The sequence below is a fragment of the Thalassophryne amazonica genome, chromosome 7 (genome assembly GCF_902500255.1).
Source record: "Thalassophryne amazonica chromosome 7, fThaAma1.1, whole genome shotgun sequence".
In the NCBI taxonomy this organism is placed as follows: Eukaryota; Metazoa; Chordata; class Actinopteri; order Batrachoidiformes; family Batrachoididae; genus Thalassophryne; species Thalassophryne amazonica.
The window spans coordinates 85095856-85167944 of record NC_047109.1 but is presented as its reverse complement, the minus strand read 5'-3'; the positions used below and the strand labels follow the sequence as shown (position 1 = coordinate 85167944).

The window sequence follows — 72089 nt, the reverse complement described above, 5'->3', positions numbered from 1 at the left end:
TCCCCCCAAGCTGTCTTCACAGCTGGACACCGTTCTTTGATCTACCGGCTGCCATGCGCTCTGCGCTGGATGCTGCCAATATAAAATAATTATTTTGTGGCGGATTAATCATTTTTCTGAAAATTGGCCATTGTAAACAGCTGTAATCACTTCCTGAATCACAGAGGAGGCTGCAGCTGGAGCCATTCGCCTAACTACTAAGCATTTTGAGCCGTCGAAAAAGGTATTATTTGTCCTGTCTACATTGTCATGGCTTGATAAAACAGATGTGTGTTCTTTCCTTCTTGTATACAGCTGTTAAAGTATGTTTATAACAGATTTAACTTCTTGTTATAATCCTTCAGATGAGCTGCCCTCCGATGCTATACGCTGATGTCACCATCCGCTCTGTTCACCTCTTCTTTACTCCACTTGACGAGCTGCACGTCATGTTGGAGATTAGATTGCACCACATAGCATGACATTTGTGCGTGAAAGATTTTTTGAACATTTCAAAATTCTTTGTGTGCAATAGCATGCACCGGTGCCCCTCTGGCATCCTGTTGGCACCCATTAAAGATGAGTTTACTCTCCAGCACAACACAGGTCATGCTATTGCATGAAGCAAAGGTATGCTCATGTCAGTGAGCCTTTAGGATAGCGGTTAGGGAATCAAAACAGCTGTATGCTGAGAAACTTTAACACCAGTTCTCAACCAATGACTCTACTTCTGTCTGGAATGGGCTCAGACAGATCACCAACTACAAAATCTAACCTCCCCCACTCTGTCAATGACCCTCGTCTGGCCAACAAGCTAAACAAGTTTTACTGCAGATTTTAAAGACAATGGGACAGTCCTTATATCATTCCACATGATTACTAGCCCACACCCATCAGCACCTCCTTCTCCACCCAAAGTGGGGTCGCCCCGACCACCCCCCCACACACACAACTGCCCACAGGAAGGACCTCCACCTCCTCCACCACCGTGCGTTTCTCCATTCATGAGAGGGACGGTAACAAGCTCTTCAAGAGACAGAACCCATGCAAACCAGCCAGACCTGACTCTGTCCACTATTCATACTGCAGACCAACTGTCTCTGGTGTTCACAGACATTTTCAGCACCTCACTGGAAACATGCCAGGCGCCAGCATGCTTCAAGACCTCCACAATCATCCCCATCCACAAAAAACAAAGAACTACTGCACTTAATGACTACAGACCTGTCACCCTGACCTCTATAGTGATGAAGGCCTTCGAGCGCATTGTCCTTACACACCTCAAGGCCATCTCTGACCTACTCCTTGATCCCCTACAGCTTGCCTACAGAACCAACAGGTCTGTAGGCGACACTGCCAACAGTTTGTTTATTTAGCTAACAGTGAATATAGCTTTGTTGTCTATTTTTTTTTCTTATAGAAGTATTTTTCTTGTTTGTTTATGCACCAGTAACATCAGACCAAATTCCTTGTTTGTGTGAACTTACTTTGTACTAATTTGTGATATTTATGTTAAACCATGAATTAATTTAAGCTGAAAATCTACACTACTGTACAAGAACATCTTAATCGTTTCAAGTAACGCAGGTCAGGATTCAACCCTGAGGACGCTGTGCACCTTGCAGTATATATCAATCAATCAATCAATTTTTTTATATAGCGCCAAATCACAACAAACAGTTGCCCCAAGGCGCTTTATATTGTAAGGCAAGGCCATACAATAATTATGTAAAACCCCAACGGTCAAAACGACCCCCTGTGAGCAAGCACTTGGCTACAGTGGGAAAGAAAAACTCCCTTTTAATAGGAAGAAACCTCCAGCAGAACCAGGCTCAGGGAGGGGCAGTCTTCTGCTGGGACTGGTTGGGGCTGAGGGAGAGAACCAGGAAAAAGACATGCTGTGGAGGGGAGCAGAGATCGATCACTAATGATTAAATGCAGAGTGGTGCATACAGAGCAAAAAGAGAAAGAAACAGTGCATCATGGGAACCCCCCAGCAGTCTACGTCTATAGCAGCATAACTAAGGGATGGATCAGGGTCACCTGATCCAGCCCTAACTATAAGCTTTAGCAAAAAGGAAAGTTTTAAGCCTAATCTTAAAAGTAGAGAGGGTGTCTGTCTCCCTGATCTGAATTGGGAGCTGGTTCCACAGGAGAGGAGCCTGAAAGCTGAAGGCTCTGCCTCCCATTCTACACTTACAAACCCTAGGAACTACAAGTAAGCCTGCAGTCTGAGAGCGAAGCGCTCTATTGGGGTGATATGGTACTACGAGGTCCCTAAGATAAGATGGGACCTGATTATTCAAAACCTTATAAGTAAGAAGAAGAATTTTAAATTCTATTCTAGAATTAACAGGAAGCCAATGAAGAGAGGCCAATATGGGTGAGATATGCTCTCTCCTTCTAGTCCCCGTCAGTACTCTAGCTGCAGCATTTTGAATTAACTGAAGGCTTTTTAGGGAACTTTTAGGACAACCTGATAATAATGAATTACAATAGTCCAGCCTAGAGGAAATAAATGCATGAATTAGTTTTTCAGCATCACTCTGAGACAAGACCTTTCTGATTTTAGAGATATTGCGTAAATGCAAAAAAAGCAGTCCTACATATTTGTTTAATATGCGCTTTGAATGACATATCCTGATCAAAAATGACTCCAAGATTTCTCACAGTATTACTAGAGGTCAGGGTAATGCCATCCAGAGTAAGGATCTGGTTAGACACCATGTTTCTAAGATTTGTGGGGCCAAGTACAATAACTTCAGTTTTATCTGAGTTTAAAAGCAGGAAATTAGAGGTCATCCATGTCTTTATGTCTGTAAGACAATCCTGCAGTTTAGCTAATTGGTGTGTGTCCTCTGGCTTCATGGATAGATAAAGCTGGGTATCATCTGCGTAACAATGAAAATTTAAGCAATACCGTCTAATAATACTACCTAAGGGAAGCATGTATAAAGTGAATAAAAATTGGTCCTAGCACAGAACCTTGTGGAACTCCATAATTAACTTTAGTCTGTGAAGAAGATTCCCCATTTACATGAACAAATTGTAATCTATTAGACAAATATGATTCAAACCACTGCAGCGCAGTGCCTTTAATACCTATGGCATGCTCTAATCTCTGTAATAAAATTTTATGGTCAACAGTATCAAAAGCAGCACTGAGGTCTAACAGAACAAGCACAGAGATGAGTCCACTGTCCGAGGCCATAAGAAGATCATTTGTAACCTTCACTAATGCTGTTTCTGTACTATGATGAATTCTAAAACCTGACTGAAACTCTTCAAATAGACCATTCCTCTGTAGATGATCAGTTAGCTGTTTTACAACTACCCTTTCAAGAATTTTTGAGAGAAAAGGAAGGTTGGAGATTGGCCTATAATTAGCTAAGATAGCTGGGTCAAGTGATGGTTTTCTAAGTAATGGTTTAATTACTGCCACCTTAAAAGCCTGTGGTACATAGCCAACTAACAAAGATAGATTGATCATATTTAAGATCGAAGCATTAAATAATTGTAGGGCTTCCTTGAGCAGCCTGGTAGGAATGGGGTCTAATAAACATATTGATGGTTTGGATGAAGTAACTAATGAAAATAACTCAGACAGAACAATCGGAGAGAAAGAGTCTAACCAAATACCGGCATCACTGAAAGCAGCCAAAGATAACGATACGTCTTTGGGATGGTTATGAGTAATTTTTTCTCTAATAGTTAAAATTTTGTTAGCAAAGAAAGTCATGAAGTCATTACTAGTTAAAGTTAATGGAATACTCAGCTCAATAGAGCTCTGACTCTTTGTCAGCCTGGCTACAGTGCTGAAAAGAAACCTGGGGTTGTTCTTATTTTCTTCAATTAGTGATGAGTACAAAGATGTCCTAGCTTTACGGAGGGCTTTTTTATAGAGCAACAGACTCTTTTTCCAGGCTAAGTGAAGATCTTCTAAATTAGTGAGACGCCATTTCCTCTCCAACTTACGGGTTATCTGCTTTAAGCTGCGAGTTTGTGAGTTATACCACGGAGTCAGGCACTTCTGATTTAAAGCTCTCTTTTTCAGAGGAGCTACAGCATCCAAAGTTGTCTTCAATGAGGATGTAAAACTATTGACGAGATACTCTATCTCACTTACAGAGTTTAGGTAGCTACTCTGCACTGTGTTGGTATATGGCATTAGAGAACATAAAGAAGGAATCATATCCTTAAACCTAGTTACAGCGCTTTCTGAAAGACTTCTAGTGTAATGAAACTTATTCCCCACTGCTGGGTAGTCCATCAGAGTAAATGTAAATGTTATTAAGAAATGATCAGACAGAAGGGAGTTTTCAGGGAATACTGTTAAGTCTTCTATTTCCATACCATAAGTCAGAACAAGATCCAAGACATGATTAAAGTGGTGGGTGGACTCATCTACCTTTTGAGCAAAGCCAATAAAGTCTAATAATAGATTAAATGCAGTGTTGAGGCTGTCATTCTCAGCATCTGTGTGGATGTTAAAATCGCCCACTATAATTATCTTATCTGAGCTAAGCACTAAGTCAGACAAAAGGTCTGAAAATTCACAGAGAAACTCGCAGTAACGACCAGGTGGACGATAGATAATAACAAATAAAACTGGTTTTTGGGACTTCCAATTTGGATGGACAAGACTAAGAGTCAAGCTTTCAAATGAATTAAAGCTCTGTCTGGGTTTTTGATTAATTAATAAGCTGGAATGGAAGATTGCTGCTAATCCTCCGCCCCGGCCCGTGCTACGAGCATTCTGACAGTTAGTGTGACTCGGGGGTGTTGACATCATTTAAACTAACATATTCATCCTGCTGTAACCAGGTTTCTGTAAGGCAGAATAAATCAATATGTTGATCAATTATTATATCATTTACCAACAGGGACTTAGAAGAGAGAGACCTAATGTTTAATAGACCACATTTAACTGTTTTAGTCTGTGGTGCAGTTGAAGGTGCTATATTATTTTTTCTTTTTGAATTTTTATACTTAAATAGATTTTTGCTGGTTATTGGTGGTCTAGGAGCAGGCACCGTCTCTACGGGGATGGGGTAATGAGGGGATGGCAGGGGGAGAGAAGCTGCAGAGAGGTGTGTAAGACTACAACTCTGCTTCCTGGTCCCAACCATGGATAGTCACGGTTTGGAGGATTTAAGAAAATTGGCCAGATTTCTAGAAATGAGAGCTGCTCCATCCAAAGTGGGATGGATGCCGTCTCTCCTAACAAGACCAGGTTTTCCCCAGAAGCTTTGCCAATTATCTATGAAGCCCACCTCATTTTTTGGACACCACTCAGACAGCCAGCAATTCAAGGAGAATGCGGCTAAACATGTCACTCCCGGTCCGATTGGGGAGGGGCCCAGAGAAAACTACAGAGTCCGACATTGTTTTTGCAAAGTTACACACCGATTTAATGTTAATTTTAGTGACCTCCGATTGGCGTAACCGGGTGTCATTACTGCCGACGTGAATTACAATCTTACCAAATTTACGCTTAGCCTTAGCCAGCAGTTTCAAATTTCCTTCAATGTCGCCTGCTCTGGCCCCCGGAAGACAATTGACAATGGTTGCTGGTGTCGCTAACTTCACATTTCTCAAAACAGAGTCGCCAATAACCAGAGTTTGATCCTCGGCGGGTGTGTCGTCGAGTGGGGAAAAATGGTTAGAAATGTGAACGGGTTGGCGATGTACACGGGGCTTCTGTTTAGAACTACGCTTCCTCCTCACAGTCACCCAGTCGGCCTGCTTTCCCGGCTGCTCGGGATCTGCCAGGGGGTAACTAACGGCGGCTAAGCTACCTTGGTCCGCACCGACTACAGGGGCCTGGCTAGCTGTAGAATTTTCCACGGTGCGGAGCCGAGTCTCCAGTTCGCCCAGCCTGGCCTCCAAAGCTATGAATAAGCTACACTTATTACAATTACCGTTACTGCTAAAGGAGGCCGAGGAATAAGTAAACATTTCACACCCAGAGCAGAAAGGTGCGGGAGAGACAGGAGAAGCCACCATGGTAAATCGGCTAAGAGCTAGTAGCTACGCTAAGCTAGCGGATTCCTAAAAACACGCAAAGTGAATAATGTGTAAATAATTTAGAGGTGATTCAGCAGAAGGAGTGCTTTAGTTAAGGCACGTAAAGATTACACTGGGAAACAAATCGTAATCTAGATAACTAGATCAATCTAACTGCGCAGATTAAACAGCTAACAGATACAGAAAAACACCGCTGTGCTCCGGAACAGGAAGTGATACAATACCGCAGTGAGAGCCAACCACCAGTAGAGGTATATGAGTAGGAATAGTTGTTACTCAGTCATCAGCATGCCCTGTTTTGTTATGTTTACATGTAACATTTTAGGAGTCACAGTTAATGGTCAAAGAGACACAGAGAGAGAGTCAGAGATGTGCCAATCGTGGTCTACCCCATGGTGTAAGTGGAAATTAAATTCCAAAATAACTACTTCCTGTTTCTATTTTCTGCTGAGGTCAGCGGCAGAGGAGTGCATTCCATTAAGAGGTGTGATGTGACTCTGTTGGTTTGACCAACACCTGCTGCGTCTCCTTCACCCTTCACTCAAGCTGGAGAGGGTGAGAGAGTGAGGTTTCATGCACATACTGTACAGCAGTAGCGTTAGTGGTATCAGCCTGGCTTTGTGTCACACCTCCTTTCTTCTTTTCCCTTCTTGGTCTGCAGCAATACAAGTGAAGGTCGCACAAGCATACTGTAGTGTAGTGTATTGCCTCTTGTTGTCATACTAGCAACATGAATAGTGCTGAATATAAGTGTTAGTTCAAATCACCATTTTTAACTGATCACATGCTCTTTGAGCCATTTCAGAACCTTTCATCTGTTGCATGGACAGCTTTGAGGCGCTGGCGTGGATAAACCTTTCCACAATGTGCTGCATCCACCATCCCATATGGAGGCTAGTGGTAGACCTGATTGTTTCAGGAGGAAAGAAAGCTCCATAGCTGCGACGCACACAGTTGGATGCTGACATTATTCATGATCCACCAAAAGGTCTACTTTTCTAGAACACAGAAGATGCCATCTGGAGGATTGTACCAAATTGGATGCATGGACCTGACGGTGAATTGAGAACTACTGCACATTTTGCATAGTGAGTACACATTTCACATTTGCATGATGCAGTTGCACACTTGCACCCCAAACCCTTGATGCAAAACAGACAGAACCATCATTTTACCTGCAAAATCAGCAGTTCCTTCTGATAGTTTTCTGTTTATGTGATATTTCTGATTATAATGGAACCAAAAAAATTGAATGTACACGGAGTTCAAGTATCTCGGAGTCTTGTTCATGAGTAGGGGTTAGATAGATGGATCTGCCAGCACTGTACTGGACTGTCTTGGTGAGGAAAGAGGTGAGCAAGAAGGTGACATGCTTGATTTTCCAGTTGATTTATGCTCCTGTTCACACCTGGCCACATGAGCTTTGGCTAGTGAGAAGCTTGAATGTCTGGGTGGGATTTGAAAGGAGTCAGCTGAGGTGGTTCAGGCATCTGGTGTGGATGCCACCTGGTTGTCTCCCTAGGGAGCATGTCTTCGAGGCATGTCCAACTGGGAGGAGCCCCAGGGGACACCATTCCACATTCTGCATTCCACATCATTCCTTTTGGTGTGCTGCTGCAGTTGATTGAAACTCATGACAAAACACAGTAAACCTTCCATCTTCCTCATCATTTACCATGTTCAAACACATCTCCCAGCTGGCTTGAGAACACCTCAGGATCCCTCCAGAACAGTTAAATTACTTGGCCAAGCATACGGATGACAAATGGGATGAGCTGATCAGTCTGTTGCCATCACAACTTGAGTATGGATAAGTAGAAGAAAGTGAAAGAATGTACACAGAGGCCGTGTTATTTTTGGTATTTTTGACTGTAGCATGCAGATCTTGAACAAACATAATTAGAAACAAGATTTACAGAAGGAGAAAAATCAGATGATTTTTCTGACTGCACATGCTTCTGTCCATGTTCATATTAAAATGTCCACATTGTATCGGGCTGATGGAGTCATGAGGTTGCTGTGCAGATGTGTTTGGTGATGCCAATGTCTTTGCAGGACAATGAAGATCCAAGTACTTCCTGTCTTACTGCATATTTGTAAGACTCGGATACAAGGCAATGACTAGATGTCCTTGGCTACTCAAATTCTTTCAAGCATCCTTGGGTACCGACTGAATGAGAACGTCTGACCTAAGACAATGACAAGATGTCTTACACACTTCAGAGTGGCCTTTTGATTGTGGCCAGCCTAAGGCATACCTGTGCAACAGTCATGCTGTCTAATCAGCGTCTTGATATGCCACACCTATGAGGTGGGATGGATTAGATTTAAGAGAGCCTTAAATCAGAAGTGCCTGGCTCCGTGGTATAACTCACAAACCCGCAGCTTAAAGCAGATAACCCGTAAGTTGGAGAGGAAATGGCATCTCACTAATTTAGAAGATCTTCACTTAGCCTGGAAAAAGAGTCTGTTGCTCTATAAAAAAGCCCTCCGTACAGCTAGGACATCTTACTACTCATCACTAATTGAAGAAAATAAGACCAACCCCAGGTTTCTTTTCAGCACTGTAGCCAGGCTGACAAAGAGTCAGAGCTCTATTGAGCCGAGTATTCCTTTAACTTTAACTAGTAATGACTTCATGACTTTCTTTGCTAATAAAATTTTAACTATTAGAGAAAAAATTACTCATAACCATCCCAAAGACATATCGTTCTCTTTGGCTGCTTTCAGTGATGCCGGTATTTGGTTAGACTCTTTCTCTCCGATTGTTCTGTCTGAGTTATTTTCATTAGTTACTTCCTCCAAACCATCAACATGTCTATTAGACCCCATTCCTACCAGGCTGCTCAAGGAAGCCCTACCATTAATTAATGCTTCGATCTTAAATATGATCAATCTGTCTTTATTAGTTGGCTATGTACCACAGGCTTTTAAGGTGGCAGTAATTAAACCATTACTTAAAAAGCCATCACTTGACCCAGCTATCTTAGCTAATTATAGGCCAATCTCCAGTCTTCCTTTTCTCTCAAAAATTCTTGAAAGGGTAGTTGTAAAACAGCTAACTGATCATCTGCAGAGGAATGGTCTATTTGAAGAGTTTCAGTCAGGGTTTAGAATTCATCATAGTACAGAAACAGCATTAGTGAAGGTTACAAATGATCTTCTTATGGCCTCAGACAGTGGACTCATCTCTGTGCTTGTTCTGTTAGACCTCAGTGCTGCTTTTGATACTGTTGACCATAAAATTTTATTACAGAGATTAGAGCATGCCATAGGTATTAAAGGCACTGCGCTGCGGTGGTTTGAATCATATTTATCTAATAGATTACAAATTGTTCATGTAAATGGGGAATCTTCTTCACAGACTAAGGTTAATTATGGAGTTCCACAAGGTTCTGTGCTAGGACCAATTTTATTCACTTTATACATGCTTCCCTTAGGCAGTATTATTAGACAGCATTGCTTAAATTTTCATTGTTACGCAGATGATACTCAGCTTTATCTATCCATGAAGCCAGAGGACACACACCAATTAGCTAAACTGCAGGATTGTCTTACAGACATAAAGACATGGATGACCTCTAATTTCCTGCTTTTAAACTCAGATAAAACTGAAGTTATTGTACTTGGCCCCACAAATCTTTGAAACATGGTGTCTAACCAGATCCTTACTCTGGATGGCATTACCCTGACCTCTAATAATACTGTGAGAAATCTTGGAGTCATTTTTGATCAGGATATGTCATTCAATGCGCATATTAAACAAATATGTAGGACTGCTTTTTTGCATTTGCGCAATATCTCTAAAATTAGAAAGGTCTTGTCTCAGAGTGCACTGAGTGTTTCTTTCTCTTTTTGCTCTGTATGCACCACTCTGCATTTAATCATTAGTGATTGATCTCTGCTCCCCTCCACAGCATGTCTTTTTCCTGGTTCTCTCCCTCAGCCCCAACCAGTCCCAGCAGAAGACTGCCCCTCCCTGAGCCTGGTTCTGCTGGAGGTTTCTTCCTGTTAAAAGGGAGTTTTTCCTTCCCACTGTCGCCAAGTGCTTGCTCACAGGGGGTCATTTTGACAGTTGGGGTTTTTCTGTAATTATTGTATGGCTTTGCCTTGCAATATGAAGCGTCTTGGGGCAACTGTTTGTTGTGATTTGGCACTATATAAATGAAACTGATTTGATTTGATTTGATTATCTTGGCAAAGGAGAAGTGCTCACTAACAGATTTAGACAGATTTGTGAACAGTATTTGAGAGAAATAGGTCTTTTGTGTATATAGAAAATGTTTTAGATCTTTGAGTTCAGCTCATAAAAAATGGGAGCAAAAACAAAAGTGTTGCGCTTATATTTTGTTCAGTATATATATATATATATATGAACAGTAAGTGTATATGTGCAGCTGTAAGGGGCCTGGTTTTCCCCTGCAGGCTGGTATGAATCGATAGTGCTGTAAAGTGCTGAAATAGCAGCCTGACACACACACACACACACACACACGCAATACAGAGGGTGACTCAGTGGAGCTGAAAACATGAACAAGAATGCTGACTTCTGGAACAAGGCAAACAGAAAAAGAGAGCAATAAAATGGCATGAAAGAAAGAAAGAAAGAAAGAAAGAAAGAAAGAAAGAAGCAGTTTGCACGTAGACATGTTTAGTTCCTGCTTATTTGTGTGTAGCAGTTCAGTACAGCTGTACTGGAAATATACTTTAAAATGTACGTTGTACTGCACAGAAAACATTTCTTGCATAACAACAAAAGATTTTTAATAAAGCAAAAGACTGCAAAAAAATACATGAATAAATAAAATGAGCTTCTAAATCTCTTTGCTTTTTGCAGATGATGTTGTTCTATTGGCTTCATCAGGCAGTGACCTCTGATGTGCACTGAGCAGGTCTGAGGTCGAGTGTGAAGTGACTGGGATGAGAATCACACCTCCAAATCTGACACTATGGTCTTGTGTCTGAAAAGGGTGGATAGTCCCCTCTGGATCAGGGGAGAGTTACTGCCCCAGGTGGAGGAGTTTGAGTATCTTGGGGTTTTGTTCCTGAGTGAGGGTAAGTTGGAGTGTGAGGTCGATAGACAGACTGCTGTGGCGTCTGATGTTTTACAGACACTGTCCCGGACCATCATGGTGAAGAAAAAGCTGAGCCAGCAGGTGAGACTTTACCACTCCATTTATGCTCCTATTCTCACCTATGTATGGTCAAGAACTTGGTAATGACCGAAAGAATAAGGCTGTGGATAAAATTGTCGGAAATGAGATTCCTCCATCAGGTATCTGGCTTTACACTCCGGGTGTCTGTTGAGAAGCTTCTGTCTTCAGAATGTGGAGAAAGCGGAGCCCAAAAAATCAGACTGAGGTGAACAAGTTCTTTTTATTTTTACAGCATGCCATATTTTATGCTTTAGAAACTTCATTTTAGTCACTGCTGTGAGAAATTGTGCAGACACAAGTTTCCGTAAGCCTGTTGAGCTGATTTACTCATGAGAGAAAGCAGAGGGTGCACCTGCTGCTGCAACACTAATGCAGTATAATGGGCAGAGGAAGTGTGTATTTTCCAGTAAACTTACCAGCTCTTGCAGTGCTGGTGCATGGCAGAGGCATACTTAATGTAATGTTTTAGATGCCAGACAGGGGATTTTCACATTGACCGCAAAGTGCTCATGTGGCGCGGAGAGTGGACTTCTTCCACAGTCGTGCTCGCTGTGGCTGGTAAATCCGGTTAGCGGTCTGTCTACCCGTTTAGGTCTGGTTACATGTAGATAAATGCAGTAATTCAACAGGCCAGAGCTGAACTCCAGCAACAAGAGTCTCAGTCAACAGTGTGTGTGTGTGTGTGTGTGTGTGTGTGTGTGTGTGTGTGTGTGTGTGTGTGTGTGTGTGTGTGTGTGTGTGTGTGTGTGTGTGTGTGTGTTTTCATGCGTGTCGCGGATGTGTGCATGTTTGTGTGCACGTTGGCACTATTAAACATTCACCAACTCACTCAGCTGCTGCTGCTGTTACGCTCCCAATCTGGGTCAAGTCTCCCTCCTCTCCTCCCTAAGCTACCTCTATCCCCCTATTCTCTCCTCCTCTCTCTGATGCCCACTCACTCTGTTTTTCCTCCGCTCCCTAAGTGCCTCATCTCTTTTTCCTCTCTCTGCTTTACTTCCTCCCCCCCCCCCAACTTTGTTCTTTCTTTCCTCTCTCTCACTCTCTCCTTCCCCCCTCCCTCTGAGGGAGTATTTGTTTACAGAGCTCAGAGGCAGGCTGGTGCTCTCATCTAGTGCCCAAGTCAAATAAAGATGCCTACACAGTAAATTGTGCAGTGTTAAATTAACACTGGAAAGGATGCATATGGTCCCATTCAAAACCATATTAAATCAACTGTAATTGTGGCACTGTCCAAATATTTATGAACCTGACTCTACAGTATAGACATGCAGGAAATCTATGAAAATGATTCATTGTCTCTCAAAACTTCATATGTAATAAATTTTGCAGTGCTATATTAACACTAGGGATGTCCCATCAGGATTTTTTGGCCCCGATCCGATTCCGAGTCATCTGATTTTGAGTATCAGCCGATACCGAGTCCCGATCCGATACTTTAAATGTTGTAACATGCCCAGCTCGCCAACCATTCGGAAGATTCAGATGGCTTACGGTGGCTTTTCAGTCCTGTGACTATCCGAGAAATTGTGGACAAGCTGGACATGTCATGAATTTCACCGCCACTCTTTTCATGGCCAAATATTCTTTCACAGTGGAATGTGCCAAAAAAGTGCTGATGTCCACCTCTTCCGCAATTTCTCGGATAATCACATGACGGTCCCACATCATCACAGCATTCACTTTGGAAATGAGCCAGTCATTTCAGCGTGTTGATGGCCGACCGGAGCATGGCGCGCTCTCCACCGTTGTGCGGCCGTCTTTAAACCGGTTGTACCGCTCCTTAATCTGTGTGATGCCCAGAGGATCGTCACCGAAAGCCGTCTGAATAATCCGAATGGTTTCCACCTGGCTGTCACCCAGTTTCTGGCAAAATTTGATGCAGTCGCGCTGCTCCAGTCGTTCCGCCATTTCCTTGCAAAGAAAAAAACGATGAGAGAGTCCACCCATCCTCACACAAAGGCTGCTTACAAGCAAATGACGCAACCAACAGGCGTGAAAAAAATCACGCATGCGCACGAAGGTTCAAGGTTGGCTCATGCAAGCACACGTGATTCAAATCCATCAGGTTTTTGAAAAAAATAAAAAGGTCGGATAGTTTTCTAACAGACCTCGTATATAGTGTCATAGCATAGCATATATAGTGTAACTGTTCAAACCCTTAAGTATCTGAATGTACAGTATAGGCATGCAGAAAATGATGGAAATTATTAATTATGCATCTGAAAACGTCATATGTAATACATTTTACAGTATTAACACTGCAGAAAGTGTTAAATCAACTCTAACAAACTATTCATTCAAGTTTATCAACACTAATAGAGGTAAGTTACACAATGGTAGAGTTGATTTAACACTATGGGATCATATGTACTTGCTGCAGTGTTAACACTTAACCAGCACTTTCTTTACACTCTGTATGAAGTGTAAAGAATAATAGGGATTTTCATTATTTTCTGCATGCCTATATTGTGTAGTCAGGTGTATAAGTATTTAGACTATGGCACATGAATACCAACACAATGGTGTTAAAATGTAACAACAACAATCAATATGTGCTTGTAGTGTTGATTGTTAGTTTTAATTCAAGGATATTACCAGAAAGGTCACGTTACCCACATGGGCATTACAGATGTGTATATGCATAGTGCCAAATCATCACTTTTACAGCCAACTTTCTTTGGACAAGTCAAGAGATTAACATCTCAAAACAAAGTCACTGACCCTGTCTTGGACTTCATTTGCATCAATTACTGAGAAATGTAAGCAGTATGGTACTGTATGATAAATGTCTGGAGGTATTTTGCAAGAAGAAATTGAGTGAGGGAAGCAATCAAGACAGCCATACAGCCATATAGATAGTGGATACTGAATGGATTTTCTTTCCTGTTCATTATGTAATTTTTTAAAGTTAATTTACTGTCTTAATGTATTTATAAATTGTTTAGGTTCTTGTTATCATATACAGACTATTATTATATGGCTACGATGCTATGCACGCTATGATTGGTTGATTTTTGGTCTGATATGGAAAAATATCAGACCGGTTACTATGACAATCAGTCTGGAATGCATATCACATTCGTTACAAACCAGAAAGCTAAAAACATGATTAGAAAAACCAAGTTGGACATGAACATACCCCATAAATATCTGAACAGCACTGGAAAAAATACACAGATTGAAAGCTTACCAGCTAATGATCGGACCATGTGTTAGCAAGTTCTTCATGGAGGTGAAGCGAAGAGGTCTGACTACGAGCCCAAAACTGTCAGCAGCTTTCATATTCAGGCGATGCCTTAGGTTTGCATGTTTATATATATATATATATATATATATATATATATATATATATATTGTTGAGTATATATATATATATATATATACTCAACAAAAATATAAACGCAACACTTTTGGTTTTGCTCCCATTTTGCATGAGATTAACTCAAAGATCTAAAACTTTTTCCACATACACAATATCACCATTTCCCTCAAATATTGTTCACAAACCAGTCTAAATCTGTGATAGTGAGCACTTCCCCTTTGCTGAGATAATCCATCCCACCTCACAGGTGTGCCATATCAAGATGCTGATTAGACACCATGATTAGTGCACAGGTGTGCCTTAGACTGCCCACAATAAAAGGCCACTCTGAAAGGTGCAGTTTTGTTTTACTGGGGGGGGGGGGGGGGAAACCAGTCAGTATCTGGTGTGACCACCATTTGCCTCATGCAGTGCAACACATCTCCTTCGCATCATCCGTGAAGAGAACACCTCTCCAACGTGCCAAACGGCAGCGAATGTGAGCATTTGCCCACTCAAATCGGTTACAACGACGAACTGGAGTCAGGTCGAGACCCAGATGAGGACGACGAGCATGCAGATGAGCTTCCCTGAGACAGTTTCTGACAGTTTGTGCAGAAATGCTTTGGTTATGCAAACCGATTATTTCAGCAGCTGTCCGAGTGGCTGGTCTCAGACGATCTTGGAGGTGAACATGCTGGATGTGGAGGTCCTGGGCTGGTGTGGTTACACGTGGTCTGCGGTTGTGAGGCTGGTTGGATGTACTGCCAAATTCTCTGAAACGCCTTTGGAGACGGCTTATGGTAGAGAAATGAACATTCAATACACGAGCAACAGCTCTGGTTGACATTCCTGCTGTCAGCATGCCAATTGCACGCTCCCTCAAATCTTGCGACATCTGTGGCATTGTGCTGCGTGATAAAACTGCACCTTTCAGAGTGGCCTTTTATTGTGGGCAGTCTAAGGCACACCTGTGCACTAATCATGGTGTCTAATCAGCATCTTTGTATGGCACACCTGTGAGGTGGGATGGATTATCTCAGCAAAGGAGAAGTGCTCACTATCACAGATTTAGACTGGTTTGTGAACAATATTTGAGAGAAATGGTGATATTGTATATGTGGAAAAAGTTTTAGATCTTTGAGTTCATCTCATACAAAATGGGAGCAAAACCAAAAGTGTTGCGTTTATATTTTTGTTGAGTGTATATATATATATACGAGGCCTGTGATAAAAGTAACGGACCTTATTATTTTTTTCAAAAACCATATGGATTTGAATCACGTGTGATTACATCAGACATGCTTGAACCCTCGTGGGCATGTGAGAGTTTTTTCACGCCTGTCGGTTACGTCATTCGCCTGTGGGCAGTTTTTGAGTGAGGAGTCGCCCACCCTCTCGTCGATTTTTTCATTGTTTAGGAATGGCTCAGAGACTGCTGCTTTGTTTGATCAAAATTTTTTCAAAACTGTAAGGTACAACTGAGTGGACACCATTCAATAAATTCAGCTGGTTTTCGGTAAAAATTTTAACGGCTGATTAGAGATTTTGGTCTGGTAGTGTCGCTTTAAGGACGGCCCACGGTGCCTGACGGCGATCTGCGCTTCGAGGCGGCAGCGTCTCACCGTTTCAAGTTGAAAACTTCCACATTTCAGGCTCTGTTGACCCAGGAAGTCGTCAGAGAACAGAGAACTTTCAGAAGAAGTCGGCATGAGGAGTTTATTCGGACATTCCATTGTTAACGGTCATTTTGTAATGAAAGAACGTGCGGGCAGAGTCGCATGTCGGGCTGGACCCGACCGCGGGGGGTCGCGGCAGGAAAAACACCTCCGTTGGAAATCTTAACGGCCAAGTTGGAACATGCCCAAGCTGTTAAACAATTTCTCAGTTACTCACTTGTTGAAAGCCATCAAAAGCCACCTGAATTTTACAAATGGTTTTCAACACGGAGGTGTTTTTCCTGTCGCGGCGCACACAGATTTGCCGAGTCGTCACGGAAACGACTCGGCGAATTTGCGCGCACGTCTTTCATTACAAAATGTCCTTAAACAGTGGAATGTCGCATAAAGTCCTCATGCCGGCCTCTTCTGAATCTTCTCTGTTCTCTCACGACGTCCTGGGTGAATTAAGCCTTAAATTAGAATGTTTTCAGGTCGAAACAGGCTGACGACGGCGCCTGAAAAAGCTGCGTGGGAAGTCCGAAAACCAGCTTAATTTCTCCAATAGTGTCCACTTGGATATCCCTCACAGGTCCAGAAAAAATGTTGATAAAGCAACGCGCGCCGTCCACAGCGGCTATTCAGACAAAGAGATTCCGACGGGCGGGGTGGAGCACTCCTCACTCAAGGCCTGCCCACAGGCGAATGACGTCACCGACACGCGTGAAAAAACTCACGCATGCGCACGAGGGTTCAAGCATGTCTGACGTAACAACATATGAATCAAATCCATTTATTTTTTTAAAAAATAAAAAGGACCGCTTTTTTCATCACAGACCTCATATATATATATATATAAATAAAACCTCACTTGCTTGGCCTGTATGGAAATATCAGACCTTAGTGTTTTCACACGGATCTCGCAAATGCTCGGTCCGTACTGTCAACACCTACGTCTGATATTTTCCCGCACCGACCTCATGCTCAGTTAATAATCCTTTATTATTATATTGCTACGATGCTATGTGCACTTTGATAGGCTGATTTCCGGCCTTATTATTATTATTATTAGTTCTATTTTGTCATTTGATTTTTAAATGGACCACAGTGGAAATAAGTGTTTTCACTTTCTTGTGTCATCCATGTATTTAATGTATTTACAATTATATTATGTACTTACATTGAACTTACTAAATAATATCACACATGCACGCATGCTTTTTATAGAGGATTTACCACCCCTTGCTGGAATGGCGTGTGAGATCAGAATGTAATTATCACATTGTTCAGCGTTTTTAGCTAATATCCGTAGTTGCTCCAAAAATATTTGTCCTATCAACTTTCTGTTTTAGCGGCACGCACTTATGCAGAGCTTTTTGTCTTTTCTGCATTCTGCTGCAAGCAGGTGCCTTTACTTTTACACACCCACAAACAGAGGTGGAAGACATCAAAAGCACTTCACTTTTCACTCATGGTAATGGCAACATGACACGTAACTAAACTAACTAAACCAATTGAATTACAAAAAACCCCACAATAAATCAAAAACACTTACAACACTGTTAAACTAGCATGGACGACAATAACATTTAAAACCCCAAAATCCCAAACTCTCATGGTGCATTGCATCACAATGTCCATTATTCACTGTTGTTAACTGATATCGCTAATTTCTCCAAAAATATTAGTTCTATCAACTTTCAGTTTTTGCAGCATTCATCTTTGACCCAAAATACATAAGCATACCAAAAGGCAACTGTCAGTTTCTCCGTGATCGAAGCCATCCACATACATGCACACAGAGTGTCAGAACTTGGACTTTTGTGTCATGTTTTTCTGTTTTGTTCCGTTTATCTTACGTTTGTGTTAAGGTCTGGACGCAGGTTGAGGAGTGGTCCAGCGTCTGACTGAACCCACCACTAAATAACCAGAAGCAGTTCCAAAATAAACAAATTTATTTTCTTCCCATTGTGCGGTACACAAAATACAAAATAAATAAGTCTGGTGGGGTGAAGAGGCGGTGCGCTCTCCCAGCGTCTCAACGGATCGGAGCCCGAACGTTCTGGACTCAGGAATTCCGCTGACACCCCCCAGGTGGCTTTTCCCAAGACTGTACTCTCTGACGTGTGCTGACAGCGCTTGCCTCTCACCCTCGTCCTCCTTCACAGGCGTAATGTCAGCTTCTGGAGCGGCCCTCAGCGTCCTCAAACGATCGCCACACGGTCGTATTCTCCGGCCCCTAAGCCCAGATCACTGCTGGCTTAAATGCAGCTCTTCATCTCTTCATTGGTACCAGCTGAGAGTCCTCAGAACTGCACGTGAATGTCACAGGTGTCGTAAATCGTCCCGATTAGAGAATCGCACGTGAGTGCAACAGGTGCAGCAGATCACCGTGACAGAGGTGAGAGACTCTTCTGCAGCACATTCTCCCCAGAGATCAGCCCCAAACCACCTGGGAAGGAAAACAAACACAAAAACCACAAAACAATGTCCAGCCAAGCCCCCCAACACACAACAGTTTGGTTGTTTTTCAGTGTGTGATTTCTCTTGCTGGGTTTTGCTGCTTGGGCTTTGTCTTTCCCTCTTTTGTCTGTCTCTCTTTGTGCTTAGTGGTGAACAGTGCACACTGTTTGGACCACACCCTAGTTTTCCACACACCTGTTTCTAATCTGTAGCTCATCACCACGGTGTATATAAGCTTCATTGGTTGTACTAGTTCCCCGCCAGATCGATGCGCCTCGTGCCTTTGTTTCCAGCTCTGTTCCTGTGTTTTTCTAGTCCTGCTTACCACGTTGTGTTTTTTGACCACCTGCCTGTTTTTTCGACCACACCTTATTGTCATATGTTTCTGATTTGTTTGCTGTTATTGGACTGCCTTTTTGTGTACCGGACCCTGCTGAGTCACTCAGTAAACAATCTTAAAAACCAGAGCTGCATTGTTGAGTCCTGCATTTGTCCAGACATCTCTAACCACCAAGTTTGATACAGTGGCCACTTGGCTATTATAATATAGATTGTAATTATGATACACATTCACTTGTGAACAATTTTGACATCTTGCTTGCTTTGCGCCTCCCTGGATGAACCCACCCTCCAGTTTGGGAAGCACTTGCTTTTGACACAACGTGAGGAACTGAGGAGAGGGCTTTGTAGACTCTGATTCCTTTTGTTTAAGCACCACTTGATTCACAGCGTGCTTGTGTGCACAATCGACCTTGATTCATTTGCTCAGAACAGAGTCTGAAATTGGAGCATCACAGACAATTGATTTTCTGTTTATGTGTTTCTGTACCTGAATGAAGGCCACTAAACAATAAATAAAAGATATCAGCATCTCCTGTCACTGTGGGCGCAGGGACGGCTGCTGCTGACACGTCAAATCTGCTGCCTGCAGTGCGCTGCAGAAGTATCAAATTAGGAATTACAAATGACACAACAGTTATCACTTTGTTTGGACTGTTGTCTGGATTTTTCCTGATGCAGTAGTTTTAGTGTGTTTGACTGCTGTCAGAAAAAAACAGTGTGACGTCTGGCATTTTCCCGTGGTGGGCACCGCTAACCTAAACATTAGCTTCAATAACTGCTAATACGCTAACTGAAGTGTTAACTGTGATGAAGCTAAACCGATAAACTGGCTAAAACGTTTAGCTGGAGCAGCTACTAACTGCTGATTTTTATTACATGAATTTTGGTTTGGTTTGGGGTTTTTTTTGGGTCTAAAACCCTGAAAAACAACCTAAAGAGATTAAATATTAATATGGTGAACAATAAACATGGAGGTTCACAAAAAGGTTTAGCATGCCAAAAAAAAGATGATCAAGATGTGCATAAATAATTAAATGAACAAATGAAATTGAATAGAAGATGTTATTCAAACTCAAGTAACATAGTTGGAAGCCCACACAACCCTGCAGAAATGATTTTCTTTGAATGTAGGCAAAGTGTTGGGAAGGTGTCGTAACACGGACCCGCAACAGGGGGCGCAAATGAACGGACAATGGACAAGACAAAGAGTAACAATTTAATGTTGTGAAATGCACAACTGGATACAGACAAAGATAATGCCAATTAAACACAAGGTGACGTGCGGGCAGGCTCGAAGATAGGAGACCTCTGGCGATCGGAGAGCCGGGACCCACACAGCTTCCACCACCAACGGCCTGAAGAACACCGGAGCCGCCAAGTCCTGAGTCCCCAGGTGGTCACCGTCTTCTGTTGCAGACCCTGGTACTGCTGGCAGAAGATGAAAAACAGTTAATGTTGAGTGTGTACCCACACACCCAGTAATCCTTCACCTACAGATCTTCGAGGAGGGAAAACCTCCACCTCCGATACAAAGTCACCCGTGCAGCTCCTGACAGTGGCTCCTTGGATGGAGTGAGAGGCGAAGACGTCGCAGACTCTCACTGCACGCCAATCCAAAAACACTGAATCCTCAGGAATACGGCTGCACACAGAACAATTAGTTAACACTTAATCACAGCAGAGAATTACCTTCGACGGTAGTTGATTTCTTGGCGAGGAGGTGGAGTAGTAATCCGGCTTTTGTAGGGATGTTGGTGATTGGTGACAGCTGGTTTAAATGAGTGACAGCTGTCACTCTCTGTCTCGGCGCCCTCTCATGCTTGAAGCCCGCACTCCAAGCAGGGCGCCGACTGGTGGTGGTGGGCCAGCAGTACCTCCTCTTCAGCGGCCCACACAACACAAAGCAGACAGTTCTTTCTCTCCCAACATATGTGTGGTGTTTAAGTTACATCTCGCTTGAAATGTTCTTGTCACTTTATTTTATTTTCAAAGTGTAATGAAAGTTTTTGGAAAAGCTCAGTCAGAAAACAATTGATCAAATTGTTGTGGTGATCAAAATCTGTTTTCTTTCTTTGATAGTAATTTTTTTTTGGCTCTTTCCATTTGCTTCAGGTCACCTGTATGTTCCATACGTTGATATGGCATGTTTTTGTTCTTTTTTTTCAATCAGATGGCCTCCTTACATAACTCTAGATGCACAAAGACAATAGGGCAGTGCAGTCTCGTTTGAACCCCGACATGATATCGTGGGATTTGACCACATCTGGGGACAGCCAGCATGAACATGGCAGAGAAACCCCGAGCGGAGTGTGGGAGTTTCAGCACAAACCATTCAGCCCGGCTCGGTAAACTTAAAAGCATACTTGCTGTCACCTAGCGGAACCGCCGGTTTAAGACGTGCCAGTTTAAAATGGTTTCCACTGAAACCCCCATCCTCCGAATGGTTTGTGCTGACACTCCCACACTCCGCCCGGGGATTAGTCTCTTCCCTTAAACAATGTCAATTCTAACAGGAAAATGGTGTACTGTTTTGGTTTTGGCTTCAATCACCAAAGCAGTCGCGAAAACTGCAGGGTTTTTTTTTTGTTCCCAGTGGAGAAGGGAAGACAAGGCAAATGGGAGAGGTCATGGCGGAAAGTGTTAGCCTACACAGCTAACCAGAGAAGCTCCGTTCTCTCGCATGCACAACCGCCTCAACATGTTTGAACACCTGTCCACTTTCCACCACATCAACACTTTTTCTTTGCATTTTCACTTTGTTTCCATGTAATTTGCCCACAAACTCAGATAAAGTGCCGTGTTTCTGTCCCCTGAAGTAGAGAAATTATGTCATATGCATCATATTTTACCCCTTTACCGCCTGCCCTCAAACAAGACTGCGGTGCCCAATAGGCCTCACTCCCCCAACAGCCAAAGGATTCTCTGGCCACTCAGGCCAGCCCAGGTTGTAGCTGCCTGGCCAGAGCGTCTGCCTCCCATGCTGTCGATTGTGACTTTGCATCCTGGGGGGAGTGAATGGGAGGAGTCAAAAACACAACACAGAGCAAGCTGCTACATAGGCAACTGCCTAGGGCCAAAATGTGGAAGGGGACCCACTAAGAACAGTTGATTACATTATTGTACAGTCCAAAGAAACAGCAATTTAATGAGAACCCCCTTAAATTCTTTGATTGGCTATGTACAGCTCAGGAGACTGCAACCACCTAATGAAGCTCAGTAGAAATAGGTTGCTGCCTAACTCTTTGTAATTTCAGAACACCAACCTTCAAAGCAGTATAAAGCCACTCATACAGCAGCCAGTGCACAGCATTCTATCATGAACTGTGCAAGTGTTAAGATTTTTGTTATACTGAGTTAAATAGGACCCCAGATGTAGGACAGCAGAGACACAAAAGGTTGAGTTAAAAATATGAGGTGCTTTAATCATTCCGAGGTGGCAGTGGTATAACAATGGTGAAAAGGGCGAGCCAACATGACAATAACTCCAAACTACTACAATGAGACCAACCAAGGGAATAACCAAAAATAACTGACAAAAAACACTGCAGGGTTCAACACTTACAAACTGGATGACAAGGTGGAATTAGACAGGACGGCAGGCAACAAAGACAGTCAACCAGCAAAGGAAAGACGAAGTGGCTTAAATAACCAGACTAATTATCCACAGGTGCAATAATGAGGCAGACAGGAACCGGTGCAAATAAACGAAACACAAGGGGGCAGCAAACGGAAACATCCACGAGTAACTAAAGCATAAACCATAACAATGATACATAGCTAAAATACACACAAAATGCAAAACAACAATGTCACAACAAGGCAACCCAATAAGTGATCAAAAACGTCAATAACAACCTGTGCAAAACCCAAAACCTAAGAAGTAGAGAACATACGTACACTGAACTCAGAAAGGAAAGGAGTGAGAATAGGAGCCAAATATGACAAACCTAAGAAATACATAGACAAACTGATGATCACGGAGGATACAAGCAAGGAGGACTTGATAGGGGAGACATATTCACAGGAGCAACCTCACCGACAACAAGACTACAAGACCGGGAACGTAAGGACCACACAAATACACGGCATAGATACAGCAAATAACTTCATACCTCCTCTAGGGTAACGGATGCCATGATGCATACTGTTCTTTGCTTATCACACCACACAGACAGAACACAGTTTTGCTTTTACACATACCGTTTCAGATAAACAACGTGAGCAGGTCACCCGCAAATAAATATTAAACGCAACACTTTTCAACCACATAGCTCTACTGATCTACACGCAGGGCAACGGCCCGCCCATCTGGGTGCGGGTCAAGTGCAGGCGGAAGGTAGATCGTTGTGTGAGGGCGGATTACAAGCTGTCGTAGCAACTCAGTCATCATCTTTAATACGACATCTGAATTTGAAGTCCGTTTCCTGTCAGTCTTTGAGTCTTCAGAGTTCGCTCCCCGAATTAAACTACCGGGAGGGGATCAGCCAGCGGGACAATCCCCAACAAACTATATATACACTTTTTGTTATTTTCCCCCAATGGTATCAAAACTGGTATGAAATATTTTCCAAATACACATATAGTATAGCATGGTGAATGTTATTGCAGTACCTTACATCATGTGAGCACCCATCAGTGGTAAGAGCGTGTCAGAAACAACACGACTGTATCAGCTCTGTTGCTACACAGGCTGCATGTTGGTGCTATTTTTAAGGTGACACATATAGCACTAGCAGTTTTGACATCTTTTAACATTTCCTATAGAGCATAAAGTATCTCTGGCTGCAGCTTTTCTTAAAACACATATTCCAAAATGTTATTGCCTGGGTGGATGTTGTTATTTGTCAACAAGTATCAATGCAACAAATGTGAAAATCCACCAGCACAGTGCAGTAGCTGTCTGCAAATGTATACCATTATCTCATATGTGAGATAAAAAGGATGCAAGCTACTTGTTAAAGGAAAATTATAGCATCTACAAGTTCACGTCTGTCTTCTCTGTTCCACACCTCCACCTGCCAAAGTTGTGAACGCATTTGTCTCCAGCCTGTTGATGCTGCTGATGACAGCTGCCATCTCTACAAATAGTCTGTGATGGTGGGAACATTCACAGCTCTGTCCTACACTGCTTCACCTCCAGCAGCAGTGTTTTTGGAGTGGGAGTTGAAGATGTGCATGCAGTGATAAGTCACCAGCCACTGGCAGTAGATAAAGAAAGAATCTGAAGAGGCTGGTCACAAAAGTAAGTTTAGCACCAAATTTTCAGAGAAAACTCAATTATTTCACCGCAATTTGACATTATCATTGCTTTCCATCACTGGGTCTGAAATATTCACTCATGTGATCGATATTATTTTATTTATTTATTTCTTGCATTTTGATAAACTTCAAAAAATAAGTAAATTTGCAATGATGTCAGAGGCACCGGAACCTCCACAATGTAGGTACTAGTGAAGTACAGCTGCCAGAAGTGGATGAACTTCTCAGATGTTGCAAATGTTTACATAATTGGTTATGGAGGACACTTGATGTCTCAAGTGATAATGATGTAATCACAGAGAAACACATAAACTTGTTTTCTGAAATCAGACATTTTTTTGACATGGACACTTTGCAACCAGAGAGAGACAGAGAGAGAGAGAGAGAAATAGCAAGCAAGAGGTAAAGAGCTGTTTTTTCCTGCCAATATATCATTGTAGGCCAACCCAGTGTCATAGATTGTCCTGATTCAGCAGCACGAAATATACATTAATCTATTGGTTTGCAATATTGTCATGAAAAGTACAAAATTTTCATCATGGGAGCACTAATTCATTCTAATTCATTCCGTGATCGTTGCATGTAATTAAAAGTGCAGCGGGGGTGGTTAAGGTTAGGGTTGGGGGTAGGAGTAGGGTTTGTAATTGTGAGTTTAAAAAAAACCCTGCCATGAAAATTTGAATCATTTCGTGACGGGAGGGTGAAAAAATGTGAGACTGGGTTGTGTAGGCACAGTGATAACAATATGTGGAGGCAAGCCATGTGTACTTGTGTTGTTAACCCGCTTATGTAAGACACATCTGAGTATTGTCCTCTTTCCATGAATAAATACACAGTGCCAGTCTTTAGACCAGGTTTTAGTGGTCTAAAGCTCCTGACCACACCTCATTTTAAGACCAAAAAGTCCACATGATCTTGTGATTTTGAAGATGTTAGTGCCGTGCCTAAAAATTACAACTTTGTCTGGGTGGATACTACCAACATTGATGCCTGTGTTGTGCTATGTACTGCTTTGAGCCAGATGGATGATTGGGCCCATCATCTGATATACTGTATGGGTAACAAACAGTGGATATTTATTTTCATTACTATAACAGCAGTCTATTAACCAAATGTCTAATACATTTTCTCCACTTTGATGAGAGAAGATGTGGTAAAGACTTTAACAGTGAAGTGAAGATTACATGTGTAGGCAGCATGATAAAGATAAATCATCATAGACGAATATGTTGCTTTAATAAAGATCAAAGTTATGCCATATTAGTTTCAACTATTGTATAAATTGATATGCACTTTCCCAGCACAGCATGATATAACTTAGTTCACACAGCACATAATGATGCTTGTATTAATGGATGACATCACAGAACCCAATGGAGCTGGGCTTATTGCTGCTCTGACTAATATAAGATATAAGGTGAAGGCAATGAGAGGAGCCAGAGGACAGAGTTGGAGCAAGAGCAAAGTGTGCTGTAAATTTCAGCTTTCCCATTTTTCTCAACTACAACTGTTCATAGGCAAATCTGGGCTCACTTTATCATATTAATCTTGTTGGCCTTGTAAATATTAGTACACGAGAGCTCTTGGCAAAGTTTTATTGTACCTGCATTAATCGTAAATGTCCACCATGTGGAGATATTGCTCCATTTCAACAACCTTGAGTAGAGGCTGCTGTGGGACAGGACGACAAACCTGTTACTTATAGTCGTAGATGTCACTGCTATGGAGGACACTTGATGTCTCAAGTGATAACGATGTAATCACAGAGAAACATGCAAACCTGTTTTCTCAAGTCAGGCATTTTTGTCACTAGGATACTTTGCAACCAGGCCGCACCAATGTAACGGTGTAACGAATACATGGGTACTTTTAAGGAGCCAAGAATAGACTCCAGGTCTGCCTGGACACAGTCATCAGTTAGGCCTCAAAGTAGTTGCAGTCGTGGTGGATGCAACGTCATGCAATCAAGTGCTGAAACCTAACCATGACACTTTACCTGCAACATTACCTTCTTTACCCAAACGTACAGCGACGCACAGCAGCTTCAAAACCTTCAAAAACAAGGTATGTATTAATAGTATGTGTTGGTATCTCAGTGACTTTGTTTACATCTGCAGTGCCTGGCTCCACTTAACTCCAGGCTAACCCATAAACAGAGGTGTCAAGTAACGAAGTACAAATACTTCGTTACTGTACTTAAGTACACTTTTTAGGTATCTATACTTTACTCCATTACTTATTTTTCTGCCTACTTCTGACTTCTACTCATTACATTTTCACACAAGTATCTGTACTTTCTATTCCTTACATTTTTAAAACATACAGACTCGTTACTTTTGGCTTCAGTTTAATGTTTATATATATATATTTCACGTCATGTGCGCCTGTAATCAACTTTTCTGCAGCACGGCTTTGCTGTGAACCGTGAACCAATCGAAGCAGTAGTTCGCAGATTGAAGCAATGCTACGACCATTGCTTCGTTTATTCTTTCTTTCTTTCGCTTAATTTTCCCCCGCTAAAACCCTAAAGAGCATACTTATGTGAGTATTATTTATCTTTTCTATGTTAAACTGACCTGTTATGGTCTTCTGAAACAGTTGATAGATGTATTTTATAACTTAAAAACGGGAGCGATGCTAACGCGTTAGCATGTCTATGGCATTTTCAATGTTAAAACGTAGCATTATGCAGTTGCAGCTGTCATCACGTTCGAGTGCATTTGTTTTCAAATTGTAATATTTCTTAAATTTATTTTTGTTTATATATTAATAATCTAATGATTATTATATACAATTCTAGAGAAAGAGGCAAAAAGAACCTGAATAGAAACACAACAGAAAATATAAAAGCAACTAACAATGAACATACGTAAATAAATACATACATAAATAAATGAGTGTTTCCTGTGAACACCTAGTGATTCTTATACCTCCACTTCATCCCTGTCTTATTTAATGAGTTTGTTTCGGTCAAACCATATTTTCATTGTGTTAATTTCTTCAGTGATTTCCTCCAGAACTATCTGCCAAACTAGAAAACTGCTACATCCTAGTAAGAGCAGAATACTACTGGAATGAATTTGAATAAGGAAAGTTGTGTTTTTTTGTTGTTGTTTTTTTTCCCCCCTTCACTAAATGGATGCTGCACTCACTGCAGTTTATTGTCTGGAATAGTCCCAGATTGCATTTCAGAGCTTCTAGAATTGAAACATTTTTGTGCAGGTGGTGTAATTTTGGGTTTTGGGTCTTGGGCCACATGTAGAACGAATCAGTTTTTAAATTAAGCTTTCAATTCATATAGTGGCATCTACCTTTTTTTTTTTTAAAAGGTTACTTTATACTTTTATACTTTAAGTAGGTTTTGGACCACATACTTTTTCACTTTTACTTGAGTAAAGAGGTCAAGTTGATACTTCAACTTTTACCAGAGTGTTTTTAAACTGCAGTATCTATACTTCTACTTAAGTAACAAATGTGTGTACTTTTGACACCACTGCCCATAAATGAGTAAAGAGGCGGAACACAGAAAAGACCACGGTGACCTGGGACAGACAAATGAAGCCCGAACATTCACATCTATCAAGCTTGGTAGTCAGAAATGGCTGGACACAAATGCAGGACTTAGACAGGTAGCTCTGTATATAAAAACAGTTTACTGAAACAGCAAACAGGGTCCGGTACACAAGAAGGCAGTCCAACAATAGCAAAAGTGCAACTAACATCAGGCTTAGGTGTAGTCGGATAAACAGGCAGGTGGTCATACACACATAGAGGCAAGCAGGACGAGGAAACACAAGCAACAGAGCTGGAGAGAAGGCACAAGGTGCAGCAGTCTGGCGAGGGAACAGAGCAAACAGATAAATACACCCAGGTGATGATCTGCAAATTAGGAACAGGTGAGCATAGAAAGCACTAGAATGAGGGTGTGGCCAGAGAGTGTGAAACGCCCACCACCAAGAACCAGGAGACAGACAAGAGAGATAGGGACAGATAGACTCAGGCAGGAAAAAACCCAGACAAATAGCAAAAATAAGACAAACAGCATGACCAAAAACTCACATCCTGACAAATCTCAAAGTTACCCAACTAAGGCTAATAAGAACTTGGATGATTAATTAGCGCATGTTTTTGAGGACTGGGTGGTGGGTCTTATAACAAGTGGCTTGGGTGCTTGTATGAAATAGTACAACTGGCATATTGCCTCTATAACATGGCACCATCACTGTAGCTAACACCACCAATCTACTGATACCTGCAAAATATATGATACCAGTACTAACATAAATTATATTATACTAAGATTTGACTCAATGGAAATACTGGAGCACAGACATCTTGGATGGGCTGTTAGTGCAACTAACTGCACAGTAAGCCATATTATCTCATATTTGTAATAAAATACACAAAAAAGGACAAAAACAGTTGGGTCCACAGCAGCTAGCAGGCACTGCTAGAAGACTCTACTGCCCAGGGCCCTCAACCTAGCACACTAACTGTCATTCAAAGCAACCACACCCCTAATTATTCATACATTTATTCAATTTCAATTTATTTCATTTATACGAGGTCTGTTAGAAAAGTATCAGACCTTTTTATTTTTTGCAAAAACCATATGGATTTGAATCACGTGTGATAGCATCAGCCAAGCTTGAACCTTCGTGCGCATGTGTGAGTTTTTTCACGCCTGTCGGTTGCGTCATTCGCCTGTGAGCAGGCTTTGTGTGAGCAGTGGTCCACCCCTCTCATCGGATTTTTATTGCGAATAAATGTATGAACGATTTGCAGCTTTGCTGCATCAATTTTTTCCAGAAACTGTGAGAGACCTGGACACCATTCGGAAAATTCAGATGGCTTTCAGGGACCATTTTATGGGGATTACACAGATTAAGGAGTGCTCCAGCCGGTTTAAAGACTGCCCACAGTGTCTGAGAGCGCGGAGCACTCCGAGCGCCAATCGACAGGCTGACACCCCGCTGAAACAACCAGATCATTTCCAACGTGAAGGCTTTGTTGATCCGGGACGTCGTCTGACTTCCACAAAAAAGGCATAAGGCATGGACATCAGCACTGTTTCGCCACATTCCACTGTTACAGGAGTTTTTTTCATGGAATAAGAAGCGGAGGGATGCGCCACCGTGCCGTTCATGGCGCGGGACAAAACCATCTCCATGTTGGTCTCACAGGACGGCTTTGAGATGAATTTCAGACGGCTGTCTATGGCTTTTTAGTCGTGTGACTATAACCTGTAACCTATAACTATTATCCTGTAACAGTGGAATGTGCCGAAAAAGTGCTGATGTCCACGCCTTCTGCCTTTTTTGTGGAAGTCAGACGACGTCCCGGATCAACAAAGCCTTCACGTTGGAAATGATCTGGTTGTTTTAGCGGGGTGTCAGCCTGTCGATCGGCGCTCGGAGTGCTCCGCGCTCTCAGATGCTGTGGGCAGTCTTTAAACCGGCTGGAGCACTCCTTAATCTGTGTAATCCCCATAAAATGGTCCCTGAAAGCCATCTGAATTTTCCAAATGGTGTCCAGCTGGAGGTCTCTCACAGTTTCTGGGAAAAATTGATGCAGCAAAGCTCCAAATCGTTCAGACATTTATTCGCAATAAAAATCCGAGGAGAGGGGTGGACCACTGCTCACACAAAGCCTGCTCACAGGCGAATGACGCAACCGACAGGCGTGAAAAAACTCACGCATGCGCACAAAGGTTCAAGCTTGGCTGATGCAATCACACGTGATTCAAATCCATATGGTTTTTGCAAAAAAAAAAAGGTCTGATACTTTTCGAACAGACCTCGTATAGCTCCAAATCACAACACAGTTGCCTCAAGGCGCTTCACACAAGTAGAGTCTAACCTTACCAACCCCAAAAGCAAGCACACAGGCGACAGTGGTAAGGAAAAACTCCCTCTGATGATTTGAGGAAGAAACCTCAAGCAGACCAGACTCAAACGGGTGACCCTCTGCTTGGGCCATGCTACGACACGATAATACAAATATACAGGAAATTTTGGGAAATTTATGATTTAAACTACAACTAATAAAACTTCACCCCCATGTAGTAAAACAGTGATATAAGGAGATTCTGCGGAGTATGAGGATTATCTTGCTTTGAGACAGCCTTATGTAGCCATTCAAAGAATTGCAGAGTTTGGCACTTGTGCAATGGGATCATTTTTCAACACGAGCAAATGTTTCTTGGAAAAAATGGGGCAGCCACACAACATCTGAAGTTGCTGAAATGCTGCTATTGGCTGTCGGTGTCAGCTTCACACTTGGTGTATTATTTTATTTTATTTCGCACCATCAGCAATGCCTCTTTCTCTATTATAGGTTGCTGTTGACACACACACACACACACAAATACACACATACAGCGTGTTAATTTGACTTGCCAGGAACAAAATAGTGCAATTCACTTGGTCCCTGGACATGAATCTAAAGACAGTAGGGAGCGTGCAGAGCAATCAAGTGATAAAGCTTATTATCTGAGAGGAGTTATATTCTAAGACTTATTATCTACCAGGAGTTAAATGACTTTCAGGTCCTCAAAGGCCCAATGGCCTGGTTTGTCTTGCCAGGAGAGAGAGGTACTGGATGAAGAAGGATGGGGGAACGTGTGCAGAAGGAAGGAGGAGAGGTTTGTGGAGGAAGCAAATGACAGATGGAAAGAAGAGGAGAGAGAGTGCATTGGAGAAAGACAGAGACAGCTACAAGGAGAGAAGCTTGGCAAGAGAAGGGGGAAGAAGATTCATAGATGTGGGCAGTCACGTTCACTGTCTTTTTGCAACGTCTGTGAAACCAATTTTCTGGTTAGGGTATAGAAATGTACTGTACTTCATAAAGCTGCAGAGTGCTGCATTGTGTCTTTGTTGAAGTTGATATTTTATAGATAGAAGAAGCAGTTTATAGCTTTGATGGAAGCATTAGGAGGGCCGTGCTTTTGAGATGCAATCAGCTCAGCTTGGCAAAATAATTTTTTATGATCGTATAATAAACAGGGTTGGGTAGGATTACTTTGAAATGTAATCCAAAAATAATCAGATTACAAGTAATCCAAATACTCAACAAAAATATAAACGCAACACTTTTGGTTTTGCTCCCATTTTGTATGAGATGAACTCAAAGATCTAAAACTTTTTCCACATACACAATATCACCATTTCCCTCAAATATTGTTCACAAACCAGACGAAATCTGTGATAGTGAGCACTTCTCCTTTGCTGAGATAATCCATCCCACCTCACAGGTGTGCCATACCAAGATGCTGATTAGACACCATGATTAGTGCACAGGTGTGCCTTAGACTGCCCACAACAAAAGGCCACTCTGAAAGGTGCAGTTTTGTTTTATTGGGGGGGGGATACCAGTCAGTATCTGGTGTGACCACCATTTGCCTCATGCAGTGCAACACATCTCCTTCGCATCATCCGTGAAGAGAACACCTCTCCAACGTGCCAAACGCCAGCGAATGTGAGCATTTGACCACTCAAGTCGGTTACGACGACGAACTGGAGTCAGGTCGAGATCCCGATGAGGACGACGAGCATGCAGATGAGCTTCCCTGAGACAGTTTCTGACAGTTTGTGCAGAAATTCTTTGGTTATGCAAACTGATTGTTCCAGCAGCTGTCCGAGTGGCTGGTCTCAGACGATCTTGGAGGTGAACATGCTGGATGTGGAGGTCCTGGGCTGGTGTGGTTACACGTGGTTTGCGGTTGTGAGGCTGGTTGGATGTACTGCCAAATTCTCTGAAACGCCTTTGGAGACGGCTTATGGTAGAAAATGAACATTCAATACACAAGCAACAGCTCTGGTTGACATTCCTGCTGTCAGCATGCCAATTGCACGCTCCCTCAAATCTTGCGACATCTGTGGCATTGTGCTGTGTGATAAAACTGCACCTTTCAGAGTGGCCTTTTATTGTGGGCAGTCTAAGGCACACCTGTGCATTAATCATGGTGTCTAATCAGCATCTTGATATGGCACACCTGTGAGGTGAGATGGATTATCTCAGCAAAGGAGAAGTGCTCACTATCACAGATTTAGACTGGTTTGTGAACAGTATTTGAGGGAAATGGTGATATTGTGTATGTAGAAAAAGTTTTAGATCTTTGAGTTCATCTCATACAAAATGGGAGCAAAACCAAAAGTGTTGCGTTTATATTTTTGTTGAGTGTACATGTAATCCACATGTATTCCTTCAAAGTAATCCTACCCAACCTTGATAATAAATACGATTCAAATCTGTTTCTGTGACAACAGTAAGTAGGTAAGAAAGAAAAAACAGAAAACTTAGTAACAAGTTGTGAAACTTAAGCTTGGTATTATCTGCTTTATCCTTTTTTTGACAATATTGATATCCGTATCAGTGTTGTTGCAGTTGATTCACTTAAAGTCAGGTCAGGTCTGGGAACACGCACAAGTGCTGCATCGACCACAAGGCGGAGCCACCTTAGCTCTTTCATGGGAATCACCCAGGCAGACAACTGGTCCTTCCCCACTTCTTCAAAGTAACCACCTATCTGCTGCAGGGCATGAAGCATAGCGCACACCATTAAACCACATCAGTACACATCATTAAACTTACTAGTCTGTACACCTGGGGTCCTTCCAGACCCCACCAGAATTTCTTGCAGTAAATTTTATGATTTTTTTTTTTAATGACTAAATTTAATGTGAGTTTTATTTGTTTTTAAGATGTTTTCAAGTTTGACAGATGTAAGTGCGGATGTATCTAAACTGTTGGCTGCACATTATTTGCCCTTTGGGGACATAATAAAGCGTTGAAGGGGAAGTAACATGTTTTATTCATGCCATTCTTGCAGATATCCTTTTTTAAACAAGGCCTCTGAGTATCTGGTAGATAAACCACAATTCCTTTTGAAAACTTGATCATTTTTCTTCTCTTTTTTTGCAGAACTTTTTCAATACAGAAATTCAATACTTACTCCAATTGCCTGTAGTTGCTCTGATGCAAATAACCCAAATAAAAACTGCTCTGACAGTTCAGTACTTATGAAATATTGACTCAAAACTCAAAATTTAGGTATGGAGTCTGACCAGATACCATTATGTCAACCTGGATTCCAAGTGGACCCCATGAGAAAAATTATTGTGGAACCCACAGTATTTAGATTAGAGTAGATTGGGTTATATTAGATTAGATTAGATAGAATTTTATTAATCCCTTTGGGAGACTCTCCCAGGGAAATTGAGGTTCCAGCAGCATTGTATAGCAGCATAGAGGGTAAGAAGCATACAGAGTATCAAAAGCAGAAGTAAAAAACAATTTGCAAAATGTTAATACAAATATAAATACCAGAAATACAGCTCAATACTGACTACTACTGTTCTCCTCCTTCCCATCCCCTGTCTTCCTGTTACTCCTCCCCCTGAGTGAGGAGTTGTACAGTCTGATGAGCTGAGGGACAAAGGAGTTTTTCAGTCTGTTGGACCTACACTTGGGAAGAAGCAGTCTGTGGCTGAAGGGGCTCCTCTGATTGCTGATGACGGTGTGCAGAGGGTGACCGGCATCGTCCGTAATGTCCAGCAGTTTGTCCAGTGTTCTCTTCTCTGCCACCATCACCAGAGAGTCCATCTTCATGCTAACCATCAAATCAAACTATATCAAAATTAATGAAATTGATCAGACACTGTCCTCCTCTCGTTCAGTCAAACAAGCAATTTTGTTTGGCATAGTTATTGCAAAAAGAGCTGTTTTAAGAGAATGGAAATCTTAGCACCTCTATGTTTTCGGAAATGGTTGAATGGTATAGTGTTATGTTTGTATCTGGATGCATTATAAACTGTTGGATAATTGCAATATGTACGTGAAGATATGGGGACCTTTCATAGACCACACGAGAAGAAGGACTCAAGTTACTGTATTCTATTTAATTTTGTTTGGTGTATATGCACTGATGTGTAATATGACTATACCTTTTTTGGGGGGGGTATATCTAGTAGGGTTGGGGTGGTGGGTTGTGTGCAAGTGCGACTTTTTGTTCATATAAAATGAAAATGTTAAATAACATTAACCAAAAAAAATGTGAAATTGGAGATAACAGCACTGGTGACACTTGGTGAATAAGTATAGTCACTCAGGAAATACATCAATATATACACCTGGAGTTCACCCCAGGTTTACTGATTAGGGTAAATAAATAATTACAGACATTTTTAAACTCTTTATTAACTGTTAGTTAATGCTTATTACTGAATTAGCTATTGTAAATTAATGTACACTTATTGCAAAGTTTTACTTTCATTATTTGCTTAAAGTTGTCACACATTTCACTCCTTTATATTCATTTACAAATATCAGGTATTTAGCAGCTCATTATCATCAAAGATGCTTTAATGTTTGCACAAGCTGTGGCAGTAAAGGTCTGAGAGTTCATCAGATAACCTGTAATCATTAAATAAATGTTCAGATGTGAACATAAATGGAAAAATCCTCACATCACAGGAGAAAACCTTCAAAACCAGGTATTTGTAAATTCCAAATCAAATTCATAAATTACTTTGACTGGTTACTCAGTTGCATAAATGTGTGACATGCTGGTAGCTGGTATTGCTCACTGAGCAGGATGATGCTGTCATGGGACTCTACCAGACAAAATATGGCACTAACAATCCGCCACTCGAGAAATCCATTACCACCGGATAACTGCTTTGCGTAAAGAGTGCTAATGAGCACACTGTGGTCTTGTGTTTGTCTGGTCCCTATTTAAACATTCAATATTGATAAAGCAAATTCAAATGATGGCTGGTAAAGACTGGAATGACTCTTAAAGACTTTAGCCCTCCTCTGTCATAACTGCAAATGTACATTATTAACAAGAGCAGCTTTAAGAAACACTTGTGGTGAAAAGAATTCAATTGTCAAAAGTTTAAATTGATGAAATGTTGCATTATTCATCACTTAAATGCAGCAGAGTGACTAGATTTGCACTTTTTGTAATTGTTTTCTGTAAAGTGCGATTACCATACCAGACAAAAACCTTCATTATGCACTGGAACAAAACACAGAACTGCAACAAAGTTTGTTCATTGGTTGAGATTATTCTTTATTATGAAGTGCCACAAAATGCTTTGTGTTCATTGTGCTTACATTGTCTGAATACTGGCTCAAAAAAACCCAGGAGGAGGTTTCTCTGCAGCAGAGAGCCAAACCTCCCGAGATAAGTGTGTCAGATATTCACTATACAGCAGTAAAAACAGCTCAGTCCAAAGGATTCCTTACAAACCCTCTTGCAATAAACGATTAATTAGGATATCATCGTTCGTTAACTTGGAAATACAAAAAGAAAAAGAGAGGTCAAGCTAGTACAAGGTTCAATTCTTCACTACCTGAATTCTAGTTAGTTTTGTTGTGCTACTTTGTTTAAGGTGGAGATGATGAAGTGCTCAGAGAGAACAGATCTGGAGCTCACCCAGAGACAGACCGCTAAAGCCTTTCCACCTTAAAACCAAACCCCGAAACAAATGCGCCACAACCGCTTCAGCCAAAAGTCGTAACCAAGTTTTGATTTGTTGCGGGTTATGTATCAAAGTTAGAACTGTTGCACTGTGTGTATCTGATTACCAATGCATTTCTGCTGCCATGCTTATTAAAGGTGATCAGGATTAAATGATCAGAATGTGTCAATGAAGTAATACCGTATTTTTAAATCTGTCTCTCTGATAACAGCCGTGTTGAGAAATGTGAACGCAATGCTTTTTGTTATTTGCATATAGAGAATTAAGTAGAATATGCTTTTTTGCCATACTTGTGCTTTGAATGTTGATTTTTTTGTTTGTTTGTTTGTTTTGTTTTGTTTTGAAGCTATTTTTCAGCACCAGATTTACAACTTTTACCTACTTAATATGTACTTGTTAATGACTGGCCAAGGCTTAACAATACAGAAAAAAGTCAAAAGAAAAAGGTGTCATATTAATGAGTTTGAACTCCACTGAGGAAGGAAATATGACTTGCAGACTGATTATAAGAAACTGTGGTAAATTTTTAATGAATTGCAACAGTGGCAGGCACGGTTAAAATAATCAGCTAACAGCTAGTTAGTGAAGCTAAATTTTTCATTCACAGATTAGCTTTTTAGCTAACTTTGAAAACCATTAGCAAATTAGCTTCCATTAAATTTAGTTCTTGTTAACTTTAAATCTGCTAACTTTATATTTTTGGACTAAATTTTAAAGGCCTAAAATATTTGTAAACCCTAAAACAACATGTATAATAAGCAAAATTGACACATTGTGTGAAGGCAACAAGCATCACCTCAAGAAGATGAACAGGTGATCAAGCCAGAGTAAATTAATTAAGATTATTAAAAAAAAATTTCCATGTGAATTTTTATTTCTTAGTGTTTCTTATTATTTTAATATTTTCTATACCATGAATAAACTCTATGTTGAAGGGAAACTACTGCTTCATTTCATTTGTTTGTTGACTTATTTATGTACATCTTGATCATCTGATCTTGGCATGCTAATCTGTTTTGGGAATGTGTTTTATACTATGAACATTTCAGCTGTTTAGGTGTATTTTTCAGTCTTTAAGAGCCAAAAAAACAAACCAAAACTAAGTTCATAATAAAAGCTAGCAGTTAGCTATTTTCTTTTTCTTCTTCTTCTTCTTCTTCTTTTTGTAGGTTCATCTCATAGCTTCATCTCATAATTCAGCTTCGTAATATTTTGGTGGTTTTATTTGTTTAATGTTGTTACAGTTAACTTTTCAGTTAGCAGATTAGCAATTATCGAAGCTAACTTTTAAGTTAGCTGTGCCCACCACTGAATTGTAGCGCAATTTTTATAGAACTTGAATTCATCCAGGTCTTATTACATGGTTTATGTTTCAGAGTCCCCTTTGCTTCTTATCCTGTGGTGCTAAATATTGTTTATCAGTTAAACTTATCACTAACTGACTAATTCTGTATCGGGGGAAACACTCCATTCAAAACTCCTTTGGCAGAAATTCACACCTGAATATTAAATATTTAATATGTGAAAAGCTTCACTGTAGAAGGGTTTAGCAGGAGACTGTAAATGCTCTCCAGGTGTCCACCATCAGCTCATCTACAACTATTGTGCGTATATATGTGGAAAATAATGTGAAAATGGGCATAATCCACTAAGAGGAAGTCATATGTTTGGATTCTTCAACCCCATATATCTAAAAATTAGTTTCTGAGCTGTCAAGAACTGGGTTCAGCAATGCTGGTATTATCCGACTAGATCAAAGTTTAAACCGTGTTTTAGTGTTGATTAACGTGTAAGTATTTCACTCGTACAGTGAGTCTGTGGTTGGTTCAGGAGGGATCAATCTGAACCTGACCTTGAATAACAGGCTGCCTGAGACTGTCTATGGTACTGTAACAGTTAAGCTGCAATCAGACCATCGGATTAAAGTGCACACTTTCTCTGTGGTTTAACAATGCATACTTTATGGTTTGGAAGTGCACCGTGAGACTGGGTGAATAATGCATTGTATTAAAGCTCACATCAGTCCAACTTTGTCGTTTTAAAAATCTCCAGTGTCATTGCTGAATGCACAACGCAAGTACCAAATGAGAAATTAAACACAGTATACGACAGAAGTCCAGGTTTCTTCTTTTGTTTTGGCTTCAGTGTGCCGTGTGACCGGGGCTTTACACTGCACACGGTAAATTTTGTAGAGTTAAAGTGACTCTGCAGTGGTCCTACTTCAACTAGTGTGAAAACAACAGTTAGAGATGATCCACTTAATTTAATACTGTGATAGAATTGAATGAACATTTTGAGCCGGATCATATGTACTCATGGCAAAATCAATTCAACTCTGCAAAATTTACTGTGCATCTCTGGTAGTACATCTTAATTTCAGTTTCAAATTATGTCCAACATACAAGCTCCTATTGGCTCTAAAGGAATTGTTTATGAGAAAGTAAAACATTGCCATGGAAACAGCCAAAAATAACAACATTCTATTATGACTCAGTTGACATTAATGAGGCTAGAAATCAGTTGTTGGATTTGAATTACTCAGTGATCAATTGCTATTTGCGCCAAATTAATATTTTTCCTGAAAATTACATAAAATTCCTATTCAAAGCTTTTTCTCTGACATCGTCTCTCACTGTATTTCAGCAACATGTCAGAAGTTTAGTATATGCATAAGAGAAATACTTAATATATACATTTACCATTTAAGACCTACCTTGTGGCAATGGAATGCAGACAGGAAATGGTTTTGTATGTTGGCAAAAATTTAAAACCAATATCAGAACTACATAATCAGTCTAAAAATCTGCTTGAGGGTTTAGCAAGGGGCAGTGCAGGACAAATTCCCCATGCAAACATTAATTTTGTGCTCGTTAGCATTAGACAACACTAAAATTGGTGTCTTGAGATTATTACCAGATATCTTATTGATTGCTTGCTCCATTAGTTGGCTGAGTATCAGAAATTCCATTCTCAATGCATTAACATGGTGTTTGAGGAACTCAGACCTTTAGTACTAAACTTACACGAGTGGAACCATTCTTCCAGAATGGATCAACTCTGGAAAAAACATGTCATTTATGCCCAGTAAGGTTGTGAAAAGCTTAATTCAAATTTAGACCTCTTCTGGTCAGATACTGGCAGGCAAAGTACATTTCATGTACTCGAGCCTTTAACACGGGTCTGTCTGGGTCGGGGTAGCTGAGCCCAGCATCTCTAGCCTACGTCCTAATCAAGTTCTACTCACTAAGAGGCAGGCAGTGCATAACAAGAGAGGAAAGACAGGAGATTTCTTTTTGTTACTCTAACACTACATTGGCATGTTCCCTGATGTTTGTAATATTAGTATTTTTTCTGTTTATCACTATAGGTGAAGTAAAACATACCTGATTTTTAAACTGCTATACAGTAATAGGTAATAGTTCATATCTTCATCATAAAATACCATGCATTAGGTGATTATTGCTTTTAAAGAGTCCTACAGAGGCTCCAAGAGAAAAAAATATTGCCCTCAGGTTCTAGCTATAGGATTTTGGCAAAAAAAAAAAAAAAAAAAAAAAAAAAGATAAGCTTTTCATGATGTTGGCATAGATTTCATTGTTTTTGTTTGTTGTTTTCTTTTCTTTTTTGCATGCAATAACGGTAATAAGAAAAATGTAAACAACAAAATAGGAAAAATACTTTAAAAAATGACAAATGCTTTGGCCTGTAGTGATAAGAGTTTGGCAAATATACTACATACATGTACAGAACTTAAAGTGCAACAAATATTTTACACCACCAATTCCAATGAAGTTGGGACATTGTGTAAAATGTAAATAAAAACAGAATACAATGATTTGCAAATCCTCTTCATCCTATATTCGATTGAATACACCACAAAGACAAGATATTTAATGTTCAAACTGATAAACTTTATTGGTTTTGTGCAAATATTTGCTCATTTTAAAATGGATGCCTGCAACACGTTTCAAAAAAGCTACACAAAAAAGCTACCACTGTGCTACATCATCTTTCCTTCTAACAACACTCAATAAGCATTTGGAAACTGAGGACATTAATTGTTGAAGCTTTGTAGGTGGAATTCTTTCCCATTCTTGCTTGATGTATGACTTCAGTTGTTCAACAATCCAAGGTCTCCGCTGTTGTATTTTGCGCTTCTTAATGCGCCACACATTTTCAATGGGCGACAGGTCTGGACTGCAGGCAGGCCAGTCTAGTACCCGCACTCTTTTACTATGAAGCCACACTGTTGTAACACGTGCAGAATGTAGCTTGGCATTATCTTGCTGAAATAAGCAGGGACGTCCCTGAAAAAGATGTTGCTTGGATGGCAGCATGTGTTGCTCCAAAAACTAGATGTACCTTTCAGCATTGATGGTGCCATCACAGATGTGTAAGTTGCCCATGCAACTGGGTGGGCACTAACACACCCCCATACATCACAGATGCTGGCTTTTGAACTTTGCACTGGTAACAATCTGGATGGTCTTTTCCTCTTTTGTCCGGAGGACACGATGCCCATTATTTCCAAAAACAATTTGAAATGTGGACTCATCCGACCACAGCACACCTTCCCACTTTGTGTCTGTCCATTTCAAATGAGCTCAGGCCCAGAGAAGGCGGCAGCATTTCTGGATGTTGTTGATGTATGGCTTTCACTTTGCATGGTTGAGTTTTAACTTGCACTTGTAGATGTAGCAACAAACAGTCTTAACTGACAATGGTTTTCTGAAATGTTCCTGAGCCCACATGGTAAGATCCTTTACACAATGATGTCAGTTTTTAATGCAGTGCCGCCTGAGGGATGGAAGGTCACGGGCATTCGATGTTGGTTTTTGGCCTTGCCGCTTATGTGTAGAAAGTTCTCCAGTTTCTCTGAATCTTCTGATTATATTATGGACTGTAGATGATGGAATCCCTAAATTCCTTGAAATTGAACATTGAGAAACATTGTTCTTAAACTGTTAGACAATTTTTTCACGCAATTGTTCACAAAGTGATGATCCTCATCCCATCTTTGCTGTGAATGGCTGAGCCTTTTGGGGATGCTCCTTTTATACCCAATCATGACACTCACCTGTTTGTGTTGCAGGCATCCATTTCAAAATGAGCAAATATTTGCACAAAAACAATAAAGTTTATCAGTTTGAACATTAAATATCCTCTCTTTGTGGTGTATTCAATTGAATATAGATTGAAGAGGATTTGCAAATCATTGTATTATGTTTTATTTACATTTTACACAATGTCCCAACTTCATTGGAATTGGGGTTGTAACAATATGACTTTGCTGTTATCAAATCAAGTATAAATGTATGACAAATTAAAAACAAGCAAATAAAATGCAAGTAAATAAATAAATAAGTAAATAAATACTTTTTACCTCAGTAGTGGAGAGAATATGGTCACTTGGTGCAGAAGAACATTATTATCATCAACATTATCATCATAATTATTATTATTACTATTATTAGTAGTAGTATCGTCATTATTATTATTACTATTTTGTCCTTAAATAAACAAACATGAAAGAAAAATTCTTTCACTGTGTTTCAGTGATAAAGGCTTACAATTGTCTTTAGCCATCATCATTATCAATGTCTCCAAACATATGGTGTCACACTGTAACTAGATGCCAGAAGGAAGCTGTATTAGCATTACTGTCTCTATCCGCGACAGACAGAGGAAGAGGAGGTGATGAGTGTTTGAGGAAGTGCATGCGTAGATCAATTAAACCCTTAATTGGGTAAATCTCAAGGAGATAAAATTGTGCTATATTCGTCATCTTCAATAGGCTCCAAAGGTATGCAAGTAGAGGGAACTGAAGAGGGTAAAGACCAAAAATAGATTGTTTCTGTCTGTAGTTCAGTCTGTAAGGACAGTGGTCATTTTTCTCCACCATTTTGTCTCTTGTTTTATTGTTATTATTATTATTATTATTATTATTATTATTATTAATTTATTTCTGCAGGGGGTCATGCATCAAGGGGGCTGAGAGGAGAGAAGGGGCCTTTGAAGCAAGCAGACTCATAGTGCTTGTTCAGGTAACTCTTGAGTGCGAAGGTCTTGTTGCAACGTTTACACTTGAAGTGCTTGAAGGCCGAATGGGTCTGCATGTGAGCACGCAGGTTTGAGCGATCTGCGAAAGCCTTCCCACAGTGGGCGCACCCGAACGGCTTCTCCCCTGTGTGAGAGCGCATGTGGCCCTGTAAAAGCCAAGGTCGACTGAACGCTTTCCCGCATATGTCGCACTTGTGCTTCAGATCGTGAGTGAGCAGGTGCATAGCCATGGCGGGCATGGATACGTACACCTTCCCACAGGTTGGACATTTCTTTGCCAATTTGCTATCCAGGGAGCGATGTGTCTGTTTGTGCCGGCTCAGGTTGGAAGACGTGGCATAGGTTTTGCCACACTCATTGCAGGTATGCCTCTGGATGCTCCTGGAGCTGCCAAGCGCTTTCCTCCTCGAGCGCCCGTCTGTGATGAAAAAGGCATCGACAGTGTAACCTTCACTCACAGCAGCATCGCCGTTTATGTAGCCATCAGTGATTTCTGAGCCGGGGCTGTCCGGGGACTCTGAGTCCGGTGCTCCATAGTCACTGTGGATGCCATCATAGAGGGGGTCGGGGGATGGAACCTTGATTCCACTATCGCTCTCGCCATCGTACACAACCGGGTTGATGTAGTCACTGATGTAACCAGCTGAAAGAGGGGGAGGGAATCAGAATAAAAGAGTTAATTTATCAATTACCAAAATGCAAACAAGCACAAGTTGAAGCTTAAGATAAATAAGAAATATGTGCACATCAATAGACAAGTTAGGCCATGTTTGGGAGCATGGACAGGTCACCAGTCTATCATAGGGCCGACTCATACAGCAGATCCTTCAGGAATTTACAATACCAGGATTTCAACAATAAATTCAATTAATATGCAGGTACAGGTAGATGGATATACCTCCAGATCTACAGAGATGTATACAAATATTGGATGAATTATTTGCTGAAATCCTGACATCGCAAATTTCTGGAGGGACTGCTACTGACCAACAAATTCATTCACCCTCCTACAAACAACTAGAGTTAATTTAGTCTCCAATTCCCCTAAACTGCTTCCAAAGATGGAAGTGGGAAGAAGGGGAGCACATGCAAACTTCACCCAGAAAGGACCAGGTTGAGAGTGAACCTGGGGCCTTCTCGCTGTGAAACAACATTGCTAACCACTAAGCCACCGTGCTGCCCGCCATGTTCACAGATGACATTGTGATTTATAGTGACAGCAGGGAAACAGCTGAGACAAGCCTGGAAAGGAGAGGGTATGCTCTGGACAGAAGGGGAATGAAAGTCATTGGGACACATGTTTGAGGGAACATGACATTTCAAGTAGTAGATATGTTGAAGGAATGATGAGATAATGATGAGTTTAAATGCTTACGATCTTGGGATGTGAAGAAGAGAGTGCCAGAAGGGTGGAGTGCATGGAGAATAGTGGCAGGATTGATTTGAGATAGAAGGGCATCTGCAAACATGAAAGGGAAACCTCACAAGAGGATCATGAGACCAGTAATGTTCACCAGCTAAGAGGCAGTGGCAAGTAAGAAAAAGACAGGAGGCAGAGTGGAAGTGGCACAGTTGAAGATGCTTGGGAGTGGCAAGGACAGACAGAATTAAGGAGCATATGTAAGGGCTAGCACAGGTAGGATGGTTTGGAGACATGGTGAGATTGAGATGGTTTTGGTGGTACCGTGAGAAGGATGCTAAGAATATGAGGCCACGTGGTAGGAAGAGAAGAGGAAAGCCAAAAGGAGATTTATGGATGTGGTGTGAGAGGGCAAGTAGGTGGATGATGTGACAGAAGAAGATGCAAAAGACATGGTGACAAGAGGACAGATGATCTGCTGTGACAACCCCTAATGGGAGTGGCTTAAAGAAGATGAAGACGTATCATCAGGATCTCTTTAATAACCACTCTCATGAAACAAAGTAAATACAGTGATATCTTAATTTTCAAGATATCCAGCTATGGTTATGGGCCACTGATTAGTGTTGAGGTTTCACCACTGTGCAGTAAACCTGGAAGTAACCAAGACTGTAAAGACCTTGCTGCTTCTGCAAAGGTATCAGCATCGTATAATCCTCTGTCCATTAATCTCACAACTCTTTTAGCTCTTTTCTGATGTCTCTCACTGAGCTTGTTGAGACACAAATGTTACTGTCAAAGAATGTGGTCAAAGTCACACATGCACACAGGGTCCAAAACATTCAATGACATACTCCATTTTATGCTCACACTTCTGGTTTATTTTTAAAATGTTAATTGGAACATAAACCAAGCAAGAAATATATTCAGCAATGTAAAAGTTCTACTGTTGTTATGGAGCAAATGATACAGATGACAAGCTACAACACAGCCGAGGCCTCAGCCATCACAAAACACTGTCAACCCTTATCAGGTCATCAACAGAGTGGGAAAGACGAGGACCTGCTCCAAGGGGACTAGGAAATTCCTAATTATGACTACCAGCTGTACACAAAGCTACCTTTGGATTGTTGAAACTAGAAAAGTACATACAAATCAACTATTGTTCTTTTCCCTGGTGCATCTGTGTTCAGAGATATTAACAGCAAAGGTCAGCTGGCCAACAAGGGCTAATCTAAACTGGTTGAATGAACTAACTCCATATTTACTAATGCAAACAACTACACCATATTACCTAATATGATATCATCACTAAGGCATTACAGGTCTAAAGGCAGTCAGCTATTATCCAAGAACTTGAAACTTCTTTTTAGACTGTCAAAATGATACATCATTCAGCAGCTGCGCCAGGTGTGCAGGGGCAAGTGTAAGTGGGATGAATTTTATTTTACCAACCCCATGCTGAACTTTTTTCAAAGTACTTCTTTTTCTTTTGATGCACACCATACAACAACAACAAAAAAGAGGATCACAACAAAACAAAATTTACCTAGCAGTATCATCACAGGATTTAACCCTTTGCAACCTGGTTGGAACATTCCTCAAAAACACCATGACCTTAATACATGTTGGTGTTTCTTCCAATCCATCTGCTTCTCCCTTGATTGTGTTTTAAGAAGGGGTTAAAAGAAAGTATTTGCCACAGCTGCTTCCTTCAACTGGTAAGTTGATCCCACCATGCGTGTTTCCCGTCTCACTGTGTGGTTGTGAGACTTGGATGCTAACCAGTGACCAAGATGTCTTTGGAACCAGATCTCAAATGATAGATAATTCTGGAGACTAAGATGTGGATTATCACTTGCATTGTGAGGGAAAGTCAGATATGACATTTTGAGCATGTGATATGTTTCTGTGGGGCGTGCAGGTCCCCAGCAACAGGAGAAGGCCAGGGGACACCCACATTTCACCTGGCTGTGGCAGATAGATGGTTACTTGGAAAGTTGGGGATGATCCTTGTCTGCCTGGGATGGCAACCATCCAGGCAGACAGGTGGTTCTGTACTGTGGTGGATATGGTAAAGCACAGCACCAGCACATCCTCCTAGACATGACTGGGCCTTTCCATAATGCAACATTTCCAATTGGCAGCAAAACAGCCCCAAAGGATGATACTAATCCTCCAAACATACCACTCATCACACTGTAAAACCTGATCATTTAGACCAACTCAAACATTTTGATATAATAAATTGCTTCAAAATGTACTTCAAAAACATTCAAGCATCAATAGTTATTATATTTGAGTAAAATGGACGTGATAGATAAGCTATATATATATATATATATATATGTCATTCATAATAATCCATCAAATAGTAAATGTACATGTTACATGTGAGCAGATTTGGCCCATGGTTCTTGACCCTTAGTGGGATTTAAATGTCTGCATGTTGGCATTCAGTATCTTTATCAAGGACACCTTGACATACAGAAGCAATCTTGGATTGATTCACCAAATGTGTAGTTTCACAACAACATGCTCTGCCACCTACCTACACCATGACCTGAAGACCGTCTGTTTTCATTACACAAATTAGTGGGTCTGCATACCAAAACGATTGTGCATTTTGTGATAAAAACATCAAATTAGCCACACATATTCTAAATTAACTAATGTTTATTTCCAGATATGGAGCCACCCTGAAGCTGACCTCTAATGAGCTACAGGAGTCAATAATAATTACACAGGGGTCAAAATTTAAAAAGCTCCAATCATGTTGAAAACTATACCACATTATTTGTGTGATCGTAATGATTACAAAAGGTATAGTTTGGACTATCTATGACTGATTGTTCTGGAGTTATGGGGTACAAACAGCAAAATGGTGACAAAGGTCAGTTCAGTTGTACAGGGGTTAAACGTTACAGTAAAGTTCCTTCAATTTTGGTAAAAGGTGATGCAAATTATTGGTTGAGCTAATAGGTTTAATAAATTTGACAGTTTTGACTGTGTTGAATGCTTGGTGTCCAAAGTAAAGGTCAAACAAGGTCAATGTCCATTGGATTTTATGACATGTTACCCCATAACATGATAACTAACATGACAGATGGTGCAAACTATTCCATTTATTAATCCTATTAGCTCAACCAATAATTTGCATCACTTTTTACCAAGATTGAAGGAACTTTAACTTTTGACGTCTGTGCAACCTTTGTCACCATTTTGCTGTTTTTACCCCATAACTCCAGAACATTCAGTCATAGATAGTCCAAACTACACCTTTTGGAATTGTTATGACAGACAAATAATGTGGCATAGTTTTCAACATGACTGGAGCATTATTAAATTTGATCCCTGTGTAATTCTTTATTGACCCCTGTAGCTCATTAGAGGTCAGCTCCAGGATCACTCCATATCTGAAAATAAACATTAGTTCATTTAGAATATGTGTGCCAAATTCTATGCTTTTATCACAAAATGAACAACTGTTGTGGAAATCTTAGCTAAGCTGCACCACTATATGTAAATAACCTATGCTGTTTTTTTGGTTTGTTTGTTTGTGATTCCAGCATTTAGAGGATCTGGAGCTGCTAAATCCATCTGTGTTTGTGGATGACTTGGTGCAGCAGGTTGTACATAAACAGGAAGGATGTGGAGATAATAACCTCGGGCACCAGTGAGCCCAGGGCCTACACAGATCTTATTTTTTTCTGCATTTGGATGCACATATAAGTTGACTTCACACAAATAATCTCTTTAACAATATAACTGATTGCTCAAATATTTAGACGTAACTCATCACCTCAAAATTTAAATGATTTGAGGTGATCAGTTACCTCAAAATGTCTGAGTTAGACTAATAAGTCAGTCTTTTCACCACTGCTGAATTCATAATCTAAGCATGGGTCTGAGTTTTTTCTGTTAAAGTTGGATTGTGGGATTAGTGTTTGTAATGTGTTTTTCTATCACAGTTATTGTGCATATTATGATGTATTAAACTGAATGTTCTACAGAACATGGTCGCTGGGTGGGAAAACCACAAGGGGCATCTGGCAGGTGTAACGCAATGGTGACAGCAGTGGCTTGTCATCCTATATCTGCTGTGCAGCAACGACTGTAATGACTCACCAAACTGACATACTTTAGCCCAGAATAATGTGTCTCTCAATGCACATCTGTGTCCAGTAATGGATTGTGGAAAAGAAACCAATGTATTTGTTCACCGATAATTTAACAGTGCAATTTCTCTGCTCTCAGTGGCTGCACTTAAAAAATTTCCTCTACGAAAGATAAAACGCTCACAGGCAGACCTCGGCCTTCAGTTTGCTAATTTAGTATGTGAAGATCAGCACCACGGACAGATCCTGAGCACAGCAGCTCCACAGTGTTTCAGCTCAGTGACACAGAGACTGCTGCAGCCAGTCAGGTTACCAATACAAGGATCGTTTTTCACATTCTTCACAGTGTTGGGGTGATTAAAGAGCAAATTGGCCAAAATTGCAGTCAATGAAATGCAGTTTACAGCAATGCATATAAAACTGAGCAGGTCAGATAATCTTTTTAGTACACTGCATCCAGAAAGTATTCACAGACCTTCACTTTTTCCACATTTTGTTACGTTACAGCCTTATTCTAAAATAGAGTAAATGCATTTTTCCCCTCAAAATTGTACTCACAACACCCCATAATGACATCATGAAAAGGGTTTCTTGACATTTTGTAAATTTATTTAAAATAAAAACCAATAAATCACGTTTACATAAGTATTCACACCCTTTGCTCAATATTTTGTTGATGCACTTTAGGCAGCAATTACACCCTCAAGTCCTCTTGAATACTGGTGCACCAAGCTTGCTGCGCCTATCTTTGGGCAGTTATGCTCATTCCTCTTTGCAGCAACTCTCAAGCACCATCAAGGTGACTGGAGAGTGTTGGTGCACAGCCATTTTCAGATCTCTCCAGAGATGTTAAATAAGATTCAGGTCTGGGCTCTGACTGGGCCACTCAAGGACATTCTCTGAGTTGTCCTGAAGCCACTCCTTGATGTCTTGGCTGTGTGCTTAGGGTCATTGTCCTGTTGAAAGATGAACTGTGGTCCCAGTCTGAGGTCAAGAGCGCTTTGGAGCAGGTTTTCATCCAGGATGTCTCTGTACATTGCTGCATTGATCTTTCCCTCAATCCTGACTAGTCTCCCAGTTCCTGCCGCTGAAAAATATCACCACAGCATGATGCTGCCACCACCATGCTTCACTGTAGGGATGGTGCTTGGTTTCTTTCAGACATGACACCTGGCATTCACGCCAAAGAGTTCAATCTTTGTCTCATCAGACCAGAGCATTTTGTTTCTCATGGTCTGAGAGTCCTTCAGGTGCCTTTTGGCAAACTCCAGGTGGGCTGTCATGTGCCTTTTACTAAGGAGTGGCTTCCGTCTGGCCACGTTATCATACAGGTCTGATTGGTGGATTACTGCAGAGATGGCTGTCATTCTGGAAGGTTCTCCTCTCTCCTCAGAGGAATGCTGGAGCTCTGACAGTGATCATCGGGTTCTTGGTCACCTCCCTGACTAAGGCCCTTGTCCATGATCACTCAGTTTAGATGGGCGGCCAGATGTAGGAAGAGTTGTGATGGATCTGAACATCTTCCATTTATGGATGATGGAGGTCACTGTGCTCATTGGGACCTTCAAAGCATCAGAAATGTTTCTGTACCCTTTCCCAGATTTGTGCCTTGAGACAATCCTGTCTCTGCGGTCTACAGACAATTCCTTTGAATTCATGCTTGGTTTGTGCTCTGACATGCACTATCAACTGTGGGACCTTATATGTAGACCGTTATGGTTTTAGCGGAGTCCAAAAATAAAGTGTAGGCAGCGAATAAACAAAAAGAGTAGTCCAAAAACAAGAGGTGTTAATGTTCCAAAAGAGATTATCAGTCCAAACAGGTGATGTGGAAAAACAGCTCCAAACAAAACTGACAGAATGGTTCAAACAAGGAGTCAACACAAAACTAACTACAGCCACTAGGAGATAGCAAACAAGGGTAAGGTACTTACAAAAAAACAGGAGGAGTGTGAACAACAGGAGCAGAGAGTCAAATGCAAAGGAACCAGTAAAGGAACAGAGAACCCAGGTGTCACTTAAACACACTAAAAAATGAAACGCTGTCCTCAACGAGAACAAGTGATGTAACAATTTACATTCATTTTCTTGTTATTTAAACTTAAAGTTATTTCAACTTAACTAGAGAAGTCTTGCACCATTACCTCAGCTGAAAGTGAAATAACTTTTAAAATCTATGCCAAATTGTTACATCAATTTTCTCATGCGACAGCGGCTCATTTTTTAGAGTGTACCACTCAAAAGGGAGGGCAGGTGTGACAGGGTCAAAGGTCAGGTGGCAACTAACAGCAAAAGGTGATAAAAACTTAGACAGCTAACGCAACGCAGAAACAAAACACGACCATAACCACACAAACCAAACGACAGATATATAACATACAACAGTGGAAAAACTGACAAACAGCAAAAATAAAGAGCAGCGATAATCCACTATAACAAAAACTCAGCAATACCCAAAGCTGAATCAAGAAATAAAAGCCAAAAAACAATGTGGAATACAAAGGGAAGACAATGTAGAACAGAGGAGCTCTACAGACCAATCCAGAAAGAAAGCAATTACTGACAAAGACAAAAAGACACAGAGACACAGCCCAGGGACCGATCACACAGACAAATGAGAGGACAGACCCAGGATAAAGACAGGGGACATACCCGAAAGACAGGCACAGAAAGACACATGCTAAACACAAACACGAGTGTAGCAGCAGACAACAAACACATAAGTGAATACACCAACACAAGACGCACTAAAATACAAACCATAAATGAAAAGATACGGACAAGATTGACAGATGCACACACATATGCATGATTGACCTAAGGAGGCAAGGGAAACAAACAGTACAGAACACACAACCATAAACAGGCACAGACAGGCAGTCAGATGCAGATACAACATAGACAGGTGTGTGCCTTTCCAGATCAGGCACTAGTCAACTGCATTTACCCCAGGTGGATTCCAGTTAAGCTGTAGAAACATCTTACACGCCTGAGCTCAATTTTAGCTTCATTGCAAAGGCTGTGAATACTTATGTAACGTGATTTCTTAGGGGTTTATTTATTTATTTATTTAAAAAAAAAAAACTTTTCATTGTCATTATGGGGTATTGTGTGTAGAAATTTGAGGAAAATAATAATTTCATGCATTTGTGGCATAAGGCTGTAACATAAAAAAAGTAGAATATGGAAGCACCTGTGAATACTTTCTGGATGCACTGTACATATATAATTTATTCTGCACTGCTGTGGTTTAAAATGATGCTTACTCTTTCTTTTAATGGTAGGTGTGTCTAACTTGCATGTTGCGCCTGCACTGTGTATTCTCCTGAAGCAGTTTATATATGTAAATACAGTTATTTTCATGACTGGCTTCCTTACATAAAATACATAAAATGTGATTTCTGATTCTTATTGTTGGACTTAATTGGAGTCTGACAGATGTTCAGCAGCTTGGAAATGCTCTTGCAGCCATTGCCTTAAATTTTTCAAAGCCAGCTGGCTGTAACAGTAAAAACTGAGTGTGTTACATTAAAAGGAATCCTTGTATTTATGCAAATTAAACTACTGCTTCTGTTATATTTGTACTTAATTTCAATAAGTTGAGATAAAAGTGAATAATATTTTGAAAGTTGGCTCTATGAAGAAATCTGATTTTTTAGTTATGAATTAAAATGCTGTTTGTGCAGTGATAAATGATTATTGCAGAACATGTACTGTGCAGTGGCATGAAAATATGTTGGATTCTGCACAAAATATCATGCAATAATTTTAATTTGCCCAAGAGTTCAAACATTTCATACAATTGAAATAAGCACTGCTGAGCCATGTAATAGTGTGTGCATGCGTGCTGTGCGTGCGTGTATATAACTGTGTGTTGGAAGTGATACAAAAGTGATTATATGTTAGATTGTTTGGTCTGCAGCATCCTCAGTAAATGGTAATTTTTCCCCTTAATTAATCCACATTATTGTTGAGAACCTTGGGGAAGGGAGGGGCTGCTTCCAGCATCCCATCTGATTATCAAAGTCCAAACAACAAGGGCGTGTTATAAATTATTCCACACAACAGTTCACGTTCCTTAACATGACATACTGCTGTGCACAGAATATCTGCTTGAAGCTGTTACCAAATATGAGGGATGAAGCAAAAGGTGACTGTGACTGTCAGCTTTGTGCTGCTGAGGCAGCACATCGTGTGCCAACACATGCAGGGTTTGTTATTAGAAACACACCCTACTGACAGCACAGAAATGTGGCACCCGAAATGGCAAAAATGATACGTGACAACGTGGCATTGACACTGCCGGTGGAAACAATTAAAGGTCCTTATTTCCACAACAAAAGCTTCTCTGCTTTTTCATGTAAAATGTAACAGACCTGGAGGTGCAAGAATGTTGTGCTGCCCACCGGCAGGACATGAAGAATGTTATGACCTTATGTTACCAGTTACAATTTTTTTTTAAAGCACTGTGGTAAGTCCTGTTGAACAGGTCGCCCACTGCACAACATGACAGGTTGAAGGAAAATGCTTTGCTTATATTCTGCTTTTTTTGTGATGATGAGCCAAACATTTTTCCATTCATAAATATTGTCTTGCAGAAATGTGCCAGGCCCACCTGCACACTAAGCAAACACAATAACCTCCACCTGTAATGAAAGATGAAGGTGTCATTTTTTGGGGAGGATTCAGTCAGGGAGACCAGTTCTGGTTCCACCCCTGTTACATAAAGGAAATCTGCTTCTTTTTTTCCTGCACCTGCAGGCGGTGTAAGCAGAACAATACGCAGTGGAACAAACTGATTATTTTGTTGTACAAAAATAACATCACACATTCAGCTGTGTCAGACTGAAATCATCCAAACAGCCTGTGTGCTCCAACTTTTCATGTAGAGTCTTCCAGGGGGTGCACGAGTGATCGGCTGCAAGCGGTTGTTTAACCAGTACATATGAGCACATTAGATTTGAGGATCATGGTGTAAATAAGTACCTTTATTGGAAGCATTTTTTGCTTTATCCTCAGTCACATTAGTACACATATGTTATTACGTCTGCGGCAGACTGGCGTCTTGTCCAGGGTGTACCCCACCTCGAACCATATGACTGCTGGGATAAACTCCAGCCTCCCTGCCACTCTTGACTGGAGTAAGCGGGTGTAGAAAATGAATGAATGAATGTTGTTATGTGTATTTTTATTGTTTAAATAACACAAATCAAATCAAAAACCCTACTTTGCCTGTGCTGGAATGAGCAAACTCTTCAGTGACGTCTCCACTGCAGTGGTAACTCAACTCCTACCAGTTATCAGCCAACCGCATCTAATCAGTCTTCACATTCATTTAGTGTCACTTTTTACAGTCTCAGTAAGTCAAGTTAGTTGGTTTTAAGTGTCTCCCCCCAAAGGAACACTATTCCTTTGACGCATTCAGGTTGCTATCTGTTTAGAACTATTATACACAAGAGTGAGGCAGTAACAATGTAATAAATAATTAGTCTTCACATTCATTTAGTTCCACTTTTTACAGTCTCAGTAAGTCAAGTCAATTGGTCTTAACCCCCCCCCCTTCCCAAAGGAACACTATTCTTTCGATGCATTAAGGTTATCTGTTTAGAACTTACTACACAAGATCAAGGTAATAACAGTGTAATAAACCATCAGTCTTCACATTCATTTAGTTCCACTTTTTACAGTCTCAGTATGTCAAGTCAATTGGTTTTAAGGCCCCCCTGACCCCCACCCCCAAAAGAACACTATTCCTTTGATGCATTCAGGTTGCTATCTGTTTAGAACTATTATACACAAGAGTGAGGCAGTAACAATGTAATAATAATTAGTCTTCACATTCATTTAGTTCCACTTTTTACAGTCTCAGTAAGTCAAGTCAATTGGTCTTAACCCCCCCCCCCCCCCCCTTCCCAGAGGAACACTATTCTTTCGATGCATTAAGGTTATCTGTTTAGAACTTACTACACAAGATCAAGGTAATAACAGTGTAATAAACCATCAGTCTTCACATTCATTTAGTTCCACTTTTTACAGTCTCAGTATGTCAAGTCAATTGGTTTTAAGTCCCCCCGACCCCCACCCCCAAAAGAACACTATTCCTTTGGCGCATTAAATTTGATATCTGTTTAGAACTTATAACATTGTAATAAACCGCATGTTATTGTGATGTTATGCCTTAACATCTGTCTCGTATTATACAAGTGTCCCAGAAGACTGCTTAAACAGAGAATCCACAGGCAAATTGGATTAATTAGGAATAAAGGCTGCAGTCAAAGGTGATGTCATAGAAGGTAAAAAAGAATAAGAAACCCCGCCTTTGAGGTTTTTGGAAACCTGTACGAACACGCACTCTTTGTGTCGTCGTGCGTGGGGCTGACGTGTCAGACACCTGTTAAGGCTCCTCATGCACATCCTGCACCTCTGACCTACCTTTGTTGTGCAGCCGCAGGCTGAGGTCCGTCCTGGACCGGTAGGCGTTCTCCAAATCCGCCCCGGTAGAGAAATCATCCAGTTTCACCTTTTTCACCAGGAAGGATCTTGGCATGGTGCTGCAACACCGCGACACACACACACACACGCACACACTCACAAGCGCAACAGCACACACTCACAGCCAATCACCCACGGCCTGGCCAGCGTGGGGATGATTCCACACCAACAAGGCAGCGGACCGGGATGACTGTCTTCACTGTGTTATTTGTTGGCTTGTTTGTTTGTTTATTTGTTGGCTTGTTTGTTTGTTTGTTTGTTTTGAATCGGAGGAGTCGCGATCCGAAAGCAGACCGAGCGCGTAACTGTGCTGATCGTGTCTCCGGGTTTAAGTCCAAACGTAACTTCAGCACCGGACAGCTCCCACCCGCCGTGTCGACCGGAGGCTCGTGCGGTCACCTGCAGCGCGTGCGCCGGCTTCTTCAAAGAGGAGGAAGAAGAGACGGAGGACGAAGAGGAGCAATGACACAAGATGAAAGACGAAAGGAGGGAATTTGGAGCTTTTGGGGGGAGGAAAAAAAAATATGTCGGACGTCTTGTCCTTCCCTCGTGCTGCACGGTCTCCTTAAATCCGGCCAACAGTGAATACCGACGTCATAAAAGATCAAAAGAGGAGCCCCTGCGGATGAATCAACAGCATCGCTCTTTCTCCTCGTGTGTGTGTCCTTCTCTCTCTCTCTCTCTCTCTCTCTCTCTCTCTCTCTCTCTCTCTCTCTCTCTCTCTCTCTCCCTGTCTCTCTTCCTTTCTTTCTGGTGCTGAGGTGTTCCCGCGAGTGTGCCGTCCCGCGATCAGCTGTTGGCATTTATACGGCGCAGTGCACGAGAGCGCGCGCGCGAGAGAGAGCGAGAGAGAGAGAGAGAGAGAGAGAGAGAGAGATGGGGGGAGAATGGTTAGACACGCGGATAGAAGGAGTGCTTAATTTAATCCATCCTGCATCCCTGGAGAGTGGAGACTGGCCTGGATGATTTATTGAAGCTGTTATCACCGCCTTTTTCTTTCTCTGTCTCTCATTCTCTCTCTTTCTCTCTGTGAGTGTGTGAGGCAGCCATGTTTCACAGAGATAAGAATGGAACTTATACTCGTTTTGTTCAAACACTCATCGATTTGACTCATCGCACCTTGTAACATTAATTTTTTTTAAGGGGCTCAGTTTTGTTCGCTTTTTTAAACACGTGTGTGGATTTTCTTGTCTTTAAAGACGAAGGAACAGGTTTTATTAGGGGGAATATTCACTTGGAATTCTCATTAACGTGCCCATCCTAAAGGCAGATGGGTGTCGACCAAATGGAGTGTTTACTGAGGACTATGCGATGATTGTTTGTCTGCTCCAGGGTCACAGTGGGTTCACACACAAAAAGCAAGATCCAAGATCATCTTTGATTTGTGTCATTATTATAAGCACACCAATGATCATTTGGCAGATTAATGAATCATCTCTTATACCGACTTTTGCTCTTCTTCTTTTGCTCTCATCACTAAGGGCCCTTGGGCAAGGCCTTTAATCCCCTATTGCTCCCAGGGTGTAGTGAGCGCCTTGTATGGCAGCACCCTGACATCGGGGTGAATGTGAGGCATAATTGTAAAGCGCTTTAAGCATCTGATGCAGATGGAAAAGCACTATATAAATGCAGTCCATTTACCATTTACCATTTCTGACCATTAATTGTCTGTCACAATAAAAAAAAAAGTAAATGTGCTTCAAATGTATTTGTATGTGTATTTATTTCAAAAATATATATTCTACAGACTGGGATCTTAAAATGACACTGGAAGAAATAGTTTTGAGAGTCTGTTTTATCGCTTGAGTGACAACACTTAATGTCCCAGTAAGAACACACAACACAAAATCATATTTATGCTACTCCCTGCAGGTAGGTGTTTGTCTCAGTGGCTCAAAACTGCTGCATGCTGTAATGTTCTGAATATAAGACTTTTTTTAAAAAATTAAGATACATCTGAGGAAGAAATGGGTTTGAATTAAGAGTCTAGACTTTAATGCCATGGATATCAGCAGCATTACAGTGATACTATAGTGTTCTAAATACAATACTGTTTGGTTGGTTTTGAAATACATCTTTTAAAAATGGCTTTGTGGGCAGCATGGTGGCTTAGTGGTTAGAACTGTTGCCGAACAGCAAGAAGGTCCTGAGATCACTTCCAACCTGGTCCTTTCTGTGTGGAGTTTGCATGTTTTCCCCAGGTTTGCATGGGTTCTATGCAGGTGCTCCAGCTTCCTCCCACTTCCAAAGGCATGCATGTTACTGGAACTGAAAAGTTTAAATTGACTGTAAATGTAAGTGAATATGTGAATGTTTTTGTCTGTCTATATGTGTCAGCCCTGCAATAGACTGACAACCTGCTCAGGGTGTAATCTGCCTGTCACCCAATGATAACTGGGATAGGCTCCAGCTCACCCATGCCCCTTAATTGAAATAAGTTGGTTTAGAAAATGAATGGAAATGGGGTTGTCTTATATTCAGAGTCTAGACTTTTACATGTCATACATCTGCAACAGTAAGTAGCACAAAATGGCCCTGAACTGATCGTGTGACCTGCTACTCTATCTAGTTTTCAATGCTGCATGATATATTTCTCTCAATATACGTTTTTTTTTTAATTGGGAATACATTGGGGGAAAAGGGGGGGTTGTCTCATATTCAGGGTCTAGACTTTCACGTCATAATACAAATACCATGAAAAAGTGTGTGGCCTTTTCCTCCAAGTAGTGTCAGTGCTGCATGGTGAAAAAAAAACAAGGTAACTGCCCTGAAAAGAGAGTACCTTAAAGTTGGAGAAACTAACCAGCAGCTGCAGGGACGTTTTGATGCAAAATTTAAGCTCACTGCAATAAATGCAGAAGTGTCATCAAACAACTCTCAACCATCCTAGAAATAGGGTGTTGGAGTGTAATGTTAGAAGACGGCAAACCCAAAGGACTGTCTTAATAATTCTAACAGTCAGAGAACTTTACCATGGTCCACAAAGTTGCAGCTGGTTCAAAAAAGAATTAAGGAATGAGGGGCTGCCCATGCAATGTGCTTTTATTACTATTATATTCAAATAATAAGTTTTTTATCTCCAGAAAGTCTTTTTCCAAAAATATGTTTTTTTGTTGTTGTTTTTATGAAGGAGGTGGGTCATCTTTTTTCTTTTTTTCTTTTTTTTTCTCTCGAAACATTACAGTACAGACATCCTGAACATTTGTCTTAGAGAGTAGAAATCTGAAATGGAAGGTATAGTCTGAAAGAAATGTGTAACTTTCCATTCCAACACATCTGCTCCTGCACCAATCTTTTGCATTGACCAGGTCCATGTTGAACTGTACTGACATCTTTTCTTCTGCAGATAGACAAGAGGCTTCAGCAGTACTGAAAATGAATCATAACAACGAGGAACCTGTTTCTTATTAAATGACAGTGTGACAAGATCTTACAGTATGCTCATCATTATGATAATGTAACCAGATACAACTGACAAATACAGACAACAAACAGCTCAGAGGTCCACAAAGACCATGAAAGATATCTTTTTGTTATGATACTGTGGTTCTTGTGAGTACACTCGAGCTTTCAGTGAGTTTTGGAAAACAAGATATGGGCTTGTTTCAATGTTACCATTACATTATATAAAAAAAAGAAAAAGTGATGTTATATTTTAATGTGTCTGATAGGACGTCAAAGTTGTTAAACATTGTTTGAAGGTTAAAATACATAGAAACCATGAGGGGTCCAGTTTAGTCACAGTGGGAGTTTGCATTTTAACCATTGATCATTTAACAGTTTCCATTAGGGCAAAACCCTGGCTTCATATCACCGCACTGAATGCTAGGTTTATAGTCTAGATTTGGGTAATAGCTCCAGACCCTCTATGGGAGAATGTTAGAAGTAAATTAGCATATTAGCAATAAAATTATTGCTATTATGCTTTAAACTGTTCATAAAATTGACAAAGCTCAGCTCAACATGTTGCATGTATTAATACACTTTGAATTGTCAAAATCCCATATATCTAATTTAGTTATTTAAAAGAAATTCTAATCAAGGTATATTATGTATGGTTTACTGTACATAAAGTACATCAGTAAAAATTATACAGAATGGATACAAATGTTTGAATTTACTTTCTTGCAATAGCAGTTTTTATTACCCTGCACATCAGTGAAGTGGTGATAACAAGGTATTGTTTTCGCTGGTGGTGTGTGTGTGGTGTGTGTGTGTGTGTGTGTGTGTGTGTGTGTGTGGTGTGTGTGGTGTGTGTGTGTGTGTGTGTGTGTGTGTGTGGTGTGTGTGTATGCGATAACTCATAAACAGCTGAATGATTTTCCATCCAACCTGGTGGAATAATACTTAGATAGATATTTAGAGGTGATTGGATTTGGAACCATTCGATCAAAACTCAAAGTCAAGGTCAGGGAAAATACAATGATTGATTGGTATGAATGACTTCATGATCATACATTCTCAAACTCACCATTACAGATATGTATAATTACTTGTGCATTTATATAGTGGTGGTAGCGTGTGCAGGGTACATCTCTGATACCTTTCATTTAAAATGTGTACCTGTTACTTGCTGCCAAGGTTACACAGTGTAATGGAAACAGTCAAGCCCATAAGTATTTGGATTGTGGCATAATTTTTGTAATGCTGGCTCGGTACCCCCACAACGGCATTAAATGGACAATCAAGATGTGCTGCAGTGTGGACGTTTCAGCTTTAATTCAAGGAGATTTTGAATAAAATCCTGACTAAATGGACCATGGTTCAGGTAAAATGGACCAAGGAGTTCTGGCAACGGTGTCAGCAAGCTTCTAGATATTGATTTCAACAAAAAATAGGCTGAGTTGCCCAGACATAGATAGATGTTTATTATGTATGTATGACAGTTTGTCAAATTTTGCTAGCTGTTTATTGAGATGAGCGCATACATCACGTTGCCATATTTACATGGAGGAGGAGGAGAGACACGATGATGACTTTGGCAGGATGAAGGTGATCAACAAGCATGACGATAAACACTAAACTAATGGAAACATCTGGATGCATTGACACCACAGGTGGAAAGGTTCAAGGTTAGGGTTCTGTGACTGATACAGTTCCTCTCCGTGTGTGTATGTAGTATTGATTGCAGGCCATATGACTCACACTACGATGTGTTTGTGTGCATGGAGTTATGATGATGAATCATTACTGGGAAATATTCTGGATATTGTGCGTGTGTGTGTTGCTACCAGTCCATCTGTTGTTCTTAATCAGGGGCAGAGCAGATGAGTTTCCGTCACCTGGAGACTGACTCAGAGAGGTCCCAATTAAATGCAGGCACAGCTGACCTCAACATGCTTACAATGCACCATCACCTCCACAAACTGTCAGCTGACTGAAATGACCTACAGCGTGATGCTTCATCATCATTAAGCACCATGTGGACACACACACACACACACACACACAGACTGACGCATCAGTGGACACCGCACCGTGCAGTGCAGATCCAAACACACATCAGTTGGCATCTTAGTGTTACGCAACATTGAACACAACTGGAGCTCTGACGGTGAATAAATACGACAAGAAACATTTTCGCATCGCATCTGGCATCTTCAAAATTAGTTATCTTCTCAAGTTTACTCGTGACGACAAACTGTGTTTTAGTGACATGAGAAGAGTTTATGCAGAACGGCATGACAGTGTCTCACAGCCGTACTCGTGAGCGAGAATGACACCCAGAATTGGAAAGCTGAAAAGCTCTGGATGTTCTATTGTGGGTGTCACACTTACACCTCTCCAACAGTGCCACACTTTATTTTGGAGTAAGTCTCTTTTTTATGTAGTTGACAGGGTTAGTGAGGCAGTCACATACACAGAGGTGAGACGAAGTCACATCAAGTCACTCAAGTCACTTCAAGTCATGAATCAGCAAGTCCAAAGTCAAGTCTCAAGTTATAATGACCAATTGATTGCAAGCTGACTGATAGATAGATAGATAGATAGATAGATAGATAGATAGATAGATAGATAGATAGATAGATAGATAGATAGATAGATAGATAGATAGATATAGATAGATAGATAGATGATAGATAGATAGATAATAGATAGATAGATAGATAGATAGATAGATATAGATAGATAGAGAGATAGATATAGATAGATAGATAGATAGATAGATAGATAGATAGATAGATAGATAGATAGATAGATAGATAGATAGATAGATAGATAGATAGATAGATAGATAGATAGATATAATGTCATAGTCCAGTTGGATTTGACCCATGTCCCACTGTCCTTGTGGTCACTGGTCTGCAACACCAGAGACCCGTTCATATCTGCCAAAACAAACCAAACTGTATGAGGAAATGGACACTATCTGAATAAAACAGACTAAAGACAGGAGACTGTGTACAGTAGCAGTCAAGTGTGTCCAAGCCTTTGACTGGTAGTGTAGTTTTTCATGTATTATCTGTTTTTCACAGGACATCTCTGCAATAGAGAACATGGCACTCTTTGTGACTGTGCAAACTGTAGCATGAAACTGCATGAAACAACTGCTCACTTTGCTCTTTCTGTGCATGCACCTGCTGTGGTATTTATCCTTTTGGTATGTGTGGAGCATCTGGAAAGTATTCACAGCACTTCACTTTTTCCACACTTTATGTTATAGCCTTATTCCAAAATAGAAATTTTGTAAAATAAATGGAATCCCCCCCCCCCACACACACACCTCAAAATTCAACTCACAACACCCCATAAAGACAACTCTTTTTTTTTTTTTTTTGTAAATTTGTTAAAAATAAATTAAGAAATCACATGTACATAAGTACTCACACCCTTTGCTCAATACTTTGTTGATGGACCTTTCACAGAAATTACACCCTCAAGTCTTCTTGAATATGATGCCACAAGCTTGGTGCACCTATCTTTGGGCAGTTTCGTCCATTCCTGTTTGCAGCACCTCTCAAGCTCCATCAGGTTGGAAGGGGAGCGTCGATGCACAGCCATTTCCAGATCTCTTCAGAGATGTTCAGTCAGACTCAGGTCTGGGCTCTGGCTGGGCTGCTCAAGGACATTCACAGAGTTCTCCCGAAGCCACTCCTTTGATATCTTGGGTGTGTGCTTAGGATCATTTGACACTTGCAAAAATTTGATCCCTGCACTGGCATGCAAGTGTGCAAAGAAAATTTTGAAATGTTCAAAAACTCTGGCACACATTACTTTTGTAAGCTACACGTGAACACTGCACAAACAATTCAAAAACACTGTCATTGCATCAGCGCATCACAGCACAGCTCATCTGAATGATTATGATGAGATGTTAAATCTATAATAAACATAATTTTACAGATCCTCATAAGAAGGAATGAAAATGTTACTGTTTTATCAAGCCATTACAATATAAATATTATAAATAATCACGTTTGAGATGATTCAGCAGCCGATCTACTCTGTGTCAGCCTGATCCCGTCAGATCTCAGAAGCTAAGCAGTGCAGGACCTGGTTAGTACTTGGATGGGAGACCTCTTTGGAACACCAGCGACTGTGTGTGTTTCAACTGGTAAAACTGGAGTTGCGTCAGGAAGGGCATCCCGCGTAAAACTTGTGCCAACTACCAATGCAGATCTGGCTGTATCCGCTGTGGCAACCCCGAACACAAAACAAGAGCAGCCGAATGGATGACACAACAACAATCTTTGAGATGATTCCAAATACATTCTCCATGTCATGAAGCACACAAGAACAGCTGCAGCTGTAGAACATTTCTCTGTGATTCCATAGTGAAAAGTGGTCATTATGAAATAATTATTTTATATAATGCAGTGTCCAGTAGCACAAAGCATGGCATCCAGCGGGACAAAGCAGGTCGCACTGGCACAACAATTTGCGCGGCAGTGCAGGAGTTAAATGCGTGCAAGTGTCAAGGTGCCTTTAGGGTCATTGCCCTGTTGAAAGATGAAATGCTGCCCCAATCTGAGTTCAAGAGCACCCTGTAGCAGGTTTTCATCCAGGATGTCTTTGTACATTGCTGCATTCATCTTTCCCTCAATCCTGACTAGTCTCCCAGTTCCTGCTGCTGAAAAACATCCCCAGAGTGTGATGCTGCCACCACCATGCTTCACTGTAGGGATGGTGCCTCGTTTCCTTCAAACATAATGCTTGACATTCAGGCCAAAGAGTTCAATCTTTGTCTCATCAGACCAGAGAATTTTGTTTCTCATGGTCTGAGAGTCCTTCAGGTGCCTTTTGGCAAACTCCAAGTGGGCTGTCATTTGCTTTTTTTCCTATGTAGTGGCTTCCATCTGGCCACTCTACCATACAGGCCTGATTGGTGGATTGTCCTTCTGGAAGGTTCTCCTCCGTTCACAGACTAATGCTGGCGCTCTGACAGAGTGACCATCGGGTTCTTGGTCACCTCCCTGACTAAGGCCCTTCTCCTTTGATCACTCAGTTTAGACGGACGGCCAGCTTTAGGAAGAGTCCTGGTGGATCCGAACTTCTTCCATTTACAGATGATGGAGGCCACTGTGCTCACTGGGACCTTCAAAGCATCAGAAATGTTTCTGTCCATTCCCCATTTGTGCCTTGAAACAATCCTGTCTTGGAGATCTAGAGAGAGTTAATGTGGCTTCATGCGTGGTTTGTGCTCTGACATGCACTGCCAGCTGTGGGACCTTATATGTAGACAGGTGTGTGCCTTTTCAAATCATGTCCAGTCAACTGAATTTACCCCAGGTGGACTCCAGTTAAGCTGCAGAAACATCTCAAGGATTATCAATGGAAACAGGATGCACCTGAGCTCAATTTTGAGCTTCATGGCAAAAGCTGAGAATACTTATGTACATGTGATTTCTTACGTAGTATTATGTAGAATTTTTTAGGAAAAAAATGAATTTCATCCTTTTTGGAATAAAGCTGTAGCATAAGATGTGGTAGAAGTGAAGTGCTGTGAATACATTCTGGATGCACTGTATGTATCTTGGCCATAGACTGCAAATGTGGACAAACCCTCAGCGACTTCACCCACAAGTTTTCTGTTGAGTTGATTTGAACATCAATAGGACGGTTTAATGTATCACCATCTTTGCAGGAGGTGAAGTGTGGGCAAGAAAAGCATGATGACTGAAGTCTAAACACGTCCCCCATCTCAAACAAGCTAAAGCTAGCAGGTTACTCTTGGTTCACATGTTTGTTTAACACATATTTTTGCAGAATGTGTGGTGGTGTCCACAATGGGAAATTAAAAATTATGACTGGCTTACTGCCTCAGTAACTGTGGAGCAACAGTGGAGCAAATGTCACCAAGCTCTGGAAACCAGTTAATTAGTCAATGGGACTAATCGTACAGATTTAAATACTGTAACTAAAATTTCACTCAACAGAAACACTGGAGCACCGACTTCTTAGATGGTCCATTAGTGCACTTAACCACAGAGCAAACCACATTATCGCATATATTTGTAGCAAAATATCAGAAAGGACAAACACAGCTGAGCCCAAGGTAGCTAACAGCCACGGCTCGCTACCTCTGCTCAACGATGAATGCCTGGGCCCGCCATGACAGCCTAGCTGTCACTCAAATGATCACACCTGTAATTATTCACTTTGCGATGCATACACTCTCCCCCAAATACACTAAGGGCAGAAATGTGTTGCTTTTATGCAACTGCCTTGCATATTCTGCATCCATTTAGCACACTGCTTGCACACATCCTCTGAAATTAGTAAATAAAACAACAAAAAAATAGGGAAACGTTTTTCAGCAAAGTTGTGTGACCAGATCAGTGCCAATCCATATATGGGTACAGATAGGGAGAGTGGGTGAGATCGTGCGTGACCTGGGCAAGACAATGATGCCCGATCATGCCCCCATCTAAAGAATTACCAACAAGCTCAGCGAAGAGGCTAACCAGACAGATGATCTGCTGTGACAACCCCTAATGGGAGTGGCTTAAAGAAGATGAGACGATCATCAGGATCTCTTTAATAACCACTCTCATGAAACAAAGTAAATACAGTGATATCTTAATTTTCAAGATATCCAGCTATGGTTATGGGCCACTGATTAGTGTTGAGGTTTCACCACTGTGCAGTAAACCTGGAAGTACCAAGACTGTAAAGACCTTGCTGCTTCTGCAAAGGTATCAGCATCGTCATAATCCTCTGTCCATTAATCTCACAACTCTTTTAGCTCTTTTCTGATGTCTCTCAACTGAGCTTGTTGAGACACAAATGTTACTGTCAAAGAATGTGGTCAAAGTCACACATGCACACAGGGTCCAAAACATTCAATGACATACTCCATTTTATGCTCACACTTCTGGTTTATTTTTAAAATGTTAATTGGAACATAAACCAAGCAAGAAATATATTCAGCAATGTAAAAGTTCTACTGTTGTTATGGAGCAAATGATACAGATGACAAGCTACAACACAGCCGAGGCCTCAGCCATCACAAAACACTGTCAACCCTTATCAGGTCATCAACAGAGTGGGAAAGACGAGGACCTGCTCCAAGGGGACTAGGAAATTCCTAATTATGACTACCAGCTGTACACAAAGCTACCTTTGGATTGTTGAAACTAGAAAAGTACATACAAATCAACTATTGTTCTTTTCCCTGGTGCATCTGTGTTCAGAGATATTAACAGCAAAGGTCAGCTGGCCAACAAGGGCTAATCTAAACTGGTTGAATGAACTAACTCCATATTTACTAATGCAAACAACTACACCATATTACCTAATATGATATCATCACTAAGGCATTACAGGTCTAAAGGCAGTCAGCTATTATCCAAGAACTTGAAACTTCTTTTTAGACTGTCAAAATGATACATCATTCAGCTGCGCCAGGTGTGCAGGGGCAAGTGTAAGTGGGATGAATTTTATTTTACCAACCCCATGCTGAACTTTTTTCAAAGTACTTCTTTTTCTTTTGATGCACACCATACAACAACAACAAAAGATGGATCACAACAAAAAAATTTACCTAGCAGTATCATCACAGTTTAACCCTTTGCAACCTGGTTGGAACATTCCTCAAAAAACACCATGACCTTAATACATGTTGGTGTTTCTTCCAATCCATCTGCTTCTCCCTTGATTGTGTTTTAAGAAGGGGTTAAAAGAAAGTATTTGCCACAGCTGCTTCCTTCAACTGGTAAGTTGATCCCACCATGCGTGTTTCCCGTCTCACTGTGTGGTTGTGAGACTTGGATGCTAACCAGTGACCAAGATGTCTTTGGAACCAGATCTCAAATGATAGATAATTCATGGAGACTAAGATGTGGATTATCACTTGCATTGTGAGGGAAAGTCAGATATGACATTTTGAGCATGTGATATGTTTCTGTGGGGCGTGCAGGTCCCCAGCAACAGGAGAAGGCCAAGGGGACACCCACATTTCACCTGGCTGTGGCAGATAGATGGTTACTTGGAAAGTTGGGGATGGATCCTTGTCTGCCTGGATGGCAACCATCCAGGCAGACAAGGTGGTTCTGTACTGTGGTGGATATGGTAAAGCACAGCACCAGCACATCCTCCTAGACATGACTGGGCCTTTCCATAATGCAACATTTCCAATTGGCAGCAAAACAGCCCCAAAGGATGATACTAATCCTCCAAACATACCACTCATCACACTGTAAAACCTGATCATTTAGACCAACTCAAACATTTTGATATAATAAATTGCTTCAAAATGTACTTCAAAAACATTCAAGCATCAATAGTTATTATATTTGAGTAAAATGGACGTGATAAGCTATATATATATATATATATATATATGTCATTCATAATAATCCATCAAATAGTAAATGTACATGTTACATGTGAGCAGATTTGGCCCATGGTTCTTGACCCTTAGTGGGATTTAAATGTCTGCATGTTGGCATTCAGTATCTTTATCAAGGACACCTTGACATACAGAAGCAATCTTGGATTGATTCACCAAATGTGTAGTTTCACAACAACATGCTCTGCCACCTACCTACACCATGACCTGAAGACCGTCTGTTTTCATTACACAAATTAGTGGGTCTGCATACCAAAACGATTGTGCATTTTGTGATAAAAACATCAAATTAGCCACACATATTCTAAATTAACTAATGTTTATTTCCAGATATGGAGCCACCCTGAAGCTGACCTCTAATGAGCTACAGGAGTCAATAAATAATTACACAGGGGTCAAAATTTAAAAAAGCTCCAATCATGTTGAAAACTATACCACATTATTTGTGTGATCGTAATGATTACAAAAAGGTATAGTTTGGACTATCTATGACTGATTGTTCTGGAGTTATGGGGTACAAACAGCAAAAATGGTGACAAAGGTCAGTTCAGTTGTACAGGGGTTAAACGTTACAGTAAAGTTCCTTCAATTTTGGTAAAAGGTGATGCAAATTATTGGTTGAGCTAATAGGTTTAATAAATTTGACAGTTTTGACTGTGTTGAATGCTTGGTGTCCAAAGTAAAGGTCAAACAAGGTCAATGTCCATTGGATTTTATGACATGTTACCCCATAACATGATAACTAAACATGACAGATGGTGCAAACTATTCCATTTATTAATCCTATTAGCTCAACCAATAATTTGCATCACTTTTTACCAAGATTGAAGGAACTTTAACTTTTGACGTCTGTGCAAACCTTTGTCACCATTTTTGCTGTTTTTACCCCATAACTCCAGAACATTCAGTCATAGATAGTCCAAACTACACCTTTTTGGAATTGTTATGACAGACAAATAATGTGGCATAGTTTTCAACATGACTGGAGCATTATTAAAATTTGATCCCTGTGTAATTCTTTATTGACCCCTGTAGCTCATTAGAGGTCAGCTCCAGGATCACTCCATATCTGAAAATAAACATTAGTTCATTTAGAATATGTGTGCCAAATTCTATGCTTTTATCACAAAATGAACAACTGTTGTGGAAATCTTAGCTAAGCTGCACCACTATATGTAAATAACCTATGCTGTTTTTTTGGTTTGTTTGTTTGTGATTCCAGCATTTAGAGGATCTGGAGCTGCTAAATCCATCTGTGTTTGTGGATGACTTGGTGCAGCAGGTTGTACATAAACAGGAAGGATGTGGAGATAATAACCTCGGGCACCAGTGAGCCCCAGGGCCTACACAGATCTTATTTTTTTCTGCATTTGGATGCACATATAAGTTGACTTCACACAAATAATCTCTTTAACAATATAACTGATTGCTCAAATATTTAGACGTAACTCATCACCTCAAAATTTAAATGATTTGAGGTGATCAGTTACCTCAAAATGTCTGAGTTAGACTAATAAGTCAGTCTTTTCACCACTGCTGAATTCATAATCTAAGCATGGGTCTGAGTTTTTTCTGTTAAAGTTGGATTGTGGGATTAGTGTTTGTAATGTGTTTTTCTATCACAGTTATTGTGCATATTAATGATGTATTAAACTGAATGTTCTACAGAACATGGTCGCTGGGTGGGAAAACCACAAGGGGCATCTGGCAGGTGTAACGCAATGGTGACAGCAGTGGCTTGTCATCCTATATCTGCTGTGCAGCAACGACTGTAATGACTCACCAAACTGACATACTTTAGCCCAGAATAATGTGTCTCTCAATGCACATCTGTGTCCAGTAATGGATTGTGGAAAAGAAACCAATGTATTTGTTCACCGATAATTTAACAGTGCAATTTCTCTGCTCTCAGTGGCTGCACTTAAAAAATTTCCTCTACGAAAGATAAAACGCTCACAGGCAGACCTCGGCCTTCAGTTTGCTAATTTAGTATGTGAAGATCAGCACCACGGACAGATCCTGAGCACAGCAGCTCCACAGTGTTTCAGCTCAGTGACACAGAGGCTGCTGCAGCCAGTCAGGTTACCAATACAAGGATCGTTTTTCACATTCTTCACAGTGTTGGGGTGATTAAAGAGCAAATTGGCCAAAATTGCAGTCAATGAAATGCAGTTTACAGCAATGCATATAAAACTGAGCAGGTCAGATAATCTTTTTAGTACACTGCATCCAGAAAGTATTCACAGACCTTCACTTTTTCCACATTTTGTTACGTTACAGCCTTATTCTAAAATAGAGTAAATGCATTTTTCCCCTCAAAATTGTACTCACAACACCCCATAATGACATCATGAAAAAGGGTTTCTTGACATTTTGTAAATTTATTTAAAATAAAAACCAATAAATCACGTTTACATAAGTATTCACACCCTTTGCTCAATATTTTGTTGATGCACTTTAGGCAGCAATTACACCCTCAAGTCCTCTTGAATACTGGTGCACCAAGCTTGCTGCGCCTATCTTTGGGCAGTTATGCTCATTCCTCTTTGCAGCAACTCTCAAGCACCATCAAGGTGACTGGAGAGTGTTGGTGCACAGCCATTTTCAGATCTCTCCAGAGATGTTAAATAAGATTCAGGTCTGGGCTCTGACTGGGCCACTCAAGGACATTCTCTGAGTTGTCCTGAAGCCACTCCTTTGATGTCTTGGCTGTGTGCTTAGGGTCATTGTCCTGTTGAAAGATGAACTGTGGTCCCAGTCTGAGGTCAAGAGCGCTTTGGAGCAGGTTTTCATCCAGGATGTCTCTGTACATTGCTGCATTGATCTTTCCCTCAATCCTGACTAGTCTCCCAGTTCCTGCCGCTGAAAAATATCACCACAGCATGATGCTGCCACCACCATGCTTCACTGTAGGGATGGTGCTTGGTTTCTTTCAGACATGACACCTGGCATTCACGCCAAAGAGTTCAATCTTTTCTCTCATCAGACCAGAGCATTTTGTTTCTCATGGTCTGAGAGTCCTTCAGGTGCCTTTTGGCAAACTCCAGGTGGGCTGTCATGTGCCTTTTACTAAGGAGTGGCTTCCGTCTGGCCACGTTATCATACAGGTCTGATTGGTGGATTACTGCAGAGATGGCTGTCATTCTGGAAGGTTCTCCTCTCTCCTCAGAGGAATGCTGGAGCTCTGACAGTGATCATCGGGTTCTTGGTCACCTCCCTGACTAAGGCCCTTGTCCATGATCACTCAGTTTAGATGGGCGGCCAGATGTAGGAAGAGTTGTGATGGATCTGAACATCTTCCATTTATGGATGATGGAGGTCACTGTGCTCATTGGGACCTTCAAAGCATCAGAAATGTTTCTGTACCCTTTCCCAGATTTGTGCCTTGAGACAATCCTGTCTCTGCGGTCTACAGACAATTCCTTTGAATTCATGCTTGGTTTGTGCTCTGACATGCACTATCAACTGTGGGACCTTATATGTAGACCGTTATGGTTTTAGCGGAGTCCAAAAATAAAGTGTAGGCAGCGAATAAACAAAAAGAGTAGTCCAAAAACAAGAGGTGTTAATGTTCCAAAAGAGATTATCAGTCCAAACAGGTGATGTGGAAAAACAGCTCCAAACAAAACTGACAGAATGGTTCAAACAAGGAGTCAACACAAAACTAACTACAGCCACTAGGAGATAGCAAACAAGGGTAAGGTACTTACAAAAAACAGGAGGATGTGAACAACAGGAGCAGAGAGTCAAATGCAAAGGAACCAGGAACAGAGAACCAGGTGTCACTTAAACACACTAAAAAATGAAACGCTGTCTCAACGAGAACAAGTGATGTAACAATTTACATTCATTTTCTTGTTATTTAAACTTAAAGTTATTTCAACTTAACTAGAGAAGTCTTGCACCATTACCTCAGCTGAAAGTTGAAATAACTTTTAAAATCTATGCAAATTGTTACATCAATTTTTCTCATTGCGACAGCGGCTCATTTTTTAGAGTGTACCAACTCAAAAGGGAGGGCAGGTGTGACAGGGTCAAAGGTCAGGTGGCAACTAACAGCAAAAGGTGATAAAAAACTTAGACAGCTAACGCAACGCAGAAACAAAACACGACCATAACCACACAACCAAACGACAGATCATATAACATACAACAGTGGAAAAACTGACAAACAGCAAAAATAAAGAGGCAGCGATAATCAACTATAACAAAAACTCAGCAATACCCAAAGCTGAATCAAGAAATAAAAGCCAAAAACAATGTGGAACTACAAAGTGAAGACAATGTAGAACAGAGGAGCTATACAGAACCAATCCAGAAAGAAGCAATTACTGACAAAGACAAAAAGACACAGAGACACAGCCCAGGGACAGATCACACAGACAAATGAGAGGACAGACCCAGGATAAAGACAGGGGACATACACGAAAGACAGGCACAGAAAGACACATGCTAAACACAAACACGAGTGTAGGCAGCAGACAACAAACACATAAGTGAATACACCAACACAAGAAGCACTAAAATACAAAACCATAAATGAAAAGATACGGACAAGATTGACAGATGCACACACATATGCATTGATGACCTAAGGAGGCAAGGGAAACAAACAGTACAGAACACAAACCATAAACAGGCACAGACAGGCAGTCAGATGCAGATACAACATAGACAGGTGTGTGCCTTTCCAGATCAGGCACTAGTCAACTGCATTTACCCCAGGTGGATTCCAGTTAAGCTGTAGAAACATCTTACACGCCTGAGCTCAATTTTTAGCTTCATTGCAAAGGCTGTGAATACTTATGTACACGTGATTTCTTAGGGGTTTATTTATTTATTTATTTAAAAAAAAAAAAACTTTTCATTGTCATTATGGGGTATTGTGTGTAGAAATTTGAGGAAAATAAATAATTTCATGCATTTTGGCATAAGGCTGTAACATAAAAAATAGAATATGTGAAGCACCTGTGAATACTTTCTGGATGCACTGTACATTATAAATTCTGCACTGCTGTGGTTTAAAATGATGCTTACTCTTCTTTTAATTGGTAGTGTGTCTAACTTGCATGTTGCGCCTGCACTGTGTATTCTCCTGAAGCAGTTTATATAGTAAATACAGTTATTTTCATGACTGGCTTCCTTACATAAAATACCATAAAATGTGATTTCTGATTCTTATTGTTGGACTTAATTGGAGTCTGACAGATGTTCAGCAGCTTGGAAATGCTCTTGCAGCCATTGCCTTAAATTTTTCAAAGCCAGCTGGCTGTAACAGTAAAAACTGAGTTGTGTTACATTAAAAGGAATCTTGTATTTATGCAAATTAAACTACTGCTTTCTGTTATATTTGTACTTAATTTCAATAAAGTTGAGATAAAAGTGAATAATATTTTGAAAGTTGCTCTATGAAGAAATCTGATTTTTTTAGTTTATGAATTAAAATGCTGTTTGTGCAGTGATAAATGATTGCAAATGTACTGTGCATGTGCATGAAAATGTTGGATTCTGCACAAAATATCATGCAATAATTTGCCCAAGAGTGTCAAAACATTTCCATACAATTGAATAAGCACTGCTGAGGCCATGTAATAGTGTGTGCATGCGTGCGTGCGTGCGTGTATATAACTGTGTGTTGGAAGTGATACAAAAGTGATTATATGTTAGATTGTTTGGTCTGCAGCATCCTCAGTAAATGGTAATTTTTCCCCTTAATTAATCCACATTATTGTTGAGAACCTTGGGGAAGGGAGGGCTGCTTCCAGCATCCCGATTATCAAAGTCCAAACAACAAGGGCGTGTTATAAATTATTCCACACAACAGTTCACGTTCCTTAACATGACATACTGCTGTGCACAGAATATCTGCTTGAAGCTGTTACCAAATATGAGGGATGAAGCAAAAGGTGACTGTGACTGTCAGCTTTGTGCTGCTGAGGCAGCACATCGTGTGCCAACACATGCAGGGTTTGTTATTAGAAACACACCCTACTGACAGCACAGAAATGTGGCACCCGAAATGGCAAAAATGATACGTGACAACGTGGCATTGACACTGCGGTGGAAACAATTAAAGGTCCTTATTTCCACAACAAAAGCTTCTCTGCTTTTTCATGTAAAATGTAACAGACCTGGAGGTGCAAGAATGTTGTGCTGCCCACCGGCAGGACATGAAGAATGTTATGACCTTATGTTTACCAGTTACAATTTTTTTTTAAAGCACTGTGGTAAGTCCTGTTGAACAGGTCGCCCACTGCACAACATGACAGGTTGAAGGAAAATGCTTTGCTTATATTCTGCTTTTTTTGTGATGATGAGCCAAACATTTTTCCATTCATAAATATTGTCTTGCAGAAATGTGCCAGGCCCACCTGCACACTAAGCAAACACAATAACCTCCACCTGTAATGAAAGATGAAGGTGTCATTTTTTGGGGAGGATTCAGTCAGGGAGACCAGTTCTGGTTCCACCCCTGTTACATAAAGGAAATCTGCTTCTTTTTTTCCTGCACCTGCAGGCGGTGTAAGCAGAACAATACGCAGTGGAACAAACTGATTATTTTGTTGTACAAAAAAACATCACACATTCAGCTGTGTC

General features: G+C 40.8%; 1 protein-coding gene across 1 annotated transcript; it reads right to left on the bottom strand.

The window, feature by feature from the left end:
- Positions 1-40945: 40945 nt before the first annotated feature.
- On the bottom strand, positions 40946-54145 carry LOC117514443 (transcriptional repressor scratch 1-like). Its single transcript, XM_034174912.1, has 2 exons — positions 53642-54145; positions 40946-42374 (listed from the first exon to the last, which is right to left on the bottom strand). The coding sequence occupies exons 1-2, from the start codon at positions 53754-53756 to the stop codon at positions 41647-41649; spliced, it is 843 nt and encodes a 280-aa protein (XP_034030803.1). The 5' UTR covers positions 53757-54145; the 3' UTR covers positions 40946-41646.
- Between the last annotated feature and the right edge of the window lie 17944 nt (positions 54146-72089).

Coding starts and splice junctions, on each gene's coding strand:
- LOC117514443 (XM_034174912.1), bottom strand. CDS start 53,756: ATGCCAAGATCCTTCCTGGTGAAAAAGGTGAAACTGGATGATTTCTCT. Junction 42,375..53,641: donor CCTGCGGCTGCACAACAAAG/GTAGGTCAGAGG, acceptor CCCCTCTTTCAG/CTGGTTACATCAGTGACTAC.